This window comes from Cydia pomonella, chromosome 11 (assembly GCF_033807575.1).
Source record: "Cydia pomonella isolate Wapato2018A chromosome 11, ilCydPomo1, whole genome shotgun sequence".
Classification (NCBI taxonomy): Eukaryota; Metazoa; Arthropoda; class Insecta; order Lepidoptera; family Tortricidae; genus Cydia; species Cydia pomonella.
In genome coordinates, this window is record NC_084713.1 from 14,896,896 (window position 1) to 14,968,984 (window position 72,089).

The following is a 72,089-nucleotide window of genomic DNA, read 5'->3' on the forward strand; positions in this document are numbered from 1 at the left end:
TATTCGTAGTTACAAGAACGTTCTAGTACCCATTCTACTGACATTTTGACTTTATAGATTTTTTTTGTAGATTATGTTACCGTAAAAACCCTGTACCTGGCTATGGCGACTGTACATACCCACTAGATGAAGAGTCATTATTTTAAGAGGCAACAGGAGTGGTCGTTTTCCCATACAAACGTACTCGACTGTTTCCTCCGTGGTTTTTGAAGCAAGATTTATGATATTAGAGCAATGATTTTTTCAACACAGATTATCATTATCAGGGCCCGTACATTTCATGCCGTTGACGCAAAAATGACGTAATTTAGCATACAGAGAGTTTCTTTACAACACTACAAATTTAGATAACTAACCTATGACGCGTAGAAAAATAAGTAGTAGTAGTAGTAAAACACTTTGTTGTACAAAAAGAAACAAAACAGGAAAGAACACACATCATTTGTACAAAGGCGAACTTATCCCTTTCAATTGTGGAAGAATTGGAGAACGGTAGACATCAAAACTGTACTAAACGGTGCTTTAAATTCGCCTTTAACTTTAAAATAAATACTTGTTACGTAAAATACACTGTTAAAAATCAAAAATATGTATAATTTAATAAACTAATAGTCTTTTATTTAAATGAGTGACAATAAGATGAAAGTCAGACGTTTGTGTACTGATTGTCAAATATCTATATCAGTTAATTTAAGAGGTTGATAAATTATTAGTTACTAAAAAAATACTAATTGGAATTATACTCTACGTAGCGTGACGTCATTTTTACGTCATCGGCTTGAAATGTACGAGCCCTGATTATTATTAATATCCGTGTCGGACTGTTTTGATATTTTTGTTTCTTAAGGCGTATGTGCACTTCAAATATTCGCCAAAACGGCCTAATTTACTAGGCCGTAAAGAGAAGCATGCTATTCAAAAATGATATCAACTAGCCAAAAAAGCAAAACAATCCGACACAGATAATTTCATTATCATTCAGATCTCATATTTTCGTTACATTTGGTTGAGTTTTGAAGGAGGAAACAGTCGAGTACGAAACATCGTTTTTTCAGATTTTTACGCAGGATTTTTCGCCTAACCTGGCGTTGTCCTTATCGCACTAGTTTTAGGAACCGCTTCCGTTAGCGAGACGGATATATTTACCTAAAATATTTAAATCGCAGCTCCCGTATCCGCTTAAGAATGGAAAATTAAGAATACGGAATACGTATAATATTAAGTATGTTTTCGGTTTAAAAAAATATCTTATCTATATAATCTAATAAAACATCTAAATTAAATTCCACAGGCAAACATATTAGGTTCGCGGTTTTTGTATACGCTTCGTAAAGAACAATCTAATAATTTAGGACTAAGTTGACTACAAAAAAATTAAATTCCATTTCTTACTAGTCGCCTTCAAAAGCACACTTACGTGCTAAATATAGGTACAAAGTGGGTACAGAAGAAGAAAAACATATCTCAACTTAAAACTGTTTTCATCTAGAATATATAAAGAAAGTCTCTTCACGCCAGTGAGTTGGGAAGGTACATTTTCTAACCTGAAAATTTAAAGCAGTCCATGCTCATGCATTTGCCAAAAATAAAACATTGATATTTTTACGACGGGAAATGAAAATCCTTCATCGAATTTTTTTGTGGTCGTCACGCGTGCCTTACTTTATGAGTGATTGCTGAAAACATTGCTCCGTAGTCCATAAATTATTTTTATAGTCTTTTCTATTGCGGTCGGGAAATTCCGATTTAACCATTCTAGCAAAATAAAAAAAATGAATCTAAAGCGCTCCGAGATCATATAGATTTGCGAGCTTTCCTCGGTCTACATTTGCTATGAGTACTTAGTTTCGCTCTCTTCCTTTCTTTGACAAATGTACAAAAACGTTTATTCTGAGAAGTAAAAATAATATCAATCTCATCCAATATCATCTATTGAAGAACTCGAGATTACAAAATAAGTTTAAACAATGTTTGACGACCGGTTTGGCCTAGTGGGTAGTGACCCCGCCTACGAAGCTGATGGTCCCGGGTTCAAATCCTGGTAAAGGCATTTATTCGTGTGATGAGCATGGATATTTGTTCCTGAGTCATGGGTGTTTTCTATGTATTTAAGTATTTATAAATATTTAATTATATATTATATACATCGTTGTCTAAGTACCCTCAACACAAGCCTTATTGAGCTTACTGTGGGATCTAGTCAATTTGTGTAATAATGTCCTATAATATTTATTTATTTATTCATAAAATGATATCCATTAATTACTTAATATCCGTTTGGTCAATTTCGATCAAAGATATCCCAGCTGTGTTTCATTTCAATAGGCCTTTGCTCACCGATAAAGTTTGTTGTAATATAACCACGATGCTTATGGGTATACCAAAGCCCTTCGAATAACTTGCTTCATAAGTTAGTTATCTACGTGTCAACAATTTTCTTGTAGGTCTGTTATTATTAAGTACATCGTGTATAGTTAGAGTTCGATAGCTATTGTATCACGGAGATTAACAGTGACATCGCCTGTAGGCTTTTACCCGAAAGGGTATTATTTTTTAAAATCTAAAAATAATGACATATATAAAAACGGATCCCTTTTTTCCGCATAATTATCGAAAGTTATAATGTAATGATAGTCATATTATCATTAGTCATAACTCTGAAACCATTAACTTTTCAGGAATTTCCTTAGGTTATCCTATAGATAGGTTAGATTAGATTAGGTTCGCGTCGCGACTTCGCGGAGCGAACATACCGCGATGTCTTATTTTTTCGCAACTGTATTAAAAAACGTCGTTCGATACACGTGCGGAAATGTCATTCCGCACTAGCATCGAAATGTACTATTACAGTACATATGGTGCTACTTTCCCGCACGCGTGCGGGAATTTTATATTTATTTATATTTATTTATTGAACACAATGCAAGTTTACAGTGTCAGACCAATTCACTTACATGCTAGGAAAACATAAATTATCAAGAATAATAAAATAATAAAGCTGAATCAAAGACATACAAAAATATAAAAATCATGCGCATAAAAATGTCAAAACTAATTAAAATTGTCATTTTACTTACACTCTAAGATAACAAGAAAATAAAATAAAATCAAAATCAGGAATATGGTAAAACAATATAAATAAAATAAATTAAATTAAATGTCAAAACAGATTACATAATTACCTTATACAATGTCAGTCAATCAAATTTATGAAAATTAAAAAATATTCTACCAATTTTGCACAAGTGTGCTAATCGATCGGCGAACATGTCAGCGTCATCGTGCCGAGTGAGCATCATATGAAGCAATGATAAAGCACGCGTGGTAGGTGCGTGCCTCGCGAAACACGTTCGAGCGGACGGCCGCAGCAACACACACGGCCGGCGGCGCGGAGCAACCGCCCCGTCCACATCCCGCGGTACCCTCCTAGGAACCAACAACCCTATCTTCTCTAACACCTCTGGGCTATCAACTTGGTGGTGAATGATTGAGAGATAGTGCACCAGGAGCAACAACTTCCGCCTCAATGCGAGCGTGTCAAGCCCAACCATCCCCGAGACAAAAATGGAAGGGTAGAGGTACGGAGGAATGAGCACTTTCCGTGCATATGTCAAAACTTTAAAGAGCCATATGACGACCGGTCTGGCCTAGTGGGTAGTGACCCTGCCTACGAAGCTGATGGTCCCGGGTTCAAATCCTGGTAAGGGCATTTATCCGTGTGATGAGCATGGATATTTGTTCCTGAGTCATGGGTGTTTTCTATGTATTTAAGTATTTATATATTATGTATATCGTTGTCTAAGTACCCTCAACACAAGCCTTATTGAGCTTACTGTGGGACTTAGTCAATTTGTGTAATAATGTCCTATAATATATGTATGTATGTATGTATGTATATACTTTATTGTACATAGAAATAAAAACACGAAAAACACAGTTACAAAGTAAATTAAATACAACAAAGGCGAACTTATCCCTGTATGGGATCTCTTCCAGTTAACCTTTGAGGAAATGAGTAAAACAGAAGTAACGGTGAAGGAATGACAAACACAAACAAAAGTGTACAATCACTGAAATTAATGAAATGTACGTTTTGAATATATATATATATATATATATATATATATATATATATATATGTATATATATATGTACTGTAAAACGTTGTACAATACACGTGCGAATAGGAAATTTCCTATTTTCTGCACTTGTATCGTAAATAACTATTATCTTATCTTATCTTTAAATATAAATAGTTACTTACATTATTTCGTACAATCGTATTTTTTTTTACAAAATATATTTTTTTCAATATTTTTTGTGATTATTTTACTTGAATATTACATTTAAGCCACCATAGCGATGCATACGAACGGAGCTCTGAACGCCCCGAGTCAGCTCAGCGAGTTGCATGACTCGGGCTTGGCCAATTTTTTTCCATCGATTTATCAAATAATTTTCAATTTTCAGATTTTTATCTCTATAAACACCTAATAGTCTACGTTGATGCCAGGAATCAAGTTTCTAGGTCATTTGGAAGTGGGTTAGATATATTTTGAAATATAAAGGCTAAAAAAATGTAATAATTATCAATATATGACTGCTTTCCATCAAATTATCAATAATTTTTACTTCTCAGATATTTTCCGCTATATACACCTACTTTGATCATTTTCAAGTTTCTAGGTCATCTGAAAGTGTGTTAGGTTTTTGATCTATAAGTCACAAAATTGCCGATTTTTAAACGTTAATTCATCTATAACTGTTTGAGCTACGTTTATGAAATTTTGTATTTTAAAGAAGCTATGGGGCTTGAATAAATGTGCCTTTCATGTGTGTTGGTTAAATAGGTTTCAAGTTGTGAAGGGGTCAAAAGTTGCTCGAAATGGTTCGTGTAATATTTACACACGGTTGCTGCGTCGCCAGTTCCTTTTTCTTTGAACTTGGCTGGACACGCTACCGCGTGTCTAGATACAAATTAGAGTATATGTTAAGAAATAAGTATATATATATTTGATTTCCAATGTTTGCTCTTGTAGCGGTGCTAGGGCAACTATTTGCCTACCATGCCAGTCGTTCTGTTTGTGAAAACAGTGGGCTTATGTCACATCACAGCCCTGTCTAAATATGTGTCCGCTTTTCATACCCTTTCATTGTGCTTTCAGACGGATAGGGTTTCATCGGAAATCCAAATAGCTTTGCAAATTGTAAATCTAAATAGGTCTTAAGGATTTTTATTGCTTAACGCAGTTAGTCTAATATACACGTAGGTACGTGATCCACATACAATGACATCATAAAAAATATAGTTTAAGTACAATCAACATCCGTTTAATATATTTAAATGTAAAAGTCACTTAAATCCACTTCAGTTCATTTTACCAACAGTAAGTCCTTGCATCAGCGTGAATGGAACAAACGAACGATTTTCCTTATTAATGTTAGGAATAAAGACCAAGTGGAATTACAATAAAATGGATTACCTACCTTTTCTCGAAGCGGTGTATTCCGATCTGGCCCCGCCGGGCACATAATGGGAATAGGCGCTACATACACATCATTCCGATCTGTGCCCGCCTCTTGTATGGCGATGGTCACGTGGGGCGGGCACACATGGGAATACACCCTCAAAGCTCGACTTAAGTTTGGATTATATATTATTGATTATATATTATTGATAAAATATCCGATCTCGACCGGGATTGCATTATAGTAGGGGACACTGACATTGACGACATGCATAATAACTCTGGACTGGCACTGAAAAGGTTAACGGACCTTCTCAGCTCCCACAACTTTAAAAATTAAGTGAATTTCCCTACGAGAATCACAAGCGCGACCGCCACTAATCTAGACCACGTATACTGGAACGGCACGCGCGGCGCGCTGCACACAGCGCCGGTGACCACGCTGCTCAGCGACCACCTCGCCGTGCGCACCGCGCTGTGCCGCCCACCGCCGCCGCAACCGCGGCCGCGCTAAGGTCGCATATTCTCGCCGCGTAATTACGCTAGGTTTACGTCCGCCATACAAAGCGTGGACTGGGAAGTGATCATACAACGGAGCGAGACGTCGACCCAAAAGTTGATGACATTTATCAATATAAAAAAATACTATTTGACATTACCGAAATTGGAAAATTAGTGCCCTTGTCGGGCATGAAGGATTCGGCAAAGTAATTGTTTAACGCCTCCCTCAATGCGGACCAGTGGGACCAGGCCTCCCTTCAAATTCGGTCCGGTGGGCTGAGGGTGGGCTACGCACGGGACGTGAGTATTCCGGGCTTTCTGGCGTAAGCGGCACGGGTCGTGCACTTTGTCACTCAAATTGTATCTCTAAATGGTGACAAGGTATGCATACCTTTCGCTCTATATGTTTTGGAGGCTTGGTTGACTCCCAACCCTGTTGCAGCGATGCCGAAAAGAACCTGCTCACAACGACTCGACGCGGATTGCAGTTGGTCTTCGCTTGGGCTGTGCTGTGTATGAGCCCCACGCATGCGATCATCACTCGTTGAATTGTTGTCGGTGTGCAAGAAGGTTCCCACGGCACCATGTACGATATCATGCGGAGGGCGCTGGTATCTGCGAATGTCTCCTACGTGCTGGAACCTCCGGGGCTCAGTCGCTCTGACGGGAAAAGGCTCGATGGGTTAACTTTGGTTTCCGGGTTATACACATTTTATAGCAAATTCGTTTGCATCTGTCCTGTAGACGTCGCTTTAAAAGAATCTAAAGCTAATTAGTATAATCGTTACAGGCGGGATCATTTTTTTCAGTACTAGAGATTCAAATAAGAAAAACTGGATATCTATGTACCAGAGTCGTGAAGCCGTTAACTTTTATGGTATTGTCCACAGAAGTGACTTTTTTCTCAAATGTCTTTGACCCTCCCAGGAAGAAACTATTTTGGCTGGAATTCGATTTTTTTTTTCTATCTATTGTAGCTGTGGCATAATTAAGGATAGGTTTATGTTTTCTTTTTCAGGTTATTATTTTTCATTGGTGCTCTGGGTTGGAAGGTCAGGTGGCAATTGCTTTCGTAAAAACTAGTGCCTACGCCAATTCTTGGGATTAGTGGCCAAGCGGACCCGAGGCTCCCATGCGCCGTGGAAAAATGCCAGGACAACGCGAGGAAGACGATGATTTTTCATTGGTACATATTTTTATTGTATGTTTTTAAGTTACCTACTTGTACAGTCAAGTTCGTAAATATGTATACATTTTGTCACCTTATTGCAATGAATTAAGGTGAGGAAACGCATACATATTTATGAACTCGACTGTACCAATTATTTTTTGACAATTACATGTCAAACATTGTAATGCAAATTGTTTTTAACTTAATTTACACGAAATATCAGACTTACACGAAATATAAGTATTTATTCCGTAGTTTTGCATGTATGTAGGCAACTACAATTAATTTGTATGTGTACTAAACGATGTAATTTCTGTGAGCATTATTGGGTAGGTAAATATTACTGGATCAAAAGTCTAAAATTCAGTTGGATAGTAATATTAATTAATGAAATTATAATCTCAAATGTATACAGATGGCACTCTTCAAACATATCCGTATTCGTTATAAGGACTTGTATGTAATTATAGCACTATCAAGTTTGGATTTCTAACTTGTTTACGAAATAAATATCATCCTCTTGAAGAAAAATATCGTTGACCTCTGTTTCCACGAAGACCAAAGACGTACTTTAACCTCCTCCATGATAATTGTATATGGGTACTCTTTTTATGTCTGGTACTGTTATACATGTCCCTATTTATGTATGTATAAGTTTATTGCGAACATACTTAGGTACATACATGATAGTTACAAATGTTCAATCCACAGCGCAGGTTTTGTCACAGTTGCGACACCCAAAATAGTATCCACACCATCAGAGGTCAGTACCCCTAGTATAAATTTGATCGACATCATAACGTGACGAACGCGTTTGCGTTAAGTCTCATTTTGTATAGGATTTTGAGTTTCCAAAACGTCCCGCTTGGCGCGCTCTTTCTAAATCCAATACAAAATGAGACTAAACGCAAACGCGTACGTCACGTTTCGAAATCGAATTTATTTACACTAGGGGTACAGAAAACATAACAACAAAATAAACCTCAAACTTATATTTATATTAATAGCTTTGCGATCCTAGCTAAATGAAGGTATTTTTCCTATGAAATTCCATTTCGGGAGAGAACGTTTTCCACTAACTAAATCTTAACAAATCATTTTGATTTTGATGTCGATCGCTTCAGCATAATAATATATATTATAGGTATATTTTTTGCTGTGTTTTTTTTTTTTCATTGTGTCAATAACATACTTATTATAAATTCATGGAGAATGGAAAATATTTAGAAATGGAAATCGTTTTCTCTTTTTGCATGGACAATCACGTGGTATACTTCCCTCTTAAGAGGAATTCCTAGTTGCGATTTTTCGATACAAACGCTCTCGACTGTTTCCTCTCTTGATTTTTAACCAAGAGCAATGATTTCTTCAAATAAGATCAATATCATCAATATCTGTGCCGCTATGTTTTAGTTTTTTGGATTATTTTATTTTGAAACAACTTACAGCGCCTCGTAAATCGCAAAAACTGCTCAATTGAATTGGAATTTTGGAGTTACAGGCGTCCATAGGCTACTTACTATAAGGCGGGCCGTATGCTGCAAAAAAGGCGCATTATACAAATATGACAACAGATATCCAAAAAAATCGAAACATAGCGGCATAGATTATTTCTTCCTCTTGCAGTTTCCAAAATTTCATAATGATTGGTTGCGTTTTGGAGGAGGAAACAGTTTGAGAGCGAAACCTCGATTTTTAAGTTTTGTGCGTGGGAATTTTGGCATTGTAGGTATAATTATTGTTTTGTGATAGGTTTTTTTTTCATTGCGTTTGCAATATATGACATGTGTGAATTTTTTAATTGCCGCTATCTAGAGGTTATCTCGATGAAATCGCTATTTAGCGATACGGCCGCCTGTTGTCTACTTGTGTTGTGGTTTTCTTTCTGTTTTATTATTCTATTGAAGTGTGCAATTAAAGTATTTTCCTACTCCTCTACTGTTATCTGTCATTTATGCATTCATTAACACGAATATAAGAACATACATAAAAGATTTCAAGAAAAGTCTATATTGTCTATTCCTCATAAAAGCTCTTGTGCTTTTATAAGCTATAATGTGACTGCGATTAATGGCTACCAACCTAACAAAACCAAAACGAATACAGTTTTAAACTAAGTGCATTGCTGCCAACGTACAAAATATTCATTTGGTTGCATAGTAAAAATACTTACTTCATAAGTCAGAAACACGCATGTGACACCCGTAATATAGCAACACCCATAGACTACGAAGACCGCTTAGCGTTGCTTGTTAGTCTCCGTAGGCTACGGTGGCCAAAATTGAGAAAAAACTGTCCAAAAAATTACGAGGTAGTACCAGGGCCTCATGAGTTACGAGGAGGTGTCGCCGACCGGCCGGCCGCGGCCCGGGCGGGCCGGGCGCGTAACAAGGTATGCTCGCGCGTCTTGGCTATATACTTTTGCTGTAATTTGTTTACCTAAATTAAGATTTATTTTTGTTGACTTGTAGGAAAAATATTGTATGCAACGTTGTATAAGTAGGTCAAAAAAATCTCGTGGCGTATTCCGTTACAATGTTCGCCTACGCCTTCGGCTCCGGCTCACATTGTAACTCACGCCACTCGCCTTTTTTGACCCTTCTTATACAACTGTTGCATAAAATACTATTTTGATGTATTGTACTTAAGTAAGTTATTTATTTCCGTACCAGGAGGCCTAGCCAAGATGACTATCGTTGATAGAAAACGCCAATCGAAAGTTAATGTATGGAAATAGTCACATCCCGATGTTGTTTCTTTTCGTTTAGCGTTTGTCGCTGTACTATTGTCATCTTGGCTATAGCCCCAGGGGGCTTACCGCGAAAATCGAAATTCGCAAATTGCGAGGAACCTTCTCTTTTACTCTCACTAAGACGTAATTAGAGTGACAGAGAAAATTCCCGCAATTGACGAACTTCGATTTTCGCGCTAAGCCCCCAGATCCGGACATCCGAACGTCTGATTCGGACGGACTTCAGCCCCTCAATACTAGAACAATTGTCCTTTTGTTGTGTAATTAAGCGTTAAATTATGCAAGCGGCAGATTCGCAGCCCGCTGAGCCCGGGTTACTGAGCCAAGACTGTAAACACATCCATCTTGTCGTCAATTTGTATAGCTGTCGTTCCGTTGCCAAAATCACTCTCAAAAATCTACATTATTCGGTCAACTACATTGGGTTCGTAAAAGGATGAATCGATAGCTTTATTATTTTCGTCTAAGATCGTTTTCATTTTGTTCGATTCTATATCGGCTATACGTCTACGAAGAAGGAAATAGTTATTATTATTATTATTATGAGCCCATACTGTCCCACTGCTGGGCAAAGGCCTCCCTCTTATTCTTCCACGTGTCCCTATCCTCGGAAGTCTCCCACCAGTCTCTGTCGAAGGCATCAAGTTCGTCCCGCCATCTCCGACGAGGTCTACCGTGACGCCTTACAACCTGTGGGACCCAACAGGTGGCTGTTTTGGCCCACAGGTCATCCGGCATACGGCAGACGTGCCCTGCCCAGTCCCATTTGAGCTTAGCGGCAGTTTCAGCTACATCAGTTATTCCAGTTTTGGAGCGTAGTATTGTATTTTTAATGCGATCGGTTAACTTCACGCTCAGAATACTACGCTCCATAGCTCGCTGACAAAATAGTAAGTTTTCTTAAAAAAATATATGAATAATTAAATGTAATAAATATAAAAAGCCTTAATGCAAAAATAATAGAACTCGATGCTACATGGCATTTTCTAGCAGCTGTTTTTCTCCAAAGGTTATCCAACATACGATCGGACAGTGTGAAAACGCTGTTAGGGTAAGAAACCTGTAGTTAAAAATATCTTTTTTCGGAGTATACGAATACGATAATCTCCCACTCCTTCAATAAACTCTCGGCTCGTGGTCCAAAACATCCTCGAGAGCAAAATTACAATCCAGTTAATTCCAATCATTACCTATGTAGCATTTGTACAGACAACAATTATCAACCTAAATGACAGGCACAAACATGGACTAATTAATTAATGAGAGTCCGAGTTAATATCAATTACCTACCTCTGTATAATCAGCCTACATAAGTACTAGCCAGCTGTTGGATTTGTATGTTGGTCGTTATATATTCTACATGAGCATAGAACATTGTGCTGCAAAAAATAGCAGTACGGACGTTTAATCATTTGCCAATAATTATACAACGCATGGGATTTGTCGGTCACCAACTACGAAGTTACAAGCCTCTAACTGAAAAAAAATGTTCTTGATATAATCCCTCTCAACCCGCTTAGGAGATTCTCAAGTCCACTATGTTAACGGCACATTTAAGGAGGACATTTAAGAGAAAATTTGGAGTACCTATTTTGATATTTTTCAAATACCTGTATTTCTACCGCTTTATGCTTTAAAAGTTGAATGTCCCAATGTGTTCGTCTTTTATGTTTTCTGTGTATTAATGGAGGCTACTGCAATTAGTTTCAATATTATTAACCAATTAAAACTATGTTTTTTTGCTCCAGTCATGGGATTTATGACGCCATTAAATTTCAAACTAACAAATATCAATGAAAAATTAAACTTAAGCAGCTCTTTGGCTCTTGTTTATGGTAAAATGTTGCCAACGATTAAAAACTGATGGTAAATACTTGATTTACAGGATTTGTCTATACCGACTAAACCGATTCGATTGCACTAAACCGCCTGTCAACATCATTGTAGATAGTTAAAATTATCTTGTATGAAATGTTTTAGAACTATTACTGCACCAAGCGGACGTCCTCTTAACTATAATGGATACTGTACATATTTTCCGTATCCACCCAGTTGTGCACGATGTGTACGCAACTTTACCAGCGCTGTCAAATAATGAGCGTAATAAAATAACGTTTCTTAAAATCTAAATCTAAAATTTAGTTAATAATACACTACTTAAATACATTTGTTTTTAATGTTAAACACATTTCGATTTTAACTTTTCTGAAAATAGTAAGTATTATCCCGGTATTTCATGTTATTACGTCTATTTACTTAATTGTTGTTTCAGTATAAATGAAAGGAAAAAAATATATTTCCAGATAATAAAGTAGGTACCTAATTGATTTCTGAATATATAATATGACAACAGTCATCAAAACGGGCATCCAAAAAGTTACAACATAAAATTCCGAACACAAACAGTGAATAAAGCCAAGCTGTTAGTTTCTGCACAGCATGTAAGAAATATGGAAGAGTTAGGCCCATAGCACACGGAGCGGAAGCGTAAGAGACGCGTAAGTGTATCGTAATACGCGCGTAGAAGCAGAGCGCTACGACCACGAACAACTTCAAACAAGTCCGCACACGAAGCGTCGTCGTAGCATAACGTACTCGTGACGTTTTTACGATACGCTTACGCGACGCTTCGTGCCAAGAACTCTACGCATCTCGTACTCGTGACGTTTTTACGATACGCTTACGCTTACGCTCTGTGAGCTGAGGGGCCTGAGGGGCTTATGATATCATCTATCCGCAACCTTTATCTTTTTTGTAAGTGGAAGTAACAAATGTTGAGTTCCCTGCTTGGTATTATTGCAGAATAGAGTTAGTATAGCAACATTAAAACTTTACTGGTTTCCATGGTAACATTATATATATAATATTCGTAATGAACGTATTTTTGCATTTTTAGGGTTCCGTAGCCAAATGGCATAAAACGGAACCCTTATAGTTTCGCCATGTGCTCCGTGGTCGTTAGTGCTAGAACGCTGAAATTTGGCATGGATATATAAATCAATAAAGCCGACAAAGTCGTACAATAAAATCTAAAAATTTAATTTTTTTTTTGGGTAGCTCCCCTACACGTAAAGTGGGGGTGAATTTTTTTTTTTCGCTTCAACCATAGAGTGTGGGGTATTGTTGGAAAGGTCTTTCAAAACTAATAGGGGTTTTCAAGAAACATTTTTTGATAAAGTGAATATATTCGGAGATAATCGCTCCGAAAGAAAAAAAAAATGTGTCCCCCCCCTCTAACTTTTGAACCATAGGTCCAAAAAATATGAAAAAAATCGTGGAAGTAGAGCTTAAGAAAGACATTAAATGAAAACTATAGCGGACATGATCAGTTTAGCTGTTTTTGAGTTATCGCAAAAAGTTTTCCCTTCATAGTAAAAAGACTTACTTCAATTAGGTACTGATTATGCAAATTTGCCTATTTGTTTAACTCGGGTGAAAGGTACCGTTTCATCCCTTGGTTAACAATTTACTATACTTTAAGCTCCAGTTTAGCTTATTGTGACGGAAGAGTAACTACGGAACCCTACACTGAGCTTGGCCCGACATGCTCTTGGCCGGTTATTAACTCATAAACTTACTTATTCGGACGCTACGGTCATAATACTCATAATTCAGCCTTTAACCGTATCTCAGTTTAAATTTCAACATGACAAAATTCATTTGAAATATATCTTTTACTAGTAAATGTAATTTCCTTATTAATAGCTTCGAAAACATATAAGTTGGACAGCCTTGATCTACTTTCGTTGAATGTTAGCAGAATTTACTTCCTATAAATGTAAATTTCAAATTGAAATGGTAGTACTAGCAGCAATATTTCTGCTAAATTGTGTGAATGATCATGTTTTACTTAAGAGCGCTATCACAAAAAAAGTCGAAATAATGTAAAATTGATAATATTCCTTGATGAATTTCAGGACTTTACGCTCATTATTAAAAACAATGAGTACTTGTTTCAATAAAAGCGTCTTTTTATCTTTAGGAATACAGGTTTAAATATTAGAAATATGATTTATTTAATTAGTAAGGAGTATTTTTCCGATGGTTGTTTGTGAAAAACCGCGTGAAGCACTGAATTTTTCCTATATGCCTTTGAGAAGGAGAAAATCAAAGTAAAACGAATTCAATTTTTCTTCAAATCAAGTGTAAATTCCTACGAAAATCTACTTACTATCGTAGTCATTTTCATACTCAAGAAATCTGCAACGTTTGCTTATACTGATGGTATACATTAGTATTTATGAAATTCTATTATAATTATTTGGCAATACATTGAAAACAACTCGGATATCACCGATACGAGCGCTCGCGACTTCAGTTCCGCGGCAGAGCTGATTCGTCTCAACAAGATCTCTGACACAAGGTGGCACTCAGGGTCTGATGATGAATCCGGAAGGTGGTCACCGGTACCAATCAACCACGTAACTAAACCACTTCGTGTTGGGGCTCGTTTGATTCGTCTCATCAAGATCTTTGACACAAGATAGTACAGAGCCCTGTTATGTTATAGCCTGTTATCAACAGTAGCGCATTCAGCAGGGCCAAGGCCCGAACGATCGTCGAGTTTCTATGCGCCACCGTGCGCGCCGTTGGCACTGCCAACAGAGGTCGCACTCGCGGTCTGAGAGTTATCTTTTTTAGATCAGGGACAATGGTAGGATTCGAACCTTCACCTCAAATATATCTAGGGCTGGCGGATTCCAATTTGTCCCCGCGTGTCCACCGCCATACATGAGGTGGGGACAAATGGGGATGATTTATATGAAATACACCGGGCTGGCTGTCTCATCTGACTTTTTTCCATCGACGAAATGTGCACTGCATATAGTTAGTTACAATCTCGAGCTTGAAGGATCCATGGAGACCCATCAGTACTAAAACAACAAACATTTATAATTTGATATTGTATGTAAACATATATAAACATTTATATTTATGAAAAACATTAGACATCGGGTGCTTTACCATGGACGTCTACGATATCCATCTACCCCAACCAACCCACGACCACGTATCACATTCGGTAACGGTATTCATTTATGCTGCAACTGTTACCGTAGACTGTAACTAAAAGTCTGCAAAAATCTTATAATGTTTAATAGGGCGGTTCAAAAAATTACAGATCTTTTTTGTTACACTTATTATGCTGATAAAATAGACCAAGTTTTGTAACTTAATCTCAACTATAACAACCACCATGAAATATTAGATGTTGTATGAAATCCAAAAAAAAAAACATTTGTAGGTATTTTGTTTTTTTTTTTTTAAGTATGTGTTGAAAAGTTCAGACGCGGTAACAATAATTATTCTAATAATAAAAAAATTAAAAAAAAAGCAAAACTAAAATAACTTAATTTCTATCATTAAAAAAAAGGGAACTGCCTTCTACGGTACGGTTGTTAATAAAGAATAATAGTACGTTTAATGTTCTTTAAAATAACACATCACATGAATTAATCAGTAAAATGGAACACAAGAAATAACGAAAAGTCGACGGCGGTCGGCCGCCATTTATGTGACGGTCCGTAGACAGGTAGTGACCCATGCTGAACAAAATTCATCCCTTCATTCCCACTCCCACTCCCGCTCCCGCTCGCACTCCCACTCCCACTCCCGCTCCTGCGCCCACTCCCACTCCCGCTCCCGCTCCCGCTCCCACTCCCGCTCCCGCTCCCGCTCCCGCTCCCGCTCCCTCGCTTTCTTTTGGGCCCGTTCGTTAGCAGAAGTCCGCTGTTTTGACTGATTTTTCGTCTCTGGCGTATAATGGTGGATCCACGTTTCATCTACCGTCACAAATCGACGTAAAAATTCATTAGGATTACGCTCGAATTTGGCTAAGCATTAAAAAAAAATTAGTTTATTTACCAAAATTTTTTACAAGATTTCCTTAACCTATGACTGCCACACTAGGCTAAGCCTGTGTTGTGGAGTCAGATTGAAAACAATACTAATTTGAATTACATCCTACGCTGAAATTTTGGTTTTATAATAGGTTACTAATAGTAAAACATTTTTGATAATAATAACAGGCTTAGACTAAATAGGAACGATCACAATTTAGGTAGAGTTGCTCGAAAGTTGTTTCACGACGTCGTTTTTGATCGGCTATCAGCAAACGCGGCACCCACCTTGCGGAAAGCTTTTTCAAATTCAAAATGTTATGCAAGATATGAAAAACTCGTTCAGATGAAATGTGTACAGTCTCGGCTATCTCATGAATCTTCACTCGACGGTCATCCAAAACAATATCGTGAACTTTATTCACGACATCATAAGTGGTCACTTCAATCGGCCTTCCAGAGCGTTCTGCGTCATTGGTAGTGGTACGTCCAGAACGAAATTCTGTAAACCACTTATGTACCATTCCAGGAGTAGGAGCAGACTCCCCATAATATTTTTTTAAACAGTTTTCGTAATGTAATGTAAAAAGTAATGTTTAATTAACACACGAAATTCGCCTTTTCTCCATTTTCCAACAATTTTCCGATCGTATTTGACATATGCCTCAACAACTTTTTTATTGCCCCGACTTTAAAAAAAAAAATCTGCCAGCTACCAAGGAGTTCAGAATCGTAATTAAAAAGTTTATATGTTAAAATGATTTCTGTTAAACATAAAGTCACTGACTTCTCAAACCGCCCTCGTAGTTTGAATTTTTTCCATACAAACGTGAACCACCCTAATGTTTTGGTTCCCTGCTTGAATGTGATAAAAATTGAATGTCTGCGATAAGGAACAAAAGCGCATATGCTCTTCCAATATTACTTATTTTCAGTGCAATAAATAAATAAAATAAAAGACTTTAACAAAGCTTTAAACGTATGATACTTACTTTATTCTTCTTACAGCAGCTTTCCATTTTCTTTGGTCTAACTTGGTGTTGGAAATCTATAAAATGAACAATTACTGTTTCGTCCAGTATATTGCAGCTTACCACACAACAGATATCGTGACCCATATCGTATATTCATGAGATGTTAAAGCAAATCCGTGAACAAAATAACTGACGCGTATGACGTTTGACAGAAACATAGCCGGGAACTTTTGCCACTTTTGGCCATATCAAGCGCTGCCATCGTTTTCGTTTTTCCTTCAAGAGCTTTGTACCTATATTTGTCCCCGGCTCATACCATGAAGATAACGCCGCCGACATATTTAAAATTAATAATAATTACCTATTTTTATCCTTGTTTTATATATACTTTCTTATTTTGATTTTCACAGTAGGTTCACCAGTATTTACTGATTTAGATTTAGAGAAGAAATAGGCACCTATACTTTTCAACCAGTCGTCACCAAAACTTACTTTAAATTAAATCAATGTAATGAGTGTTCTAGATTTTTCCGTCTAAATGATAATATAATAATAATTGTTTATTTCAAGTTTTAAAGTCATACAATACAATAGAACAGAACAATAATATAAAATTAAATATACAATGTAGCAGCGGATGCTGTAGCAATAGATCCGTAGTTAGTTATACCTACATATTATTTTCCATTTTCGACCAAGTGCGCTGCTGCCTTGTGCTTTATTAAGGAGTCTTACCTACAATGTTACTAAATATTAGGTGTATATGTAGTGTTGTGTGCCTGATAGATTTAGGACCGGAGCTTTGCACACATATAAGGATGGCAAAATTAGCAAAGAACATGAGACAGTTCTGAAGAAGGAAGCGTCGTTAAGCTGTAGTGCCCGCTTATCATCAAACGAGCGGAACGTTATTGTAGCCAATAACGTTCCGTCGTACTGTTTGTTAATAAATTAAGTGCCAGATTTCATAGCCATGACAGGGTTACACATCACATCCATGCCATCTCACTCCGACTCAAGCTCACCAATATAAGTAGGACCTCGAATTTAAAAAAAAACTATGCGTTTTCAAGCTCACGCATAAACTGGATATGTTAAGCGATTGTTTCAGAGCTGGTAAATAACGCTCTCTCTATTAGTTCGTGTACATTTAGTATGTAAATTCGCATCAGTTATGCAAGCATCATTAGTTCCACGTTCACGAATTCATGTATTGAAATGTTACTCTAATTGAACTAAGGGCAAGTATACACCATATCTTCTTCATTTTCATAACCGCTTTCCGAAAACGCCACCTGGAGTTGCAGTCCAGCAACAGCTTCAGTAGACGCAAAGAGTGAATGCCAATGAGTGGTCAGTTAGGAGAAGACCTTCTACCTGACTCCAATAAGGCCTGTCACTGTCACCAGGCCCAAATTGCTACCAAGTGAAAAATCTCAGTATAAACTAGTTTTCAACGAGGCCTCGGAAAACTTGATTTAGCTAGTGAAATCGCGTTTACACTGAAGCGATACGGAAAACTAGTTTTAACTAGGGAAAAGGCGTTTTCACTAAAAACTGGTTTCTTCGGTAACTTATACCATGCAACCGAGCCATTACTAGCTTTCAATTTATTAGGATTCCGTAGCCAAAAGGAAAGGAAAATAAAACGGAACCCTTATAGTTTCGCCATGTCGGTCTGTCTGTCTGTCTGTCTGTCTGTCCGAGGCTTTGCTCCGTGGTCGTTAGTGCTAGAAAGCTGAAATTTGGCATGGATATATAAATCAATAAAGCCGACAAAGTCGTACAATAAAATCTAAAAATTTAATTTTTTTAGGGTACCTCCCCTACACGTAAAGTGGGGGTGATTTTTTTTTCGCTTCAATCCTAGAGTGTGGGGTATCGTTGGAAAGGTCTTCCAAAACTAATAGGGGTTTTTAAGAAACATTTTTTGATAAAGTGAATATATTCGGAGATAATCGCTCCGAAAGAAAAAAAAAATGTGTCCCCCCCCTCTAACTTTTGAACCATAGGTCCAAAAAATATGAAAAAAATCGTGGAAGTAGAGCTTAAGAAAGACATTAAATGAAAACTATAGCGGACATGATCAGTTTAGCTGTTTTTGAGTTATCGCAAAAAGTTTTCCCTTCATAGTAAAAAGACTTACTTTAATTAGGTACTGCTTATGCAAATTTGCCTATTTGTTTAACTCGGGTGAAACCGTGTCATCCCTTGGTTAACAATTTACTATACTTTAAGCTCCAGTTTAGCTTATTGTGACGGAAGAGTAACTACGGAACCCTACACTGAGCGTGGCCCGACATGCTCTTGGCCGGTTTCATTTTTATTTCCTTCAGGATTGGCATGAAAAAGATTGTTAAGCGGAACAGCCAAACATGTGAAGTGATTCCGTTTATTTGCTCGCGAGTGGGTAAATATAAATAAACATATAATATTGAAAATGATGACATCATGCATAGCGAAAAATTGTGCTGATAATATTAGAAAAGGCATAATAAAAGTTAAGAGGGAAGTAAACCACGTGGTCGATCATACAAAAAGAGAAAACGTTTTTCCACTTTTAAATATTTTCCATTCATGATTTTCAGTATGTTATTGACACAATGATAAACTAGACTGATAGGTTTTCCTTTTTTTTTCAAAATTAGTAAAACTAAAAAATCGTAATTTTAAAGTGAAAGCGAATATATTATACTGAAGCAATCGACATCAAAATTAAAGTGATTGTAAAGATTTAGTTAGTTGAAAACATTTTCTCCCGAAATGGAATTTTATAGGAAAAATACCGTTATTTCGCTATTATCGCAAATTAATATCCTAATAAAATTATTATACGAAAACCTCTTTACTATAAATTATTGATATTTGTTTATAGGTATAAAGTGAGATATTATGGAATAATTATGGTATAATGGTTTGTTGTCGGGCCAGCACATTAATATACATAAGTCATCAGTCACCTTTGAGGTTGTATCCGTTGTACATCGACTAACTAACATTATTATGTACTGTAACAGCCTCCATAGCCTACTCATTACCATTACCATGCATCGGGGTTTTTGATGCGGGAATTATTTCGTGTATTTATAACTTTGTTTATGGTTAAACTATGAATTAAACTTAGGTAGGTAGTAAGCTCCAAAAGTGCTTAAAACTGTTAAAATAGTATCGGTTTTTACAGTTTTTATCTAGTTTTTGACTATTGTAAAACATTCCCGCACTAAAAACCCCGATGTATGCTCATTACCAACCGACCGTGTCCTCGAATCTCTTGTCTTGTAGATCCAGTAAGAGCATTCATATTTCATATGTCTGATGATTTTTTGTCCTTGTAAGTTATTTACTATATAGGTACTTAGGTCATCTAACTAATAGCTAAAGCACAAGCGTAGTATTATACATGCCGCAAAACTAACTGGCCACTGAGATCATAATGCTATCTCCTTTACCCTTGTTAAGACCAACCAAGAGTGAAAGAGATGGCATTATGACCTGACCGGCCAGATAGTTTTGCGGATAGTATAAAGGACTAGGTTGACAAGGTCGATTTGTTTAAGTCTGTCGGAATTTTTTTTGGTAAAGTTAACATTAAACTTTACTTGCGCAGAATATTCGAATTGCGTCTTATTTACTCGGTAAAAATGCAAAGCCATATTCGTGCAAATTTGTTGTGAGTTGCCGGCCGGAAAAAGCAATACAGTTCGCAAAAAATGTGTTATGTGTGATATTCTGGGAAGAGTATTAAATTATTTTATTTACACCGGTCAGAAAGGGCGAAACGAAGCTGGCATATACTATCAGATCGGATAACTATATTTGGTAAGGTTCCTGATACCCTTACATGAATAAATAGTATAAGTAGGTAGTGTTAAGTACTACCTATTCATTTCATATAACCTGTAGAGGTGTCACTAATATAATTAAAAAGATACTTCTATTCCGCTTGTATTAGGTTTGTAACCGTCCGTTACAGTTTACGGTTCAATTTGTAATGGTTAATGGTCAGTTGTAATTAACGTTCGGCCAACACTGCTTGTAGGTGGCATTAGGATAGCAACTGCAGCTGCATTACCGGGAATACCGGGGTATATTAAACCTTAAATGTATGTTTTTCTTTTTCCACGAAATTTATGTGTTACGTTAGGTAATGGTGTACTGATTCTGGAAGAAATACTAATTAAAATTAAAACTTCGATTTTCATACATCTCAGGGTAATCCATATTCATGCGAATACATTAGTATTGGTAATATTTATATATGAAAAATCTTACTACTATCAGAAAGATATTATAATAAGCCCACGTAATTTTAAAATGAGTATTAAAAAATATTTAATAGATAATTGCCCGTAGGAGCAGTAAAGGGGGGTCAACTCATTATGGAAACCTATAAAAAGTTGGCCCGTCTTTGCTGACCCTGAAGGCTAATTAGAATAATTATAATTAACTTTGCATGCTTAGTTATTAAGTTAAAATACAGCATGGTTATATTCAACTGACACAAACGGATATCAGGAGCGAAACTAACTGCTATCAAACTGCTTCGCAGTTTGGCAGTACTATTTTCATGTAACGCCTATGTACCGTGTCTTATTAGAATAAAATGATTAATGATTCATTAATTACACTATTTGCGATATACCTATAACCTATCAACAGAAATGTGAAATGAGAGCCAAGTTCAATAATGCGTTGTATACACCATACATTTAAGGGTATACACGTTCAACGCCACTCCAAAAATGTAGTACATTTTCCTATTGAAACCACTGAAAATACCGGTGGGGTAAACCCTATTGAACCATTGGGGTCACCGGTGAGCCAAGGTTAGTTTTCAATTCAAACTTGTTTTACAGGCCACCGATCACTTATCCCAAAAATGTATAACAAGTCAGCTTGGTTCTTTTGTATTATATACTTTAACTATTTTACAATTTTAAAATCTCAAATACGGCGTAATCCGAATATTGAGGATATATCTTGTCGATTCAAAACCCTTATTTATATACGTTCTTTAATTTAAGGTGAGAGTTTAGAGTATCGACGGGATGAAGATCAAATGTTTGACAGGTAAGATACCTAGGAACATTTTGTATGGGAATTATTTTTCTTTCATTATTTTGCTATCGACAATTCTTTTAATGTTTACTGTAACTAAACAAAACCATGAAAATCGGTCCAAACGTTCTCGAGTTATAATTTAAGTGTTGGAACAAACACGACTTTGTTTTATAGGACTTACAATTTAATTTATTCACGATATTCTATACTTTGCCTTTGCATTTCATTCCATTGGGGCCACACGGCTCACCTGTGAGCCATTTTAATAAATCTTCTAGTTATTGACGTATAAGCCGGTATCTTTGAATCTATAGTACTATATGTAACATTTTTATTCCAATAGAATAATATAAAAAAAAGCTTAATGTTACTATGGCTCCTACAGGTGTTTCGTGTTGGCTCACCGGTGAGTCCAGTAGCGTTCAACGTGTTAATAGTCCCAGGCGACGGTGTTCATCATGTATTGTATGATTATTAAATTTAGCATTCGTAAATGATTAAAACAATAGGGGTCATTCATCACCCGCCGTCTGCGACAAATGTGCCGAAATAGAGGCGATGATGGATAGCGATAATTATCTTGACATAACTCTATAATTACTCAATGCGAGGTATGGCTAAGGGTCTTCATGTTTTGATGATTTTGATGATAGTTACACCGAGACTGACTGAAATAGAAAGACACGTTCGTACGTTTCCGTGAAAATACGATGGAAAATAATTATGCACTACATATTATGTAATGGTGGTCCCACACTGGCAGTTAAATATAACGTTAGATATACCTACTATATTAGTGGATTCGACCCATTTGCATGGCATTTACAATTACAAAGTATAACAATGTCATCATTAATGAAATTTATATGAAAATTTGAAATTTATAATGACACTCTCTCACTTTGTTCTGTTCAAGGCGGTGCAAAGTTCGCTTAGATGGACACTAATCAAGTCACTAAAGTACAGAACCCGGGGGTAAATATAACATATCTCCCATCTTCTATTTCTAAAGACCGATATGCAATATCAATATATGATTGTATATACCATTCATTTTACATTGAGTTAAATCAAATAAATATATATCAAAGAGAATTTGAAATAAAGGTGGATTGTCAAAGTAAACTCTGTAGCCACAAAGGTATGACGCCATCGCTCGAAAGGATACCGCTGTAGGTACCGTTGGCCTATGCTCGACTAGATGGCGCCACTGTTTGATATTTAACTACTTAATTTAACACATATCAGTAAAAAAAAAGGATCAAAGTCAAATGGCGTTTTAAAAGTTTTAATCATATTGTGTCGAAAGATGACAGTAAATGTACTGTGGCTAAAAAAGTTACTTTGACAATCCACCTCTATTTCAAATTCCCTTTGGCAATATTTATCGTCGAGTGCTGTACTACGAAATTGACGTCCGCAGAATGTGAAGTTGTAAGAAAGTTTCCTCATTTTAAAATGACTTCTCTAGAATTAACCCTTTTACAGGCCGCACGAATCTACAAGGTTTCCCCAAAAGCTCCAAATATATTCCAATTAATCCAGCTTTGATGATTCATTTCAAGAAAAGTCATATTTCCCGAAAGTGCGAATTTCAACCTTAAATCGGAATACTAAAGTTGAAATTCTACTGGCGCGTATGTGGTCCGTAAATCGTTTTATTCCTGGAATTGGGTTAAACAAAAAGTTATTTCATTCTAAATCTGATACACAGAAAAGAACAATAGGATTTTGAATTGATCGAAAATATATGTAAACTCACGGGCATGAAGTTAAAGAATTTTGTCTATTATTGGCAAGACGGGATATAGGTACCTAAACTAATAGGTAACTAAATGTCCTATTGAGGTACCTACCACTACTTAAAATGTCCCGTGTAACCAAATGTCCCATCGTAGCATTTATTTGATAGGTTTTGTTAATTATTTGGCTATTATAAAGCGATATAGATCCTATGCGTGATACGTAGGCGTGAAATTGAATAACTACTTCAATATTTTTAGGCGCTGGTATAGCTCGGATTATATTTCAAATTTGTATGACAGACGATCCGCGTGACCGGTGTCCTTAATTCAGTTTTAGTTTTTTGTTATAGTGGAACATAAAATTTATTGAGGGCGCCACTGAGCTTCAACAGGCAACGCATGATGCAAACATCCATACACCCATCTCCTTCTGCCGTAATAGTGCGTCCTTTACGCGTTGGGCAAATCAAATTACATCCGTAAAAATCGTTTTGAGGAATTAATTCCCGGCAAGCTGGAAATTGTTTTAATACCTTAATTTGGTCCTAAATGCGTGTAATTGAAGTTTGCGCAATCCCAGGTGTGCATAAACTTTGGGAGCCTTAGGAGAGAATTTTTACCTTGGATTTCCAAACCACTCGATGTAGAAGGGACCATGAATTACAATGGCACTACCAGCAGGGTTTGGTGGATCAGTCAGACACTGGTGAAAAGGCGATTTTCTTTTTAAAAGTAAAAGTTTGCAATTAAATAATAAATATCCTGGTTTTTCTGACTTTCTTACTTTTGACGCAGAATTTAATTTTCTTTCATATTGAACAGAACGACATTTTCCGTCCGACCTAGAGTTAGACCAAGATAGCTATCTTGGTCTAACTCTAGGTCGGACGGAAAATGGGATGTTGATTCGACGGTCATTGTCCCGATAATCATTTCATGGTCTCATAGCGAAGAGTCTCGACCAACACCTTGAGACTCTCGCTAGGTGGTTGGATCAAGGTTCAGATGCAGAAGGCGGTATTCTTGGACACGGCGTGGATAGTCCGGCGGTTCCTCTCTCTGCAGCCCTGACCACCGGATTTTTTTATGAGACTTCCACAAATCTTGATGCTAGAAAGCCTGACTCCTTGTTATAAATAATAAAATACATATTTCAGGATTTTTTGTAAATCACGCCCTACCCTTTAAATTAGGGGGTGGAAGTTGGAATGGGTTTTCCCATACAAACTTAATTACATACTAGATAAAATAATATATGAGATGCAAAGATAGAGAGTGGGCTATGAAAAAAGGCACTACTTTGATGTGCAAGAAACACACCCCCGAAAAATAAACAAAAATTTAAAGCCAAGCTTCTAACTCTTCTACACTCCATAACTCTACAAGCCCTAACTTCACAAATTCTACAACTTAGTCAAATATGAGGCTTGACCGTTTCGCTACCGTCACATGTTCGTAAGCTGAAAAAAATATTAATAAATTATTAATTACTGTTCATTACTTTTCTATTACTTATACAACAGTTCTTGTAGTAACGAAAAGATGCCCGCAATTGATGAACTTCGATGGTCGCGGTAGGCCCTTTGATAACTTTTTGACATTGCAAGCCATATGGTTCTCGTCTTGGCAACATTTAACATGAAAATGTTAAAGGAAAACCGGACTACAAAAACCCAATAAGGACTAAATTCCACCCAAGATAGAAAGGTCAGAAATAGTTTTTAAATTTTTGGGTTTCAGATGTCGTAGGCACTCCACGCTAACTTAACGAAGGCCATTAATCTTCGCTAAGATTAGCTAAGTAATACTTAAAAAGAAAAAAATCTGGTAAGACAATTTCTTGCATGAAAAACAATAACAATCCAGGGCATCGTGCCAGCTACACTAACAAGGCGAGGCTCTCGACGCTCGCGTGGCTCTCGACCCCGCTTCATAAGAGTTTTGTTTAGCCACAATTAGGTGAATGCATCTTTTGAGTGTACTTTATACTCTCGGAAAAACAAACCAATGGAAAACTGAGACAGCGGGTGCAGTTCCAAGAAAAGTTTATGTTTAGTTCCTGTGGTACCTATATTATGAATTAGAGCCTCACTTTGTAAATAAAATAAATAAATTTTGAATCAGTGGCCATTAAATTATAAATCGATAGTACGATACCCTCTAGTTCACAATCGTACCAATTAAACGGAAGTTTTAGTTGTAATTTAGACTTTACGAGTATATCTGTGCACTACAGTACTAATTACAACATGTTTTTCCGCGTAATTAGTACGATTGTGAGCTAGGGTATCGAAATTATAACTCAAACGGGTAGGTGGAGGGTAAGGGTTATTAAGACTATATTATATACAAATTACAGTTACAAATTTCAATTGCTTTTCGAAATTAAATCCAAGTAGTTTTTGGTCAGCAAATTAACACATAGGTATTTTACACAAAAACTTGTTTCAGTAAAGTTTTAAGTATCCTATCCAAATTGTTGGTCACATGAATGAAATTCATTTCAGATATGTTTCTATTTATAGTGACCCTTTTTATTTATTTAAACTTTATCGCACAGTAAAAGTTTAACAAAAACGAATTTAATGCCAAAATACTACCTTAATTTTATCTGAATCATGATATTTTAACTATAAAAATTACAGTTAAAATAAAACACAGATAAATCGTTTTCTACGAATACCTTTTTATCGTTTTTTACACAGAATTATAAGACTATATTATAACGCCTAAAACGTCTGCACTTACCGCATAACAATATTTTTGAATTCGAAGTTTTACCATTTTTGCCAAAATGGTGAATTCTTTTATAGCTCACTAGTAAAAGTCCAACTTGATTTGTTTTTCTGATATCAGTAACAAAATAAAGTTGAGATTGTTAACGTTTGAGTCGGTAGGTAGTCATTATTAATTGAATCAGTAACTAGGTGAGATAAGGACCATTAACTGTGGAAATTTGATAAAAGCTAACAAAAACACAAACAAACATTGGAAACAAAGATTGTTCAAACACAAAAACGATTTATTCTGTTTGCGAATCCATGAAAACTTTAAAAATAGGTACCTTTAGGTTATATGGTCTTACTTAATATAATATGAATCATGAAAGTGACGCTGAACATTATATTCACCCGGTAACAGGAATTTAAACTAAATTTCTAGGTGGTAGCGGTGGTACCTACTTTCACTCACCCATAATTTACCTACAGTTACATCAAAATTAAGTTATACCACGATAGTATTCTTGCCATCTAAGGCTATTACACATGATACATGTCCGCAGATCAGTCGCTAAATAAAAAATATAGATCAGTAATCAGTTAGTCTCAAAGGATAATTATGCGGTCTCTTGCATAAATTTAACTTGCTAATTTAATATCAAAAGATGAGCAAAAATCAGGAAAAACTCTTTGTAGAATGACTGCAATTTAAAATTCATCACGTAGGTATAAAAGAACCACTGCACCATTGTAAATAGTGACTTTAACTCTCTACTACATTATGCATTCATGCCCAGCAACTTTTTGAAAGCTTTTCTGAAGTCTAAATTAAAAATGGTATAGATTATAGGATTCATTGTAGAGTTCACATACCCGAGCCATGTGATGAAATTAATTAACTTGTTGCTCGGGCAACAGACATGGCAAAAAGGTAAAATCACGTACATAAGGAAAAAGGGCAGCCAACAAATTACAAATACACCCATTATAATGCCCAGTGTCCGTGCTGCCCTTCGCTCCTTTGATAGTGAAATCTTTTGTTTCTGCTCAATAAACTGGTGGACCACGTCTCCGCTATTACTAACGCTTGTTAGTAAAGGCTTTTCCTGTCTTCTGTTTTTCTGATTTGTGTTTTTAAATGATGAACTTTTCTTTACACTTCCACAACTGCCAGGCGACAATTTTAGATTCTGATCATTTATGCCATCCTCTAGTTTTTGCCTGGCATGCGGGTCGTGAAGCAAAAGCAGAGGCACAAAAAAGTTTCTCTTTATGTCATTGAAGGCGTTCCTCTGATTTTTATGAATACTGTCTCCGCTGTCAGAATCATTTTCCGATTCCTCTTTAGTTTCTTGACTTTCTTCTTTGTTTTCTACGTGTACTACTGGCCGTTTTTTGTATATTCTTGTGGCCAATGTGCGCCTCCTAAATCTTTGTCTCGCAGCAATGTAAATTTGTATATACACCATCGTCATTATTACTAGTGGAATGAAAAATGAGCCAAGTGCCGAATAAACTACGTAACCGGGCTCTGATGTTAATTGACATGGCGTGTCTTTTGTAAATTCCTCTGGCCAATCGTTCCAACCCAGCAGCGGCGGTGAGCTTATAATAAGCGACAACATCCACACTCCAGCGATTTGTAATAGTACTCTTCTCAATGTTCTTTTGTTCGCATAATTTATGGGGTCTGTGATCGCCCAATATCGGTCTAGTGCTATGGCGCATAAGTTAAGTATGGATGAGGTGCAGCTCATGATGTCACAAGTGAGCCACATCTTGCACAAGTGTTTGCCCCAGAGCCAGCGACCGAGAGTCGAGTATGCCACGTTCAAAGGCATTACCAATACCGCGACAGCCAAATCTGCTACAGCTAGTGATACTATGAAAAAGTTTGGCACTATCCGTAACGGTTTGTGGGTAAATACACCTAGTATAACTAAAATGTTTCCGAAGATGGTCCCCAGAATAACGGCAGACAATACGACGATAGTAGTTAACGCTTCCCATTCTCCAACAGCTGTTTCGATTCCCAAACTAGTATTGAAGAGGAAAGTTTGAGTCGTTTCGCAGACCGTCTCCTCGAAGAAACTCGAGTTGAAGATAAATGTGAAATTATCTTTGAAGGGGTCGCCGGAAACGTTATAAACGAAGTATTGAAGTGAAATCATTCCGTTATTCATTTTAATTAATGCTCTTTTAATTACTCTAGGGGCTCGTTAATAATCACGTTTTCAATTTAAAACATTCATTGGAGGGCGTAATCTGAAACAAGAAAATGAACAGAGTTTAAAATAAATATTACTATTTAGAGGACAGAATTTACATTCCAGTATTTACTTATTTATATACTGATTAATAGGGAATGAAACATGAGCAAAAGTTAAATAGATTGACGTAACACATTCACTGCTAATGATCCGATAGGCTAAGCTTTTCGCTACAAACGGCAAACACCGTGTAATGAGCTACACTCGTAGTGCGTAGCTCGCGCGGGGAGTTAATATATTATGTTAACGTTAATATCATTATCCAGGGTACCTTTGTAAAACAAAGAATGCCGCATTTTTTTCACCAAGCATATTTTTATAAAACGTAGGTAGTGTAAATATTGATTAGCGCATTTGAGCAAACTGCCTGCTGGTCTCACCTTCATAGTGGGACACAAATGCGAGGTAACTATTCGTAGTCCCGGCAATAAAATAAATCAATTCGTTTCCGCACCTAAACCCAATCAATTAACACCGTAACGTATTGCTGTACCTATTTGTTTATACGTGTCCCTATTCATCAAGGTTTATTGTGTACTTTTTATCGGACGCATACGACGATGAGACGTAACACATTCTTGTGTTTTTTCTCGTCGCACAAATTGTTTCGAAGGTTTTGTTGTTTCAAGGCGATTCAGTGCCCATGTTATTGTCCAATTTGTCAGTAAATAAGAGGAAAAAGTCTATACTCATCGCTATTTTCTGGGTGCTAGTACTAGCGTAAGACAAAGACAGTATCTCTCTATTTATATTGGAAATTATTTTTTATACTACGTTGGTGGCAAACAAGCATACGGCCCGCCTGATGGTAAGCAGTCTCCGTAGCCTATGTACGCCTGCAACTCCAGAGGAGTTACATAAAAACGTGTCATAGTTTATTGGAAAATTTTCCTTTTCCAAAATGGAAACTTTCTTTGTTTCTTATGAAATTTCCGAAAATATTTCCAAAACTTTCATATCTGTTGTGTTGTACATGTACTAACACAAAAAATCATTAAAGAAACCTAAACGGACATTACTTATTTGTTTTATTTTTTTAATTATATTTGGGCACAATCTTACGCAGTTCGACCTCGCCTCAAAGTAAGTAAATATATAATAATAATAACGTTTATTGCAAATGAACCAAACTACAAATAGTTAATACAATAAAAATTGGATCACATGGCACCCTGGTAGGGTATAGCAATTTTTCTTAATACTATTACAACTTACAAAGCTTAATATACTATGGGTTAGTACCCACGTAGGCGACGATAAACATACTTATTTAGATAAAAACATACAGCCTACAAATAATTTAGTCGCGCGGCCACTACTACACTAATATAAAATACCTACCTACAGGAACACATTTTGCATTGTTTGCTACACACAATTTTACACAAAACAGTCACGACGGAAGATTCACTCTTTCCGAGCTTTTACCGCGGACTGCGGAAACAATCTGCAAAGACTCGGTCCGTGCAACCCTTAAAGTTATATTTAGCCAAGCCTACTACTCTATAGCGAAAGAACAAGGTAGCTAGCGGAGATTTGATAATACTGCAGAAGATACGCAACTCTTAATCTGTAATTTGCTTTGATTTTTTTACCCGAAGATATAGTCAATTATAATCAATCAATTATAATTACAGCTTCGTAAATTTGAATTTTAGTGCCCGAGCACTTAATTGCGTTTTGCGTTATTGGATTTTCGTTAAATATAGCGACTGACAAATAAAACCGGCCAAAATGATGTCGGGCTATGCTCAGTTTAGGGTTCCGTTTCCGTAGTTACCCTCCGTCCGTCAAAATAGACTTTGCAAAAACACAATAAAAACCGGCCAAGAGCATGTCGGGCCATGCTCAAAGTAGGGTTCCGTAGTTATTCTTCCGTCACAATAAGCTAAACTGGAGCTTAAAGTACCTATAGTAGATTGTTAACCAAGGGATGAACTGTGGATACACGTCTTTTTACTATGAAGGCGAAACTTTTTGCGATAACTCAAAAACACCTAAACTGATCATATCCGCTATAGTTTTCATTTAATGTCTTTCTTAAGCTCTACTTTCACGATTTTTTTCATATTTTTTTAACCTATGGTTCAAAAGTTAAAGGGGGGGGACACATTTTTTTTTTCTTTCGGAGCAATTATCTCCGAATATATTCACTTTATCAAAAAACCTTTCCAACGATATCCCACGCTGTAGGGTTGAAGTAAAAAAAACTTCACCCCCACTTTACTTGTAGGGGAGATACCCTAAAAAAAAACAATTATTAGATTTTATCATACGACTTTGTCGGCTTTATTGATTTATATATCCATGTCAAATTTCAGCTTTCTAGCACTAACGACCACGGAGCAAAGCCTCGGACAGACAGACAGACAGACAGACGGATATGGCGAAACTATAAGGGTTCCTAGTTGACTACGGAACCCTAAAAATGCCTTAACCGATCAGGTTCACTTTAATTTTCCTTGAAAGTCTTAGCTAAGCTTTACTTTCACGATTTTTTCATATTTTTTTGGTTTGGAGCCATGGTTCAAAAGTTAGTCCAATTTTTGTCTCGCCCGAATACATGTCGGTCAAACACGAGCGAAATGCACGCGCTAATGATAGCAAAATGACATAATTAGGATTTCAAAATATAAGTTTAAATTGGCCACATGGTTTGATATTATGTTGCGTTGCTCTATCCCTTTTGACTTAAGTTTTTGGAAAGAGATGAAAATAGCGCAAACTACTAAGTGAATTGCGGGGTAATGGAGTAATCGGTGTATTATATGATCCGTGCCTGCAGCCATTGAGAAACAGGGTATCAAGTGTATCGATGTAACTATGTCACTGGAAGATGCCTTTCATAAAAGTGTTTTGGCTTTTGTATCTGTAGGTAATGTTGGTCTGGGATTTATACCTGGTCTTTACTTTAACGGGCTTGACTTGAGATGGGTTTCCGACATATTTAAACACATATTCACAAGCTTTAATGAAGTAGAACATTCAACCTTCAATTTTTTGTTGTGTTAATTTTTTTATACATATAAATAATAAACAATCTGCAAAAAAAAATCTATTTATTTCGTGTAAAACGGTAGTCATAGGTATATGCACCTTTAATATACCTTAACATAATATAGCAAAGGATCGATCTCCCATATAAATTTTTAATTTCGCGCTACTGACAAAGTTAGCTTGCCAGAGTATAATAGCACAACCAAAACCTTCTTTTCGCGGATAAGAAATTTAATATTTTTGTTTTAATTAGTATGGATTTCATTATTTCACATACATGCACGCACGGACGTACGCAAGCGCGCACGCACGCACGCTCTATAAAATCGCCCTAGTGCTTGACTCCGATTTTTGCGTGAACATAATTAGGTGGTCGCTCATCAAAATAAATAGATCCATAGCCACTCACATGATTCCAGCAACTAAGGTTTCAACATTTCGCACCTCTAAAATGATCGTTGCAACTCGAGTTGCGAACGGAGTGTATGCGGTTTTTTATTTCTTATCTGTGAAGGGCTGCACAGATATGGTGTAAACATTTATTAAAATACAGAATACCAACGTGACAATATTTAAAAAATGTTTCAACCACATAGACATAACCACAGTATTTTTTATCTATGTTACTTTGCAAGTTGTTCGGGAAAGTGCGAGTGTTAAAAGTTGCTGCGTGTTTTAAAATGCCGTAAGTATTCGAATTTACATATTTCTGTTAGTATTATATATTAAATTACTCCGCGTTTATTGGTCTATTAGATTAAAACTATATTTTAGACCTACTTAATATTGATGACCATAAAATCTCACTTCAAACCAATAACTCTGTAGATTTTTGGCGTGTTTCCTATTTTAATGCCCTAGATTTCTATGATTACCAAATATATCTTGAGCAACCTATAGTCATTAAATAGTTCGATTATTAAATTACATTAATAAACAATAAAATGCATTAAATCACTGTGTATTATCCAGGATTAGCGAACAAACCATGTGACGGAAAATTGTAAGTACAAACACAGCAACTGTGGTTGCTTAAAGCATTTTTGCACATCGTAAGGCATGTGGTACACTAGACGTTGCATACGCGTTTTGGGGTGTTTGTTACTACTTACTTATAATTTCTATTTACTAATATTTCTTATATATATTGCCCGGATCCTGGGGTAGCTTGCCGTTTTTCGTCTGGCAGTGAATGTGTTAAAAGTTCCTATTTCTGTTGAACATCTGCACCGCGCGACTGTTGTGCTCCGCCCTAAATAGGTAGCCATCTTTGTTTTTGACATGGCGCAGGTCAGTTTGCCGGCCGCCGTGTTGTTTATTTACGTTTGTAATCAGTATAATTTCATGTGTTAATAGTTACTATTTGCTTATTGTGCTTAATTTGTTGTGAAGTGTATGTTATGGTGCATATATTATACGTGTTAGTGTAGTTATAAGTTAGTTCGGTTGTTGGTGATCGGCCGTTTTAAAAACACCAAAGTTTAGTAGGTATGTAAATACTCTTTTGTTATTTTAAGTTATAAAGCCACTATCATTGTCATAATTCCATAAATTATGTATTTTATTTCAAGGTAATTAGTGTTTTAAACGGTTATTTACTATATTTTTGTACTTCAGTGTCTAAATTAGCCACAAAAAAATCACGAATATAGCACATAGTTACACGCCAGGTGGAGCAATTCGAAAGTTCCTTATCAGAATTTGAATCAGTTTTACTCTGCAATTTTATAGGTGAGCTATCAAGGTGTTTAGTATCAATTAAAAGCTTATTAAGCCTTCTTTAAATTGAATTTTAAAATAAGATATGTTATCGATTTAGATTTTTTATTAAAAATAGTTTTCTACTATAACTCGGAAATTATTCCTTTGGGTAAACTTCGTGAATTTTTAATAATTATTTTTATTATAACAGCAAATAGCTAATGTAAAAAAATAAATTTCTTTGTTTCTTTATCATTATAAAACCGAAAGAATCATTCCGAATGCTTAAGCAGAAGCAAAGTTATCGATTTTTGAAGATATCACGACACTGTGCCGTCGTATCTGCGAAATGGCAGAGCAATTCAGGGCACCTTTTGTTAAAATCGGAATCATGTAAGTGGATAGACATAGCTGTGCCCATTACAGAAGGTGTGGTAGTCTAGATAGTATCGACCAAGTTCAGGGTTGAACTGTTCCTATCATCCCAGACTAACCAATCTGAAATGGTCTTCAATTACACATACTTGTCTCCCATGTCGAGCTCACAGTTATACTGAGGCGCTTCAGGTCACCTTCACGTCGCCTGTTGTCGGTACGCGATGAAAATAACAGCCTAGGATAAAATTTGTCTAAATGGATATCTGATAATTACCAACAGTTTTCACAGAATTAACGGTCAAGTCTCTCCCGAATTAAAAAAAGGTTGTTGAAATTAGTGTTTCCTCCTTACTCGTACTCTACCAGCCGCGCTATTTAGTACCTGAATCCAAGTTGAATCCCGTACTGATTTTTACGTAAGTATTGCAGAGGGCCTACTTTGTTTCCAATTTTTTGAAACGCTTGTATTACGTTCTATATTAACTAATAGTTGCCCTAAAATTCAACGTTTATGCTAAAAACGGCTTTAAATGTGTTAAATCAACAAAATATATTTTGACAGATGCTTTCGCGCCCAAAACGCTCTTTGAAATTTGTGTAACGTCACAGTTTACGGTTTGACACATAACTACATACACACGTAGAAAATACGAACTGTCAACTGACATTTGTCATTTGTTGTTTATCGCCTAACTGTCAACAGTGTCAATCCGAGAGTTGTGACGTCATCAGAATCTTCAATGATGTTTCGAGTTTGGTCACGTGACGTGTGCCAAAAGATATTTTAAATTCAATATTTACAAAAATAGGGTCATTACAGGTCCCCTAAAAGTAGTTTAACATTCTCTTATAACCCAAAATAATTTATTGGGATACAATTCTGCCCTAAGATTTGTAGATGGAAACAACCCTATTTTGCAAGTCGCAGGCATCTTTCTCTGTTAATCTAACTAAGCTTTAATTGGACTAAAAGAGAAAGATGCAATTTGCAAACTTCGATGTTCGTATGCTGTTCGCGGTAGGGTCCAGTCATAAGGGCCCTCCACACTCGTGCGCTAATCGAGGCGCGAAGCCGCGAACGCGAGTGTGGAGGGCCCTCGCGACGATTTCGCAGATTGTTCACGCCTTCGTGCCTTATTCCCCGTTTTTTGTCGGTATTTGGCCCGCGTCAAAGGAGACGCGAAGCGCGAACTTGCAAGACTCCACACACACGATCGCTTCGCGCCGCGATTCGCTCACGAGTTGGTTAATCTGTCATAACCTTCTACGGCGGCTACTTAGTTATATTGGGTGCGAACTTGATCAACGAAAAATCAATTTGACAGTTCATGGTTTAAATCAGTGCCTTGAATTGCCTTGCCGCAAACTAAATCCGATCAGGACACGCTTCGGCGCCATCGTGCCGCGAACCAAACTGCGAAATCGCCGTGAAGTTGTGCGAGTGTGGAGTCTACGTCAACGTCGCGGTATGTTCGCTCCGCGATTCACGCGCATAATCTGGAGGGGGCTCTACAGGTAAAGGGCCAATTACATCCACACTTCCTGATATCGGGCCCGAAGTCAGTCCCCAAAATTTTAATTTCCCGCCTTTCTCTACCAAGTTGTTTGACAGATTTTACCTACCCTTTTTTTATCTTATCGCAATATTAGCCCTCGATTTCTAAAAAAAACGTTTTGAAATTATCCAGAAAACTATTAATCTGTCAATCAATCAGACGTGCTCTAGCGTGCAATACAGTCTTAATGTCAGCGCATGTGTACTATAACTTAACAAAATAATTTGCATACATGTTCTAATCTGTTTCATCAGCTTGGCCAACATAACTGACGTAAGCTAAGCTGGCTAAACGTCAAATGTGAAGTGTAGTATAGTGTACGTGATTACTTGTGTCGTTTCTTTTCCCTATCGACGACAGCATACAAAATCATGTTTATTTATGTAATAGTTAATCACATCTAGTTTAGAGTTCTTGTATTAGTTTTTCCGACAAATATCTGTCGTTTTATGGGTGTTGGTGCATCAACATGGGCTGTTTAGCTTGGATTCGAGGTACTTAAAACGTCGCGTCCAACCTTGGACACTTATTGTGCTTGAATAAACGCAATTACGAGGTTTACATATTGTAAAAGCACTAACATTATTGCAAACTTCTTAAAGTGTGGAACGGCTGTTATTAGAATATGAATGTTAACGTGAATTCCAAATGTCATTGTTTATGAACAATTGCCCGGCCAGTCGGCCAAAAGTAATAATGAACTTTAATGTGTGTATGACTTTGACACTTAGGCTTTATACGGCTTCCTAGTGCCTTCAAGCTATTGTGGTTATATTTGTTTTCATGATATACAGTATGACCTCCCGCAAAGATACACCCCCTTAATACGCCTATTTATAGTTGGGTGTTCTTGCCGCGATAAGTCCTAATCAATTTGTTTTCATCTAACTTTGTTCTCATATTTTAGCTTGTTAGTGCTAATACTTCTAATTTTCATACTTATATGAAGGTGTAATTGTGGTTGTTATGAGTAAGATTTGTCCAAAACTCAAGCTTTTTGATATTGTTACTTTATATAAAATCTAGGTCTAATTAGCTAATTTAACTAGATGTAGATCTGTAAAACTCTACTTCCTACTTTAGATGACATTAGAAGTTAGTAGCTTTTCATAACATACCATATTGTAATGGTTCAAAAGTTCTGTTAAAATTATTCAGTATTAATTTCATTAGTTTCCTCAATGCATAACAGTAAGTTAGATTTGGAATTCAGTGCATAGTTCTATGAATTGCAATGTAGGCTGGATGTTAAATCAATCAAGCCTCCTTTTTGTAAAGTCAGAATATTCTGGAATTATTAATAACCAGAAATAGAACTTTTCCAGGCTACAACAAGTGATTGACAAAATTCTTAATAATTTCTAACATTATTAAAGAATATTTGCTACCACAGAATACATCTACTACCTTTGTTGATATTTTGGTAGTGTTCTATGATCATGGCATGGCATGGCATGGCAATATGTTTTACTCATCATCATTTGGTCAAGCATTTGTTTTTGCCTGGAAAAGTTGTGTCTGTTTATAATAGTACAAAGAGATTGTAAAAAAAAAATCTAGTAGATAAATAGATAGATAGAATACTTGCTATGGCACACCTCAGTAAAAAGATAAGAAAAGAAACGAAACAATTGTAATAATTAATATTAGTATCAATTGTATTATTAGTATGTGGCGGTCACAATAAAAGTCTCTATCAGCAGCATAATACTCCCTGTTATAATAATACACATATAATATATCTTTTACTATTTTTTTTCTTTCTAGGCTTAAAAATAACCCTTCCATTCAAAGACAAAGAGCTAAACAAAATAGCAGCATTCTTCAATGTGACTACTTTCCTCCTAACCTGCGCTGCCCTGGTGCAGCCCAGCTGGTTCAGGATAAAGGGGCTGCATTGCACGCAGAGCCTGTCGCTGTCTCAGTTTTTCTCATTTGACGAAGATGATGACTATGATGATCAGATTAACTTGGATCAGGGGAGAGACTTTGATTTGAAGAGGGATTATCCTGGTAAGTTGATATCAAATTTTTATAAACATACAGATTGATTTACTAGATCTGGTAATGGTAATGAATTTCTCTAAAAATACTGATAAATTCTTATACATTGTTTGCTAGTACTCATTTGATTATTTTCCCAATAACTCTGACTCACTAAATAATATTATTTTGTAAGCCTCTTATTATTTATGGAAGTTAGATTAAATTATTCAAAGCTTATCACACTGGCCCTCTAAACACCCATAATGAAATATATAGAAGAAAATATTTTTAATTGTGTAAAAATTTTGTTTGCTCTAAAAAGAAGCGAAGAAGCGATGGTGGCCACAGGTTCAAATCCTGGCTGTACCAATGAGTTTTTTAGAACTTATGTACCAAATGTCATTTGATATTTACCACTAGCTTTTCGGTGAAAGAAAACATCATACAGAAAACCTGCATACATCTGTAAATAAATTCAAAGGTGTATGTGAAGTCCCCAATCTGCACTGGCCCAGTGTGGGGACTATAGGCCAAGCCCTCTCGCGCATAAGGGAAGGGCTGAGTCTAGCAGTGGGATGTATTAAAATGAAAAAATGATGAATGAATATGAAAAATCGTTTATTGGTGACAATCATTGTGTTACAAATTGAGAAAGGGTTGGGACCTCCTAGTAAGTGTATCAATATGTATTTTGTAGGCTGAATTAATATTAAATTATGGTATTAATAGTTTTACATGATCAGCTTAGTGTAGTTTCCTGTTGAGTTTTTTGGTAGTTTTGCTAACATTGTATGTTTTGTTCTCCTAGATAAGCATTATATTAATTGCTTTCCTGGATACTTCTCAGACCATTAGCAGTTATTTTAGGATATTTTCCTGCTTTGAATTAAGGAAATACCATATGTAAAGTACTGTGTTGATGTAATTTTCTAATTTCTGAGGAACTACCTATTTTATTTTCCTGTATGCATTGAACTGAAGATCCACTTTATTTAAATATCTAAATATTCATAACATCCATTGAGCATAATCCCTGATGCCTCTTATCTGGTCCAGCTCTTACCAGCCACTTTTTGTAGCTTGCTATCTATCGATTTCGTCTCTGCGGGACTCTCCGCATTATATTTGCCGATTTGCAGTTTCAACTCGAAAACATGTTTGTCTGATACTAAATAATAATTATAATATGTTTGATATTGAATCATTACGTGTAATGCTACAGTATAAGTGTGTTATTTATTTATTTATTACTATTTAGTAAGAGTGCAACCATTCTATTTGGTTTCATTGTTCATGTCGTCGGCTAAAGTCGCAAACCTTGTAACTCCATTTCAAAGACATTAGGGATTTCCTACCTTAGCCCACAATACCTGAAGTAATGCAGACCTCTTAACTCTTTTGGAGGAGTTACAAGGTTCGCGGCTTTAGGTGACGATGTATGACCTGTAGTTTGATCATTTACAAATATATCAACGCAAATTGTAATTGGATGCAATGACACACATCTTGCAGTATAGTTTACAAGTTAAAGAGTGACTGAATCTTAGAAAATGCTGCGTCATCTAGAGTCGACATGATCAATTTGGGATTGATATAAATTGTGTAATTTTTCCCTGAATTTTTATCTTTATATTTTTCAGGTCTACCACCATGTACAACACCAGAGACCATTACACTCATGAGAGTACTCATCCTATTATGTTTCATGGTGCTACTTTGTTCCTCAATTGGAATCCTTATAAACATAACTAGCTTAAACAGCAAAGCAATCAAGATGCTCCGAAGGAATGCCATCCCAAGCATAATGTGTGTCTTCTGGGTGATAGCTATTGTTGGTGTGTGCTATTACACCACTGTGGTACTGGGGAATAACTATGATTCTAATGCAATACAGGTGGATTATGAATATGGTTTCTACACGATTACTGGTGCTGGTGAGTCATTTACTATTATTTCTAATTTACATGTAACAGGATTGAATTTTGCATCTCTAAACACTTATCCCTATTCAATTTTGTTAATTTGAGTTTCATACACATTACACTAATCATCAATTTTTGCAATATCTATGAATTAATCCTACCCAAAATATACCTACTCTAAAAATAGATAAAATTTGCATATGTATATATGTGTAGACACGAACATTACAATGGTTTTGAAAATCTTCTTCTTCTTTGCTTTGCCCCGTTATTTAGGGTCGGGAACTGTTATCCAACACGCGGTAAGCGATCACCGCCGCGGCAAGCGATTTGCCGTTCTTTTTCTTTGGCCATGGCGTTTTTGACCACACGCTCCTCGTAACGTCTCCTCACGTGCCCCAATCATCTCATACGGCTTTCAGCAGTCTTTTTTGCAATGGGAGCGACGTTGAAAAAGCCTCGGACTTATTTCTTTATTCTTCAATTAAGGCATGTTAATGCACTTATGAATGTCATGAATCTACAATCTATGCTAACCCTACATCACAGCCCCGAGAAGATACCGACGCAAGAAACTCGGCGGAACTCATTCTTTCTAATAATTACACTAAAAATCTTAAAAATACGTAACGCGTAGTTTTTCCAGAAAACATATCGAAACAAATAAACAATTAGGTACAGATTTTAAAAGAAAATTTTTGGAAAATATTTGATATCCTTCCTTACTTACCTGAACTGTGTCATCTACTCGTACTAACTACTCTAAGTCTCCCAGAAGTCTTAGCTAGACATAGTACAATGATTTAAATGCTAGTCGATTTTTATAGTCAAGTCAAATGGCGTTCTAAAAGTTTTAATTACGTGTTGAAAGATGGCAATAAATTTATGTGGCTACAAAGTTTTCTTTGACAATACACCTCTATTTCAAATTCTCTTTGGTTTCTGGTTCTTGATCGTCCAGCATCGGAAATCATTTCTGTTAAAAATAAGGATGTTTTAGTCAAAATTAGTTTATCCTTGTAGTATAACACTTGGACTTTTGTGTCTGTTGAAAAGAAAATATAACACATGTATTCATGATTTTAGGTGCTCTAGCATTGCTAGCATCCGCCGCTAACCTTTGGGGGGCGCCACTCTCCAGCGACGAGGATATCCAGCGGCGAAACCTCATGGAGGACTGGGACGGCTACGAGGCTCACAGGTATGCGAATAAATATATCTTATTTCGTTAATGGATTTAAACCACGATAAAAAAGCTTATAAAACACCGGAAGTTACCTAGACGTAAAACTTGTAAAAGCGGGTAGACTGCATAGTGACAGCGCAATACACTCTCGTCCACTCAGTGCTCCTACAGCTCGACTCTGCTTTCGGCCTGGTAAGGCAGCGCGCCTCGTTACTGCTCTTCGGCCCTACGCACAGCTCTGCCTTCGGACTTCATGAGATCTCAAAGATTATCTTTGGCCTTAGACGAACTCGATCTAACTTTCGTTAAAACTAGCGCTTACTTCTCCAAAAAGACTTAAACTGTTCATAGAGTAGTTGATAGTAATGTATAATTTCCAGCGTGGGCCCGACCCCGTGCGTGCCGGCGCTGCCGCCGTACTCGCCGAGCGCGGAGGCGGCGGCGGGCTACGCGGCGTCGGCGCTGCCGGTGTACGCGCCGCCCGTGCTCGGCGCGCAGCAGTACTTCCCCTTCGACGACCTTTCTATACTACCGCCGCCTCCGCCTTATACCCCTTAAGGTTTTTCATTCATTTGTCCTATTACTATATGATGTAGTTTTGTTTCGCGTTCTTTAAGTAGAAAATGCCGCAGTTAAATAATTAATGACAAAGTTATACCTATTATGAAAAGTATCCAGAATCGCACCTCCATTATTTACTAATCTGGGGCAATGGCTACAACAAAATTGGCAGTTCTAGCCCTGCCCCAAGTAACATGCGGTAATAGTTCATTATTCTAAATACAAATGTAGATTTATAATTATTTTATTTAGCTATATACTTTTGAAATGTTTATGTTTATACGCCATACGATAAAAAAAAAAAATTCTAAATACAAAATCAACATCAAGTAGGCAACATTTTCATGTCAGTATTTGTGTTTTAGTAGTCTAGTTCTAAATATGGTAATGGTAATTGGATTTCAACCATTTTTTGTGATTTTTCTTTGTCTCTTCGCTTCGATAGTCGGTCGTAGTTACCACGCCAAGATTTGTTTTGTCCGTTGATCGCGATAGAAAGACACATCGCGTCAGCGCTTTCGCACTACGGCTTTTACTACTATTGGTGTGATAGAGGGAATGCACGATCTTTCCTCTCGTTTTTAGCGCAGACTTAGCTTAGCGTATAAAATACATAAATGACAAAGTTTGACGCCCAAATACTACCGATTGATTAATTTTATTTTGTATAATAATAACCCATTGGTATTTTATTTCTGTAGTTAAGCTTAACGTATAATTCAAATAGTGTATTCAATAGTACTGTAGTGTTTTTAGTTTCATAATATAGTACAATAAATAAATTCAGTGTTCCGATCTCGAATGTATGGGAGTCTCTTCTGATATCAATAACTTCGAAACTAAACTGACTACTCACGCCATACAACTTGATGTAGGTTATTGAAAAATGAATAAGCGTGAAGTTATACTATGAAAGTAATTGTTATTTACGTGTAGAAAGCATAATGTTCTCTTTTGTATATGTGGTTGTGAGTTTATTAACACTGTTCACTTCAAAATATGTGATTTGCCATTTTAGTGCCTATTCATGTCGTACTTCTCAAAATGCTTTAAAATGATATTTAAAAATATTAAAAAATTCGGTTTGTTGTGTACATATAGCTATATAGTTTAAACCTATAATAGTATATTTATTAGTGTAAGTCATGGACGAAATATAAAAGCATTTTTCTTAAACTAATATTAACTAAGTATATATTAAATAAGTATTAATTACGTTAGTATGGTATCATTATCATCACAGTATTTATTTAAGTAAGTTATTTTATACTTATACTGAAACTTCTTTATATTACAATTGCCCAGTGGCCTGAAATGTTATAATTTATAGCATCAATTGTTCTCTGAAATATTTAAATATGAAACCTTTCGAGGCCTTTAAACTGGATCCTCAAATGGCAATAAGCAATAACTATGCCTGTAGGAATTGCCTATCAATAAGTACATAGGTAACGGAAAATTAAAACTTTTGTAGGAGCAATGAAAATGTTATTCTAAGATGTTTTGTAAACTTCATTTCAATTCTCTTCATTTATGAACACAGACATCGGATTATGAAGCGTTTACGAAGAGTACTAGGTCACCACACATAGGTTCAATTTTACTTGTAAAATGCTACGAATCGAGCAGCATAACTGTGTTGTATTCTACACCATTTTATACTTAAAACCCTAATAGGTTACCCAGGTATACTCCTAAAACTGATTTTTGTTAATATTTTTAACTTAGGGTGGTATTGGACAGGTGCAAACACCACTTACACAAGTAATGGTCGTAATTGTGGGCGCAACTGAAATAAGCGGCCGCGCTCCCAAACTAAATATGCGCGGGAGCGTTTTTGATCTCGGTGTCTTATGTGCTCTGTCTAGCTGGTTGAGGTGGTCTGTGTTATAGTTACTTTTTTTATATATCTAGTATATACTAGACTACTAACTTACTATATAGCAAGTTCAGAATATGTCAAATGTGACGAGCGAAAGTAGGTAAATCAATCCATCTAGGTTTGCGTTTGAAAACCACCGATCTGATGTGATCATGTTAGATCACGAACGGTCAACTGCAAAGAAAGTCTCTTCTGCTTCTGCTTTTTACATACTGGACTTTTGCTGGCTACAATTTCCATACTTATTCGTAGATTTGCAGACGCAAAGCTAAGGTGATTAATTTCTCTCGATTCACTGCCTCTCTGGAGCACTAACATGTATACCTAATGTGTATTTCTTTAGCACTGTCCCCAAACGGCTTAATGAATTTTAGGCAGCTATCTGACCGCCGACGATTAGCGGTAGTTAGTATCGGTTTTACCGATATACTGAAAATTTAACGATTAACAAACTCATACGCCATGTACTTCTCTTGAACGTTAAAAATAATCGAAAGCTATTCGTTTTCTCGCCGCTGGTCGGACTTGTGCCTAAATTTCTGAACTTTCGACTTTATATTTGTTCTAGTTGCGGAAGGGCTAAGTCGTAACATTTCAAATATTTTGTTCTTACTTAGGTACCTACTGTACGAAAATTTATAAATGAATAATATTAATAGCAGTATCTATAGGTCTCGCCATTTAAGGTAACATTCGTATGTCAACTACAATTGCATTACTGCTGCGACATTACTGCGGCGGCGTTGAGGCCGTCAAGTCAATTTCCTTGATAAAATGAGTCACGGAATCGATAAGTCAGCAATACTTAGCTAATACTAGTTTAGCACCTTTGCATACAAACTGCGATGCTCGGGGGGGGGGGAACTTGTCTCAGCAGCTGACCGTACCTAATAATCGCGGCAGCGAATATCACCCATTTTATCAAGGAATTGACATGTACAGCTGCATCTACATTAACGCCGCATCAGTTATGTCGCAACAGTAATGCAGCTGCAGTTGACATCCAAATGTCACCTATAGTCGGCGGCCACGATATGCATCCAATGTCAAGACCGCCTTAGTGTAATTTTTAGGGTTCCATCCCAAAGGGTCAAACGGGACCCTATTACTGAGACTCCGCTGGCCGTCCGTCCGTCTGTCACCATGCTGTATCTCTTGAACCGTGATAGTTAGCCAGTTGAAATTTCTACAGATTATGTATTTCTGTTGCGCTATAACAACGAATACTAAAAACAGAATAAAATAAATATTTCTTTCCAATCTCGAGGTTCTTCATCCAATCACCGAAGTTAAGCAACGTCGGGCGGGGTCAGTACTTGGATGGGTGACCGTTTTTATAGATAATGGTGTGGAACACTTCCTGTGCGAGTCCGACTCGCACTTGGCCGGTTTTTAATTATCTATACTCTTAAACCTGTGTGTGTAGTTGCGCTATGGCTCTCTAAATGGAGACTTATACATCAACTCTTAGCAAGACCTGTATTTTCTACTGACATGTGCTTTATCAGTGACTAAGTAAAATATTACATGAACTTTACTCTGTTAAATATCTACTAGTTTCACAGTTAACAGTACAGTTACATAATATTCAAGTGATTTTTGTCAAAGAGCTTGTAGAATAAGAACTTGTCTGACATTTTTGTAATCTCAATACATTAAATGTTTTGGAGCACTGTAAATCAATCTCTTTTCTTATTAGGGGTTTATTATTACAATACATATGTTTTCATGTGAGTTTTTAATTTATTCTTAAGGCCAATTGCACGTTCCAGGGTTAGCCAACTAACTTGGATTTAACTGTTTATACAGTGCAGTTTAACCCTGTATAAATGGTTAACAAATAAATGACCATAGTAAGTAATAACAATATTTCAACTAGTGATGAAATAACAATGTGTAATGTTGTAGTGCTGATAGTGTTTGCCGTAATATTCCATGTTACCAAAAATATAAAATTGTTGTTAGTTTAATTGATTGTTAATGTATGTATAGATTTCTTTTAGGTGTAAGATATAGTTATTCCTGATTGAAAAATTGGGAAGTTTATTTTTACATATAAAACAAGAGTACGATTTTATTTTTGTGTAAGACCAATATGCAATAATACATATCTATATAAGAAACTGGAGTTTTATTTCTATAAATAACTACACCAATAAAACAACCAATGACAATAAATTTAATAATTAACAGTCACCAATATATTTTTAATACTCTGGGTTGGAAGGTCAGTCAACTAGGCCTGCACAATTCCTTAGGATTCAGTAGTCTAGGGAACCCTGGGTTGGATCACTGTGTAAATAGTGAGGTCTATGAGGATAAAGATCTTCATACAATATTTTGCCTTCATGATGGCATATTATTCAATTAATATATTTAAGTACTATTCCCGCAAGGCTGTTAAGTCAAAGTTAGGGTCAACTGGGCCTCCCGATGTGGTGGGTATGGGTATGACAGGTACTCTCTGAGCAGACTCCATTGGCAAACTCTCAGTCCCCATGCTTAAAGTAGAGAAGTTTTGATGAAAGTCACTTGAAGGAAGGTTAAGGTACCTCACTCTCTCTTTTTCTAAGTAATTTACCCTTTCTTTTAATGTAACATTCTCATCTTTAAGTACTTCCACTTGCAGTACTAACTGTTCAACTAGAGAGTGCAGGTTTTGACTCAGTATCCGTAATTCTTCTATAACAGTTTCTTGTGTTTTTTCTGTTTTAAAACCATCTGTAACATCCCCTGTAGGGAGTATTCTGTCTCTCACCAGCCTTTGTTCTACAGGGCTATCATTTGTATTAGATAAAAAGTGTAATAGAGAGTCTGTTTCATTTATAGCTCTGAAAATCGCGACTTGCAGCTTAGCATATTCATGACCCTGAAGGTTTGAGAATGGATCCTTGCCAAGACACTTAATATTGTCCATCACCTTTTTAACGCGTGCATATTGGTCTTTCTTGCTTTTAATTAGGTCTTTTTGTTTGAGGTGGTAGCTGTGTTGAAGTGTTATGGACTCCAATGCTACTGAAGACGTTGTAGATTTCATAGCGTCAAGCAACAATTCAGCAGCATTGTGATGGCACTGCATCGCTTCATCATATCGGTTGTTTATTAGATGAGCTTCAGCACGACGATGTTGTTGATGCGCCTAAAATAAAATATTAGTCTTACAAAAATCGACGTTGGAAACTTAATGCGAAAATATATAAACGCGTAGTTACCAAATTTAGTGGATGAGACTCCATTGTTCAGCCGTGCCAGGTAAAAGCTAAAGAAGATTAATGTAGACCGTTGTTCATGATCAACATTTCAAGATATTTTTTAACGTTCACGTAGCTTTAATTGTGATTTGAAAAAAAAAACCACAACAACAATGATTGATTTTGTCTCGTGTCACTTTCCACTATGTAAATTGTCAATGTCAAATAAAATGCGCGTTCCAAACCCCGCATCTTTTTGAGATAAAATTAATAATTATAAAATTAGTCTTGATAATATGACATCATCAGCTTGATCCATCACTACAAAAAAAAATCGATTCCCAAATATATTTTAGAATATTGAAATCGCAGACATAATATTATAAAATAAATATATTTCAATATCCAGCAGAGAAAACACTCCCTCATGTAAACTACCTTTAGCAATCTTGTGTCGTATCATCTATGGTCGTATCGAATCGAAGTGTCAATGTCAACTTGAATGAGTATTGTCCGAAGTGTCACAGAAGAGAAGATTGTACGCATTGTGTAAATTTAATGTGGTCACAATTTGCAATATCAAGAAATATCACAATATGTCTCCAACCACATAAGCTTCTTTACCTAAATTAATCTCTCCGGTAAGTCTTCACATTGAATAGGCAATCATTAATCAATACATTTTGACTTTACATATCCATATTGAGCAATAAAAAGATGTTTGTGTTTTTAGGAAACGAAAGGAGTGAACATTAAAAACATGTGGTGCCGTTAACTAAATATTTCACTGTTAAAAAATATAATGGCGCGCCATAGAAACTTCAGAAATAGGAGTTATTCATACGACTATGACGACGACGAATTTTACGGTCATTCAGTGGAGGAAGACAGCTGTTTGTCGCCGAATGATTCTGCTCAGTTCTTGTACGATCGTTCCCGGAATCAGCAAGCTATATCTCACTTTCTAGAAAGCCATGCCAACATTGAGGAGGAAACCGAAGGCGAGGCAGACACCTCGCGACCGTCGCTCGAGCGCCGCGAGTCAGTTGATATTCGTTCTTTAAATCTCACTGAGCTTGACGAAGCCAAACTCATGTCATGCTTAGATGAGCTCCGAAATGTCTTAGCTGATACAGTACCGGAAAACATTCTCATGGAAGCTGCATTAAAGCACAATTTTGATTGCAGTATAGCTCTTGATAGTATTTTGAATGCTAAAAAAAGTGAGCAAGCACCCAAAGTAAAGGATACTTCAAAACCACTAATTACTGTCAATATTCCCAAGGCTGCTGTCATTTCTACAACAGATGCACCAAAAGTTATTACCACAAATCTGGAACCTAAATCTTCAAGTGCTATAAAGGGGTTCAAAGTAGAACAAGAGAAAAATACAAGCCAGCCTCAAACTCCGAGGGATCAATCACCTGCTGGAGAGAGAATTTTGAAGAGTGATGTGCCTGATGAAAATAAAAGCTTAGGAAAATTAAAAGAAAACAAAATTGATCCAAATGTCTTGTATTCCAATGAAAGAGGTGCTGATAAAGATCATCTGTATATAGTAGTCATTGGTCATGTTGATGCTGGAAAATCAACTCTCATGGGACGCTTACTCTGTGATCTGGGCGAAGTCAGTCGGAGAACCTTACACAAATATGAACAAGAGAGTAAAAAGATAGGAAAACAAAGTTTCATGTATGCTTGGGTGCTTGATGAAACTGGTGAAGAAAGGAATAGAGGCATTACAATGGATGTTGGCCGAGCACAGTTTGAAACGAAAACTAAAAGAATTGTGATTTTGGATGCTCCAGGCCATGCTGATTTCATCCCTAACATGATTACTGGTGCGGGGCAAGCTGATGTTGCTATGTTAGTTGTTGATGCAACTCGGGGTGAGTTTGAATCTGGGTTTGACCTTGGGGGCCAGACTCGTGAGCATGCCTTACTTGTGAGGTCCCTCGGAGTCAGTCAGCTTGCTGTTGCTATTAATAAACTTGACACTACTAATTGGTCACAGGAAAGGTTTGATGAAATTTCTAAGAAACTTAAAGCATTTCTGAAACAGGCTGGATTTAAAGATTCCGATGTAACCTATGTTCCATGTTCAGGACTCACAGGTGAAAACTTGACTAAACCTTCAACTGAACCTGAGCTACTTAAATGGTATAAAGGGCCTTGTCTACTAGATGTAATTGACAAATTTAATGTCCCAGAGAGGCCAGTGTCTAAACCTCTGCGCATGTCCATCAATGATATATTTAAAGGTACCGGTTCAGGTTTTTGTGTGGCTGGGCGGATTGAAAATGGAATACTCAATAAGGGTGATAAGGTGATGATATGTCCAACTAAAGAAGTTGCAGAAGTGAAGAGTTTGGCTATCAATGATGTATCAAACAATGTAGCGTTTGCTGGTGACCAAGTTAGTGTTACATTATCTGGGATAGACATCCAAAATGTTGCCGTTGGATATATATTGAGTGATCCAATTCAGCAAGTTCCGATTGCCACCCGTTTTGAGGCGAGACTTGTAGTTTTCAATGTGAAAGCTCCAATCACTAAGGGATATCCGGTGCTTTTACACCATCAGTCTTTAGTAGAGTCTGCGAATATTGTTAAACTGAAAGCTCTTTTGAATAAAAGCACAGGAGAAGTGATCAAGAGAAAGCCACGTTGTTTGGGGAATAACTCGGTAGCAATAGTGGACATAGAAGTGAGCAAACCCATTAGCATAGAGCGCTATAAAGACGTGAAGGAGCTGGGCCGAGTGATGCTGCGTGTGGCCGGCGTCACCGTGGCCGCGGGCCTTGTTACTGATGTATTTAATATTTAAAAGGTTCTGAACCGTCAAATGGGGTGACTTAAAGTAAGAACAGGCTAGGCCTACTTTGATATTCTTCAAATTACTATATAAGCGTAATTATTCTTGGGTAGCTAAACCGTTTAAAATATTAGCATAGTAACATTAAAATGTTATACTTACCCCTTACTTGCCGTATTTAAAGTCACCCCCTTTTACCGTATCTTATAGTTCTTGTCATCCACAATGACGCGTAGATTTGTCAAATCTAACCTTTAATAACAGTTTATACACAGCAGCTCATTACGAGTCATAGCACACGTCTTCGTGAATGACACGATCTGTACAACACAACATTGTGCATAAATTCATTTTATTACAATTTTTATTATAATTTTAAATGTGTTGTTAGCTTACACCACAAACGACCCCAGAACGCAGATATGAACGAAAAGCAGGCATTTTTAACCATTATCTTTTAATTTAAGGGATTATGGATACTGGTATCTGTCACTAAACACGTTTTTGTGGTGCTAATAGCATTTCTGTTGATTATATATTCTGAACTTGTTAGCTCACTGACATACAATTTGTGTAAATAGTATACTAAAATTATAAAACTGAATTTTAAAAATTCTCTTTTTATTTTGTACGAATCTCTCTTCAAAGAAGAAGTGAGATTTTATGGTCTACAGTAAGGGCTCCTGCACACCGCATCTTTTTGACCGTCGTCGTTTTGGGAATGCGCGTCGTCGGCGAGTTTATTCCAGGAAGAAGTTTGCATTTGTCGCGATACAAACGCGCATTTGAATCGATGTAGGTGTGCAAAGGCCTACAAACAAACAGCGTCTGACTTGCGTGCGACTCGTGTGTGTATCGATACAAACGTGCGTCGAGAAAACTCCTACATTACCACACTTTGGCATTACAAATATCATGCAGGGTTAGCGTGGTCCGACTCTAATAAGTAATAATTTGGTAATAATACTCATCTGTCCTTAAAATGGCATTTAATGTATACCTACCTACTGCACTTTATAAGGTGAGGAAAGATGTCAAACCCATGTCATCCGTGTCATACCTAAATGTTAAAATGTGTAGTTGTCACAAAACTCATGGTTCATGGTGCACCGTTGCTCCACGTTGGACGATATAAATGTGGACGAAATGTAAGATTACCTAAATATTCCTGCATCAAATATTTCATTATGATACGAGCAAAGATTTGATATGTCAAGTACAGAATTTGTAAAAGAATGGACTACGTTAAAGGACAAGGTATTAAGAAATCCTCAAATGTCTGTAGCAAAAAAGGTACTTGCATACAAGTTGTTTTTAAGACCAATCCTTGTATACAGTTGGCTTGAAAACAATAACAGTGACCTAAGAGCATTAGAAGTGCAAGCTATCAAGGATATATTTGGTGATCTTAGTGAAACAAGTTTGTATGAAAAGTTTACAGATTGCGATATTATGAGTTTTGTACAAGTTCAACAAATCAGATGGAAAAGAGGTGCAGTAAGGGCACCGGCGTATGTACGTGACATGTTGAAGAATTTTTCCAGAAATCCAACACGGTATTTTAAAACTACCAAACAAGTTACTAACTTTATTAGCACAATAAATAAAAATAGAAGTAAGAGAAAATGTAGTTGCAATTCAGAAGCGGAAGCTGGCACATCCAAGGACAATCCCACTGAAAAACAAAACTCAAATTACAGAGGTGACCAAAGTAAGGATAGATATAAAAATACATGTATTTTAAAAGATCCTTATTCGGACAGACCTGCAGCGAGTACATCAACAGGTGAAAATCGTAAGAGATATATGTCAAATTCCAGCAGTTCCAGTTTCATTTTAACAGACTCAAGTGAAGAATAGGTGAGCCTGTAAGAGGCGTGAGGTGGACCTGCGGCGCAAAAATCGTGACGCTTTTCTAATCTAATGTTTTAGTTTTAAGAATAAATCAAATACATAATGTTAAATTTCTTGATATTATAAAACTTTATTTTACATTAATTTGTTATCCACACGTGTGTTGGTAGCGTAGGGGCCTAGGAGGTAGAGGTAGGTGCTTCCATGGATAGGTGCCTACCTCTCAGCGCTCCCCTTGCCACAGTTGTCACACGTGTCCTGCATGTCTAGCACGCCTCACCTTGTCGCGCGCGACTTCATATGTTAACTCGTTCGAGACGAAGCATGATGTTTGTGATGTACTAGACGTGCTGCTTGTACCACCAGCCCAAAAAACTCATCTTTTTCCGTTTGGATAGTTCTAGAGAGATGTCTCCTGCAATATTTTCTTGGTTGTGACCTATTTAACAGTCGAGCTGGTAAACCTCTTGTTTAAGACTGGGAAAATAAAATATTCTTGCTGTTAGAAGGAATGTGGCGCTACCTAGAACTGCCCACGGAATTAGTATTACATAGCGCCATCTAGTACTGCACGCGGAACTGCGTCGCCGCGACCGGACCGCAGAGGTTCTTGCCGCGCATCCAATCCGAGATGGAGAACCGGTGGCGGCTGAGCCCAGCGTGCGGAAGAAAGTTGTTGCCGTCGGCTTGCTCGTACAGCAACGTCATGTAGCGATGCGCGCCTGTGCCGATAGGTGGCGCTGGGAGTCTGTAAGCTACGTAAAATACGAATCAAACCTCTTCAAAGAATGCAATTTTACTGTGGCCACATTTTCCGTACCTAACTAAAGTGCGCCTCAGGTTAATACAAATTCCTTTAGATAGGTAGTATATAGGTACTACATTAACTACACTTTAGCCTCTTTTTTGTATTAGTAGGGTAGGCGGTAGAGATAGATAGGATTTTGTTACTTACGGCGGTAATCGACTCCATTGGTTTTACTGCCCTCCTTAGCTTTTAAAGCAGAACCCTGCAGCAAAAATTATATTTACTTAGTTTTAATTAAAAGCTAACATAAATAAGTTGATGTTCGACGTAATAGGTGGTAATAGGCAAAGGTGACTGCGTTATAAGACTTACTGGAACGTTGAATTTCAGCATGTGAAGGTAAAACTCTCCGTCCAACTGCGGCGGAGCATCTGGGTCCACTATAAAAATGGTGTAGTATTTTTTCTGCAAACGGACATAATTAATTTAATTGTATACCTAATAACTATAATTAAGAGTCCGAAATTAAGTTCCTGCGTAAATCCAGCCCTAGCGGTACCGCTTGGCTAAAAGTCAAATAGTTGCTAACTTGCTAATATTCTTAGTATTGGAACTTCTGCACGATTAATGGCACGGGGTTGGTCGATTTTGAGGTTAACAGTTAAACGAATAGGTAAGTTACTTAGGTAGGTGGTATCTACCTACTAATAGGTGTTTTTATTAATTTAGTTATAAATCGCAATGTTTAAGTACTCACCGAGTCAGCCAAGTCATATTGGAATAATGGTTCTTCAATAAACACTTGCTTCGGCAGCAGCACGTCACAGTTGTGATCGTCGACTATCGTCCCCCCGACACTGGTGATATTCAGACCCGTCAAGTGGTCGCATCCTTCCAACAGACTCTTTACTTCCGTCAAAAAACACTCGTCTGACAATCCGTATACAGAGAAAAGTAGCAATAAATTTAGATTAATATTCATAGTGGATTGTAAGCCAGAACATAAATTGAACCGCTTTTGGAGTTGAAAACAATGTTGGTACAATAGGTTTGACGTCTTGTTATGAAAACTTACATTAACTAAGCGGCTACGTTAGTGATAAGGGTTGTAAACAATCCTTGTTACAGCAACTCCAAGTATTAGGGTACAGTTCAAGGAAGTTGTTGATCTATAAAATGGAAACTTTCATCGGTATAAACTATGCTACATAACCTTGCGTATAGTGTATTTGAAACAAACCACAGTACGGTATTTTATTAGGCAGGAATGTCCAAGTCAATTAATTTAACTATAGATATCACAAAACTTACAGAAGTTTAAGTACGTAAGATTACTTAAACAACATAACAATGAACGCAATGAAGCTGCTATAATCGCGCTATTGGCTAATAGGAATTTGATTAATCAATAGTAATTTAGTTTCGTAATAGGTCATCTATTTGTTATTACCGTCATAGTAAATAAACTAAAACGAGACGGAATGCTTAGACATTTAAGGGTAGATGAAAACATAACACAATTAAATGAAGTAGGTTAAAGTCAGAACGATAAGGGACAAATCCAGGTAAGTATCTATTATACTGATTAAAATTATAATTTCGGCAGTATGTTTTGTTCATCAGGATAACTAACTTCAGGGTCGCTAAGACCAATTGGGTGGTGTCGGTATTAGTGAATTTTCTGTACGGTAGGTCCTATTATTAATCGTGTAATGTATTTACCTTTTTTATTACATTTTCATTATTCTGTGGGTTTTCAACCTCATTGTTTATTACCTTCATGTTGATTATGTGCATGTGTCTCTTTTATTTATGCTTTGGTGTCATCTAGAACCTTTGTCGAAAAAATATACTGCCAATCGGGTGCAACAAAAGCTTGAATCTAGTATTAAATTAAGGAGCACAGAGTATTTTTGAAATACTAGAATGCAAATAGAACTCCAGCGTCTTGATCATTTTCTATCAGTGAGACATACGTCCTCAGAAATCTCCCTGCGGATTCGATGCGCTCGCAGGTGGTGCCGCGACCACTGGAATCTGTTGACTAATCCAAAGCTGCGCAGAAGAGTCAAATACCAACTTTATAAATCTTTCATCCAGCCAATCCTCACTCACGGCTGTGAACTATGGACTTTAGACAACCGCAATAAGAATAAACTCCAGAGATTTGAACTTTCAGTCCTTTTGGAAATCTACAAGTCTAAGTATCCTCGCCGACACCCTAAACGAGTACGACCGAATTCTAAGAGGGTGTTTTCTAGTTATAGAGGTATACAAATTATTGATTACCTTACAACTGAACGGCCTACATGGGCCGACATTTGGAGCATTGAACATAGAATTCTGGATCACATAGAGAGTAGCAGCCAGACGCAAAGGAAATCTGTGCTTTGGTGGGACTGTCCTCGAAAACTGGACGCCACTACCAAAAGAAAAGGAACTGCGTCGAACGAAGAAAGTGTTCATATTTATACGTAGGTAAGATTCATGATAAATTAGTATTTAGATACTTTACATAATTTTTGACTCAAATTTTTAGGACATATCTTCAGTAAAACCTTGTCAAATACACACTAGGGTATACATGCGCAGTTTTGCCTATGCAGTTCAACTGCACAGGTAAATCTGTATAGGAAACTGCACAGTCGAATGCCACACACACGCCGTTTACCTGTGCAGTTGATAAACTGCGCATGCATACCCTAGTGTGTATAGCCAGCTTTAGCTCCAACGTACATAATTAATTAATTATACACTTCGTCGAACGGAACCCAAGTAAATATTATTGCAGACTGATTAGTCTTTAAGACTCATCAGTCTGCAATAAATCTATTGCATCATTTTGAAATAATTATAAAATATTGTTGGCCTAGGAATCTATTTGATTGACCGCATAGGGGTCTCTCTTTTATTACGAAAGAATCACGCTCCTCAGGCTATGAAATCAATGAAATGAAATGAATTTACGGCGTTTTTATTAGTTCATTTTTCTTACCACTTGTAATATATTTATAATCTAATTCTGCTTCATCCATTCACATAAAATAAAACTAATCGTTTGACCTGAGGTTTAAATAGACGTTATAAAAATAAATTGCTTATCTTCGGACCCCTCGGGGTGCCATAATATCGAGATATTAGTGTGGAGTGGACACAAATTGACCATCCTGTGTAATCGACGTGTCAGGTGACGTAAGCAACTCATCAGCTCTGCACCTCGGGCTAATTGATCCACATATGTCTATAATCTACAGCCATATAGGTATGGCACAACTGGTATAAGCTTATAGGTGAAATTATGAACAAGTCAGTTTAATGAAAAGTTTCTAAATCGATGTAGTTGTTTGATGCGCTTCTCTTTACGGTTCGATATTTATAGGAATATTTTGCGAAATGTCAGTAAGAACGTTTTTAGGGTTCCGTAGCCAAATGGCATAAAACGGAACCCTTATAGTTTCGCCATGTCCGTCTGTCTGTCTGTCTGTCTGTCTGTCTGTCTGTCTGTCTGTCTGTCTGTCTGTCTGTCTGTCTGTCCGAGGCTTTGCTCCGTGGTCGTTAGTGCTAGAAAGCTGAAATTTGGCATGGATATATAAATCAATAAAGCCGACAAAGTCGTACAATAAAATCTAAAAATTTAATTTTTTTTAGGGTACCTCCCCTACACGTAAAGTGGGGGCGAAATTTTTTTTTCGCTTCAACCCTAGAGTGTGGGGTATCGTTGGAAAGGTCTTTCAAAACTAATAGGGGTTTTCAAGAAACATTTTTTGATAAAGTGAATATATTCGGAGATAATCGCTCCGAAAGAAAAAAAAAATGTGTCCCCCCCCTCTAACTTTTGAACCATAGGTCCAAAAAATATGAAAAAAATCGTGGAAGTAGAGCTTAAGAAAGACATTAAATGAAAACTATAGCGGACATGATCAGTTTAGCTGTTTTTGAGTTATCGCAAAAAGTTTTCCCTTCATAGTAAAAAGACTTATTTTAATTAGGTACTGATTATGCAAATTTGCCTATTTGTTTAACTCAGGTGAAAGGTACCGTTTCATCCCTTGGTTAACAATTTGCTATACTTTAACCTCCAGTTTAGCTTACCTATTGTGACGGAAGAGTAACTACGGAACCCTACACTGAGCGTGGCCCGACATGCTCTTGGCCGGTTTTTAATTGCTAGGAATATTTATTTTATGTACTTTTTACCAATTGCTCAACATCTGTAGGTACCTATTTATTTGTACTTTACTATTTCTAGTTGTTACAGGCAATCTTCCGGTACATAAAACCTTTTACAGTACATATGGTGCTACTTTACCGCACTAGTGCGAATATTAGCATATTACGTTACTGTGTCGAACATTTAAAGGGCCATATCTTATACCTTTAAACGAGCAATTCTTGTATATATATATATGTATATATATTTCCGGGATCTCGGAAACGGCTCTAACGATTTTGCTGAAATTTGGTATATGGGGGTTTTTGGGGGTAAACAATCGATCTAGATTAGTCTTATGTTTGGGAAAACGCGTGTTTTCGAGTTTTCATGCGTTTTTCTTTTGACGCAGAATATGGTCGCTAATTTCGTGTTGCCGGCCACTGTCCGTCTGGTCCAGCGGGTTAAGACGCGGACTGCTAAACGAGTGTTACGGGTTCGAATCTCGCCCGGTGATTAAGTTTTTTTTTTATATGTTCAAGTTTATATTTTTTTTTTTTAATTTTTATTGTTTTAGACAAGTTTAATGTAGAAAAAAATGTAGATAAGATTATCACCTATACACCACCTTATTACAATAAATAGTTATAACCGAGCAATGCTCGGTCGCCCAGGTACTGTACTGTAAAACGTTGTACGATACATGTGCGAATAAGTAATTCGCAACTCGTGTCGATTTAAAACACTCCCATCGGTCGTGTTTTAATTTATCGCCACTTATTTCGAATTTCCTATTTTTCGCACTTGTATCGTAATGTACTATTACCGTACAGCATCACAATCATATAAAGCGTTACTCTGTAGTTAGATATATTATTACCTATGTAGCCTGTTGTTAGGACCACTGGGGATGCATCTTAGTGTGCCCACATATTTGCAAGCGGATCGTAGGTACTCTTGTTTATCGAAAAAATACAAGTGTATTATAAATAATAATATAAAAGCATAATAATAATATAAAGGCATTTTCCTTTTATTATTTGAAAACGGATAGCAATTAGGTTTATTGTCAGATGATTATTATGTAAATATTTTATGGACTCATCGCATAAGTTAATAGCGCTGATTGGCCGGCGGATTGTCAATGGTTCTAAAATTTAATTGTTATTATTAGCTATTAAAATAGTTGTTTGAAGACGTGCTTTGGCTTAAGAGTATAGTGCACGAATCGAAGCGGTGCAGCAATCTTCGAATGAACCGTCTAAGGCAGTTATCACATCTGACATCTACACCACATGCGAGTGCGCGGCCTCGGCATCGGCAGAGAAAAATTATATAGGTACCTATATAGTTTATATAAGAACACTGGTTAAAGAGGGCTGTAGGCCTTTTGATAATTTATCCGAAACAATTTACTTTTGCAAAGCATGTTATAATATTATTGTCCTTCGTTTGACCCGTACTGATCGCGACACCGTGTAGATATACCTATGTGAAGAATTAGCCCAATCATTTACAAATAAAAGAAATCAACTACTTTTTAAGATTTTACTTTAGGTAAAGCCCGATGCCACAGTCAATTTGTAAGGCGCCAGACGAGCACTCGACCGATAGCTGAAGTTACTTAACATATTGAAATCTCTGAATGGGTAATTAAACCAACACTTACGGGGCTCATGTCAAAACACCTATCTTTTGTTTCTTTTCTTTGGGCGTCGTAAAATACGGGCACGAGCGGCGTAGGCTGGACTGCTGTTCCAATCTCCCACTAAGCGTATGCGAGCTTTCAGCTTAACCAGTGTACAGTACCTACCTAATTAGTGTCCTTAGATGGTTTGCAATCCTCTGTGCGTTTCTCTAGAAACTCCTGCCTCGCACAGCTAAACTGTGGATTGAACGGTCGCCTCCGGTATTTCCGGACCATTACGACTTTCAAGAAAAGAGCGGTTTCCTATCTTAAAAGTCGGCAACGCACTTACAACCCCTATGGTGTTTCGTCTGATCGTTTGCCTCTTAATTCATAAAAAGAATAGTGTAGTCTTGAGATCTGCAACAAATAAGCATATTGGGATTAAAAACTGTGCCTGCTCACAAAACTACAGGTGCCGCTTAGGGCATCCGATATACAGTTGTGTGCAATATAATAGCAGTACATAAGAAAATGTAAATTAAGGGAAAACTAAGTATAACTTTAGATCAATAATATTGTATCTTTTTATATAATTATTCTGCATTACTTGATATTGTTTCAAAATTAACTGTAACATTTACTTAAATAAATAAATAAGGAAGGAAAAAAAAAATATCATGAAAATCGGCTGTTTTTACTAAGTTACGGAAATTCCTATAAAAATAACCCTACGAAAAAAATACAAATATGTACTATAATTGTAATTTAGAATCTTTCCTATTATTTCCAATCAAAGCTTTACACATCTAAACCCAAGTCATCCAGAAAAAAATAAACTTTTCTATAATGGCTCCTCTACACGATGGACCATCATAGTGGCCCACTAAGCTGGGCCAGCGTGTAGAGAGGGTAGTGGTGTCGGATGGCTTATGGCGCGCGGGATGGCGATGGGATGGCCGCGGTGTCGGTTTTTTCGTCCGCACATCAAAGGCAATGGACCAGCGATGGCTGTCCGCATCTACACGTGGCCCATCCCTCAGTGCGTGCTCGAACGCGGTCGAGTGAGGACGTTCGTGCTGTGTATTATTTTGATTAAAAATGACGAGTATGTGGCCGCATCACGAAATAATAAAGTTTTTAGAGTTATATCGGGGAGAAAACGTAACATGGAACCCCAAACATAAAGACCAAAACTATAGAAATAAGGTAGCAGGATATTTAAAAAAAAAGTTTTTATAACAAATAGTGCACGAATTAATTAGAGGATTAGGAAAATTACTTATACATTACGCAGACATCTGTATATACAGTACATTCACAATTTAAATAAATAAATATACCAATAATAAAAGAAATTAATATTAGATACCTACATATCTAAATATACATACATAAATTATACCTACATATCTAAATATACATATATAATATATACCTACATAGCGGCACGTTAAGGAAGAGACAAGTAATGATTTTTAGTAGGGTTTCAAAGCTTTGAAGAGTTTATTGCACAAATTTAAATTGACTTAGGTGACTACCTGTGTGGCCTAGAGGGTAGTGACCCTGCCTATGAAGCCGACGGTCCCGGGTTCAAATCCTGGTAAGGACATTTATTCGTGTGATGAGCATGGATATTCGTTCCGGAGACATGGATGTCTTCTATGTATTTAAGTATTTATACATATGTATATAATATGTATATCGTTGTCTAAGTACCCACAACACAAGCCTTATTGAGCTTTCTGTGGGACTTAGTCAATTTGTGTAATACTGTCCCATAATAAGTAGTTTATTTATTTATTTATTGCGATGGATAGATAACATCCACCATAATCTTCTACGTCATTCTTTTTAATTACTTTATTATTGTGCAGATTAAGAAAAGGTTGGTACGTGGCGTATAAATAAATTGCTGCAGCGGCTAACGCTCCCACGTCCATCTTGGAAAACGAATAGATCGCAACTGAATGTCGCCATCGTGTAGTGGCGTGTCAGCCATCGCATGGCCATCTCGCTGGGCCAGCGCTGGGCCATCGTGAAGAGGAGCCATAAGACTATCTTCGTCGCTGTGTGTACTGCTATTATATTGCACACAACTGTAGGTACATAGCATCGGGAAACGGGCGATGTCACTGGACATTTATTTACTTGATTGCTGCTGCAACCTTTGCATGCAGATTGTGTGTACGCGGCATAAAGGTATCAGTACCTAATGTATTTTAAAACCACATCTACAATGATCCAAAATCTAAGTTATGCTTTTTACCTTCGTTCGATGTCACTTGTCGACATTGATCTATCAATTTGTTATAAGATCCAACAGAGGCATTGTTTAAAATAAAAAGTACTTAGAGTTAGACCAAGATAAGTCTGCACCGATTTTGATGGCACCCGCAGTGAAAGTGTTATTTTAAACGTCAAACTTCTATGCAATTATAACTTATAAAAAATTCTGGCACTGCGTGTGCTATCAAAATCGTTGCAGACTTACCCCTGATCTAACTCTTCTTAGGTATATTTATATTACGATTGCTGTCTCAAACAGGAGGCCAATTCGGATGTATACTTTGACATCAATATATATCTAAATGATGTAATTTAATTATTCGCGTATGCATTTTGCTCGTAATTGGCTCGGGTGAGACGCATGGGTGAATGAGAACAAAATGATATTGATATCAAATGTAAGTTTGAATTGGCTTTCAGATAGCTGCGTCCTTATCACGATAAAATGAATGCATTGTTGTTGCGTATGTAGACTATACTACACTGGTGTGTTCAGAGTTCACGTAAGCTCGCTGAGCGATGTCAACACCGGCCCTCGCGCGCGCGCACGCGACGCAGCCTCTCACCTCCGTCCCACGCGCGCAACCTTTCCTAATTTATATAAACAAATTATTTTCTCATCTTATACCAACTACTGGTTTTTTATCGGCTGATTTATGCTTGACTGACACACGAAATAAAAACCGCTTACGGCCATTCGTTTGCCGCTTTCAGTAAATCATACTTTCATGCACCAACATGGGTTGCCAAAATAATGCCTCTGTCACGTGGTGGGACACTTCTCAGAATGCGTGTGGCTCGGGTGGTCCTCCGTTTTATAGGTGCTTGCTTTTAAAGTATTACGACATTTTTCGAACAGTTTGGAAATATCGAGTGCATTAAAGTATGATACATACTTAACTGAAATTGCTGTTGGGCGGTGGAAAAGTTGAGTTTATCTTCATAATTCCGCAAAGCAGTGATTCCCATACCCAGCATAATGTCGATACGTATTTTTATAATAAGGGTATACTATGTATTAATCATGCCTAGTTAATAAGGTAAGGTATATGGATAACAGCCACAAAAGATAAAACAATCTGTATCTCATCAGGTGTTCGAACCACTGGTGCCAAAATCCCAAGCTCTCCACCAAGACAGAAGAACACTGTCTGTCGAACCCTCGAGCCTCAAAATTAAGTATCTGATTTCAAGAGGAAGACGGAGGACATAACGCAATCCAACGGATCATTAAGTAGGTAGGTGTATTTGGTTTTTAGGTCTACCTACCGCTCAACTAAGGCGCTTGTTGTATAGAAAGTAAGAATGGATTGTGGTCACCTATGAATTGGTTAAAGGCTTGGTCGTATAAAGCTGATTTACACTATGTTAAGTAAATATATAAAAATGTAAATATAAACTAGACTTAAATCCAAAACTCAGCTACCTTCTAATAGAAAATGAGTGCGCAACTTATTTACCTACTAAGTGAACCGCCGGGTTATTCCCACTAGTTACCACCAAGTTGTTACCAGTGGTAACAACTGGGATTTTTTCCCCTCCTTTTACCACTGGTAACTACGGGGAAAAAAATCTCACCAAGCCGAGTTGGTTAACTACTGGGATTTTTTCCCCAGTAGTTACCACTGTTGTTAGAATTCAATACGAATAATAACAGTATAAATAGTATAGGTATATTATAAATATAGCGTGCTTTAATAAATAATGACGTGTCAGTTAGTGATTTAATAAACTGCTTTCAAATTAAATAAAAATCAGTTTTACCGGTATAATTGTAATAACTAAAATAGAAGAGTCTCATCCATGTTAAGTAGAAATTAACTTAACGTCCAGATGAAATACATATTATTAACTGTAAATTCAATTATTTATACAAACAAACCTGTCAAGACTGACAGAACTGATTTCGTTCTATTATTACAGCTACTTCATTTGGTTCTGTTATACTAATCCAGATAACACGATGCAGAGCTGGATTATTCATAATTTTTAGTCAGTAATAAGGAAAAAAATAGTAAAGGGCATCGTTGTTATTAAAACCGCTTAAACAGTGCTTCGGATGGGCTGACTGCTCGGACTAACCAGCATAGGATCGCATTCCAATGACGCTCAGGTTATACATCGCTCGGTCATTTTACGCTGGTTGGCTGGATTGCTTAATCACCTACGCTAGCGAGATGGGTACACTCTACCCTCTCATCGGGTACTATTCGTACACTTCGTATTAAGTTTTTTTGTATTTATCTTTTATGGGCATGCCCTTTACTTATTTTGCCTGACTAAAAATTATGAATAATCCAGCTGCATCCTGTTATAATAGAACCAAATGAAGTAGCTGTAATAACAGAACGAAATCAGTTCTGTTGGTTTTGACTGAATTATTTGTTCGTTTGTATAAATAATGCAATTTTCAGTTAACAAGATAAATTTAATTTATTAAAGCACGCTATATTAATACTATACTACTAATACTGTTATTAGTAATATTGAATTCTAACTAGATTTTGGTGGTAACTAGTCGGAATAACCCAAATCGCCTGAGTTAAGTACTTTGATAATGTTTTTGTGAATGGTTAAGGAGGAAATATTAGATGGATGTCTCAACAAAATTTAAGAGGAAAGGGGACGACATTACAAGAGGAGACACAGTATTATTAAAAAAGCTGTAATAAAAAAAATTAAGCTGACTATAACAGTTTTGTATGATTCACGGTTACACGGTCCACGGTTTATATCCCGGTTGATTTAAGTCTAGTTAAGCTGACTATATATTTAAAAAAAAACTTCTATGAAAAAACCATTACATGAGACCAATTTTTCTCATCGCTCACAGGAAATATAAAAAAAAGTTTTACCGTAACAAGATGGAGGTGATATTTTATTGGCCGTTACTGTAGGTATATCAAAATTATAGGAAGACTTACCATGGTCAAATATATTTTAAAAATACCTATTCATACTTGTTTACTTGTGCAGATGTTCGTGTTAGTAAAAACTAAATAAGTAACTACTACGAGTATTTAGTGCATAACCGCAGGGGGCATAAATGCTTGGAAGAAAAATGTTCTATGCAACTAAATTTGTCATAGACATGAGACTTTTTTTCGAAGAGCAACTGTGACTAATGATGGTCCTATGATGTCACTCTTAGCGCCGATGCATGGATCATCCACTGATGGACCTGATGCTTTGTGGTTACAAACCGCTAATTAATTCATGTCTTCTTTTAGCTTTTTATTTCGTTTTTAATAACCGGTCGTAGTTTTTTTCCAGGAAAGGATATTGTGATACGTCGATATTAGGTATGCTTTGTCTCTTCTTATTTTATACCTGCTCTGGTTTTCTAGTTCCTGCTCGTAATATTTGGAGAGTTAGAAAAAAAAACAATGTTTTTCTATGAATGTACATAAGATCTTTAAAAGAAAATAACGACTTCACAAAACAGTTTGAAACGCCACTTACATCATTTATAACCATATAGTGTATCTCATAACAATTATCTATAATTAGCTTCAAGACTTCTAAAAATATTACTTTACTCGTCGACTGTAGATAATGGTTAATTAAGATTTCGTATACCAAAATTATATATAATTATAATTGCGTTCTTTTCATGCATGGGCTCCCAACTCAACTTTAATATTAATTTCGATACGGTGTAGTCAAGTATAAAAAAAATACCAATCACGTGCTGCCGCGCTTCCATAGGAAATACGTAAACGCAAGGGACGGACGCATTTTTGTCTACTGAGGTTTCACTAATTATTTAGGTTTTATAAGGTTTTATTGTAAAAAAAGTATTATTTTAGATGACTCGTAGAAACAGTGTTGTATATAATAATTATATAATCAAGCTTTTCAATCTCATACCTCTCTCGTACTCAGCAAGCTTCGTTGCCTGAAGACGTTACTCGACTGAAAAATTCTGTATTATATCACGATTCTATAAAATACTATTGTCGTAGAGGAGAGTTCCATGCTGGTCTTCATGAGTAGCTCCATTTCCCCAAATAACACTATTTAAATGCAATGTTTGGTTTTTAGGTAAAATAATGTTTTGGCAAAAATTTCATTTTTGATACAAGCTTTTATCGCTAACTGTATTTTTTTTTACACAGGCAACTAATACTCATCGAGACAATTCTAAAAACCCCAAACACAATTAGGTTTCATTGTTTTATCACAGAGTTCCTATGGCGGCCTCCTGTCTCCATCATCAGATCAGCTTGATGGTACCATAATATTGCATTGTCACCTGACTTACATATGTATGCAAATTTTCAGCTTCATCGGAAACCGGGAAGTGGGTCAAATTTAACTTGCAAGATTTGTCCCATATATACTAACAGTGCAAGTTAAATAAAAGCTTGTAAAATAGCTATAATTATGCTTGTAAGAGTTCAAGAATTCCCTCAATTCCTCATAAATTCCTACATCAGAACTCGAGCTTGACAAAAATTGGCTTGAAAATCGAGAAAGGAAAGGCTTGAAAAGGCCGTTTTAATCAGCGTCAGCAGTTCCACTTCATCAAAGTCACTTTGATGAGTCGATCTTCTGAATGCAAATGCTTGATTTGTTGATGAAAATAAAAATAAAAACTATGGTATATGTATATTTGCGGTGTTCCTTCGATTCCTCATGGATCCCATTATCAGAACTGGGCTTTAATAAAAATGGAACCCAGATTGGTCCCATCTTTGTGTATACTATCAATCGAAAAAATAATTTTCAAAATTGGTCGTAAAATGACAGAGTTAAGAAGTTGATAAATTGAAATCGAATGTTGGATAATGTTCTAAATTGTCATATCGTATATGATAACGAATATATGCTTACAAAATATATAAACATGATTCGTAGTATATTGGATACCTAGAACCAGCAAATACTATTGCTATGACATAGCAATTTAAACAACACAATCTTTTATAATATTATTTAGGTTCTACTGGTTTTATTTACAATAAAAAAAAAAAACAATCATTAAAAACACATAAGGACTAAAAATAAACTATCAATAAACTTAACTATAAATAAAACTAAATCTAAACTAACCTATAAAAACTAATCAAACATCACGCTTGCTGCGTTTCCGCGTTGAACCGCGATGGACAACCTTTGCGCTAGGAACGACCCGGAGCGGGGGTTGACACCCCTACACTACACTTCTACCATCTATCGAAATTAAAATTGCTTTGAGATAGGTAGACGTAGACATATATTGTTATAAAGGAAATTTCCACAAGTCAACTTCAACTTAAATGCTAAATTATTCATGATAATAATTTTCATAAAAATGGAGTTACAGAGCCAATCAACTTCACTCAACTTTTTCATATCATAGACACGTAATGTGATCTAAGGTATGAAATGGATAGTTCCGTTCAAATATATTTATGTAGGCCTAGCAACAAGCTCTTATGAATAGTAAGCCAGTAATATGTACATATATACAATAATAATTATCTTAATTATCAGAGCAATTTATTGATGCAAATATTATTCCATAATACTATTGAATTATACAGATACTCTTCTAGTCTATACACTCGGCGTCGTTGCTTGGCATCTTTTTGACAGGAAGCCCATCTATCGTAAATTAATCGACATGGCTATCCAGAACCACCAAATTATGGAACCGGTTTGGCGTGTGCGCGGCGAGCCGGCCGGAAATACTCACGTAGAGATCGGCTGAAACCGCTTCTACGGCCATTCTGCTTGTCTTGCTCTAATCCAAATAAAACTTTGACATACATGTCATCAGTGCTTTGCGCTCGGTTATGTAATTTTTCTCGTATGAATACGTCAAATTTCGTTTTATATTGACCTTTTTGGTAAATTCAGTTAATTACTTGTACCTACCGTACGTACAGCTGGGGAAATTTTATTTCTCTGCCATTTCGTACTTTTTCGTGTGAGTATTATTTTAGCATTTCTACCTGGCTTAGTCTTCGCTCTTCGGGCTTCTATAAGGTACCTAACGAATCGAAGATTAATATGATTAGGTTCGTTAGGTATCTATGTAGAAATACATAATGATGTATCTGTATCAGGAGTTGTCTTGTGTTACGTACTACACTTACTACTGTTACTTTTAGTTAGACATGTCGGGAGATTAAACAATTTGATGTCTATAATTTTTCTTTATATTTTTATATAAAATAAAAACGTATAAGATAGTAAATGGGCGTAAAAAGGAAATTACTTTGATGATTAGATCTAGGTGTCAACTTCGTTTTAGGTTCTAATTTATTATGGTCAGAAATTTCGGAATCTACCTTTCAAAGCTTGTTATTCGTGACACTAAAACTATGAGCGACTATTTAGGTATTGATTTTAAAATTCGATTAGGAATATAATCTGTCCAAGCTAACTCTGCACAAAGCGTGCAAGTGTCACCAAATACCTCAAATTCCTAGAAATTTTAAAAATAATCATACGCTCGTTTTCAAATGAAACTTTATAATGTGTCAAGTCGCTGCTTAACACAGTATTTGGCCTTATAAAAGTTACGCTAGCTAATCCAATGTCAAACATGTTTACGAGTGCGGCGCAGGCGCCAGTGGAAACTTGGAAAGCGAATACTGCCTCAATCACACAAGGGCTTAACTTATTAGCAAGTCTAAGACAGTTAGAACTTTGGGCACTTAATGGCGGAATAGATTTCCTTCCGGTCGCCCACTCGACGCCCGCGCACGCCCTCGCGCTATAACCGAATCATTGAATTAAACGAAAACCATTTCTATGATAATTACCTTAATGACCATGGTACTTTGCTGACACCTTTAATTCGCGGTAACTTAGGCAAAGCATAACAGTTAGGCCACAGACATATAATTATCTAATTAGATGTTATAGAAAGGGCACAGGTGCATAAAAACCAACTACTTTTTTCTAGGTATTATATAACGTGCCAATGAGAATCAGTACCAATTACCTAGAAAAAAATCTTGACCTAAATTATTGTATAAACTTCTTATAAAACGCTACTTATAAGTACCCTACCAAGACTTATGAACAACAAACGTGCCTTTTGAAGCGAATATATCGTCACTACTTTGAAAAAATCTCGTATCTGTGCTACTCAAAGTTGAAACGCAGTAACTGTATATATAGTTCTATAGTAGTTTAGTTGTGTTCTTTTATAGTTTATTCTGCTAAATGTCTTTATTCTAATGTAATTGTGATTATTTATATTGTGCCTAATTGTAAGTAGTTTATTTGAATTATATTTTATTATTTTCCTAATACATTAGAATTTTAAAATTTACGGGAATTGGAATAATTAATTGACATTGTATTTTACTTTATAATAATTTTGTAATTAATTATGCCTAAAATTTAACTTAATGTGACAGTGTATGATTAATACCAAATAAAATCTATCTATCTATCTATGTATCTAATACCATTTGTACAAGTTTTTTTAATATTTAACTTGGTATGGGACAAATATTAAAATAAATATAAAAATCGTGTTTAGGGTTTTTAGAATTGTATCGAAGAGTATTAGTTGCCCGTGGAAAAAAAGCTTCAGTCAGCGATAAAAGCTTGTACCAAAAATGAAGTCTTTGCCAAAAACTTATTTCTACATCTGCTATACATTTTTCTTTTCATTAACAAAACAAGATACGTTTTTTTTAAGTAGTGACGATATTTAATGTGATGTACTTATAGTTTTAGATTTGGCCACAAAAGTGTGGAGCGGACTCTGTTTGCCTGATGGTCTCTACTATACGTCGTAAATATTCGTCTGTGAGGACAATTAAGGACTAAAATACAGATAGTTGATTGGGCTTTGTTCTTTTTGAATTGTCCGTCATAAACATAAACAAACAACAAGGCGGCTAGCGGTAAGCGTGTCGCGTTAATAGTTTCCAATTATAATAAACCTCGCACGGGAAGGCGAAATTGCTAAAGGAATTTAGTGTCCCTTGAACAATTGCCATCGCAGCTAACAAGGTGCTCCCAAATATCTGTATACGACTCTATTGTCGAGGCAATAAAAGATATGTTAAGATATTTTTGAGCACGATAGCACAGGTGACGGTGACGGCGACTGATCCTCAAGTTATTTCTTACAATTAAATGTGTACTGTACTAAAATGTTTGTGATTTATTACAATGCTCTATGGGTCTTCTAGAAAAGACTTACCATTATCGTTGAAATGGTAAAATATTTTTGGCACGTTCCTCATATTCCATACAAAGCAAGTAATCCAAGAAAGACCCACCATTTTGTTTAAAGTACCAAAACCTTTGCAAGGATTGACTTTATCACCTTTAATCATAAACAAACGCACAAGAACATGTAATAAGGGTATTGGGTAAAGGATCACCAGAGTTAGGGAACTGTATAGAATCGTCATACTGCTTCTCTTGCCTCACTTAACTTTACCTACACAAACATTACATGCTCCAAGTTAAACAAAAGTTTGTAACCGCTGTAACAATACCCAAGTGCTGCAGTAAAACTAATAACATGAAGCTGCAATTTGTCAGGATCGAGTAATTCGCTGTGAGGTCAGGTGCGCGGGCGCACCATTTCAAACGCTGACAGAACATAAGTGAGTCGAAACTAAGGCAAACCAGTATAAGTTAGGAGCTGCAAACTAACGGCCCACTAGCCTTAGAGACGAAGCAGGAGGTCCCGGGGCATATACTTGTGTGTTCATGACGAATATTTGTTCCGGAGTTATGGATGTTATCGATGTATAGTATATGCTTATCAATATAGAATTGGACTGGCAGAGCTAGCCTGCCCTTCACCCCCGTCACGCAAAATAGGCGCCAGTCGTCAGTCGCGGAAAATCGCCCGAACTACAACACAATTTTATTTAATTATGTTGTAGTTCGGGCGATTTTAATTTTTTTTTCGGTTTCGGATTAATAAGCTTTGGTTAGTTTGGGACTAGGTCGATCTGTCAAAGTAACAAAAAATATATTACGAAAATACTAAGGGGGGAGAGGTGGAGGCTTAACGCCTTAACGTCATAAGTTCATAACGACTGCATCGTTCGCACATCGCACAGCGCAGCGTCGCCGCAACGTTGGAGCTACGGCGTCACGCCAGGTGCTTTAGATGTTGTGGGGGTGTGAGTCTTGAACAAATACAAAACACAATAGATGCAGGCATACAATAAATATCTATGGAAACAAGATAGAAATGATACTTTTGGTGTGCTGATGTGCTGCCACTTGAGAAACACTGAAGGCCCGCGAACATTGAGTCGGCGATATGTTGGCGCTGTCAAGACGGCAACGCCCGAGAGACGCTCTAGAGTGGGGTATCTCTCAATTGTAGGATCTTGGAGCCAAATTACACTATTGAGACCGAGAACTCGACTCTAGCTACCATCGGAATACACAGCCTCCATTGAGAGAGTTTCTAATGCAGTCACCGCCTAATACGGCGTGCCGTTTGTCAATGCCCGGCCATGTGCGGCTACGTCATGCTTAAATCTGAACGAAGGCTGACTGGAGGCGTTCAATTAATGATAATCCTTTCAAATTTACTTAGATATGTATGCAGAAATCAGATAAGAAAATGCAAGTATGCAATGTAGAGAAATTTGAGTCATCATTAACGTTCATACTTAATCATTACCTACGTCACGTCACCGATTTCTGGGTCCTATATATATTTAAAAGATTATTTTCTGAATCAACAAATATTGTACTTAAATATAAGTTCGCCGTCAATTGACGACCGGTCTGGCCTAGTGGGTAGTGACCCTGCCTATGAAGCTGATGGTCCCGGGTTCAAATCCTGGTAAGAGCATATATTTGTGTGATGAACACGGATATTTGTTTCTGAGTCATGGGTGTTTTCTATGTATTTAAGTATTTATAAATATTTATATATTATATATATTGTTGTCTAAGACCCTCAACACAAGCCTTATTGAGCTTACTTGTGGGACTTAGTCAATTTGTGTAATAATGTCCATTAATATTTATATATTTTATTTAAAAAATCTTTTAAATATGAGGACATTTTCTTTTCTTCTGAATGCAGTACTATACTTATACCCCCTTATTCATAAACGTGTACTAAAGTTACGATGCCGCTAATAATCGTTTGTCCCTTTCCATCATACCAATACGTCGGAAAGGGACAAACAATTATTAGCGGCATCTAACTGTACACGTTTATGAATAAGGGCGATAGAGTTTATTTAGTGACGTAATTTAAATTAACAAAGTTAAAATTGTTAGTCCTCATATTCCAAATTTCATACCAAGAGCCTTGATTCTTGAAATATTAATGGTATTTTTACGAATACGGATTAGCACACATAAAAACCTATGCGAATTCCTTTTTAATATTCGACGAATACTAAGATCTGTAAAAACGCTTATATTCTGATTTCGGCTGATACAAAAACCCGTATTAGTGTTAACTAATATTTTTTTACTCATAGAGCAAATATTGTTAGACCTTCCATCGGATGTTACTAAAAACAACAAACAGAGACGCCACTGTGTCATATTTTGTCCATGATAATTTCCTCAAATACAAACATGGGCCGTATTTTATGAACGAAACTTACGCAACGTTACATGTGTGTCGCTATTGACAGCTACCATTAGCACAATGAAGTATCAAGCGTAGCTCAGCAGCGCGGCCGTGACATACTACCGTACCGATACAGAAAGTCCGGTCACTATACAAGTTCCATATTAACATAAGACAATTTGGCTTAGGACAGCAGCAAAAAAGTGTCATTTCAAACGTGTGGGCAAGGCAAGCGTTCGGAAGGACCAACATAACAGTATTCTGCTGTTACGCTTTCTTAATATGAATCTCTAGATTGGACTTACACTGGTGCTGAACTAGAGTTCAAGTCGCCCACGGTCTCCAAGCAAAGGGAACACGTCTGTGCGTACGCCTCGAATTCGCGTCCATTCATAAATACACCCACGGAGGCTGGGCCCATTCACCGGCTTGCGCAACACCCCCGCTAGACCTTCGGCGGACCTTCCTAGTGTCACGTGTCAGGTTTAACCTTTAGGATGACACTTGGTATCGTATTTGCTCTAAAAGCCTCATTGTTTTAGATCAATAACGCCCGGAAACTTTACACCGGCTCAGGACCGCTTCGGCCTCAGTTTCATTTCGTCAACTTCTTAAGTAGTTCTCATTCGCATTTGGTCTACTGTTCCGATTCGCCAGCATTCCTATATCGTCACTTTCTTATCTCTAGTGTTTAAATTACATCTCTTTTAACTCTTTCGAGTAGGTACATACAAGAACAACACAATGAAACAACTAAGTGAATCATATTTTTTGTAGAGAACATTGACCAGCATGAAACTTTTCTCTTCTTAGTCTGTTCTTTATATTTTTTTCTTTTGATGTGATTGCTCTTTGTCTACACAAACCTAGCTACCTACGTAGTGACCTATTTACATAGGTAGGAAAAGCCTGACCAGTAATATATGATCACGCGCCATATTGCGGAATTTCATTGGAACTAAATTTTTCATACTAAGCTGAACTGTCACCCTATACCTACATGAGAAAAACAGCGCCCTCTTGACAATGATCATATATTCTTCTCTGGTCTTTCTTTATCTGGTCGGGCTTTAGAGGGATTTCGATAGTTTAATAATACTATAGTAGCTAGGCATATCTCGACTTTATAAGTCCTATACAGATACAAAATACCATTGAAATAAATATTTACTCAATCAGCTAGGAAGTTATTTAAGAGGAATTAGGAAATACCTATAATTTGCCATTAACTACGTATAGCTACCTATTTAGAAAACATTGAATACTTTGGTATAGGTACCTCGGTCATCAGTAAACTCACTTGGCTATCGTATTAAAGTAGTAAAGCGTAGGGATTATGCCGAGGGATGGAATAAATTGATTCGAAATTTATACGGATTACGACTAATAGCACTCCGCTTAACGGTAAGCTTCGATACTTACAACAAACTACATAGCGGAATCATAGTGTCGGTTAATATTTTATTTTAAATAAAATAGATCCTCGGAATGTCACCGCGTTTTTTTAAAAGGTTTGATTTAGTTTCACCTGTCCCATCGTTGTCTGTAATCAAATCTTACAAGTTAAATTTGATCCATTTCCCGGTTTCCGATTGAGCTGAAATTTTGCATGCATATGTAAGTCGGGTGACAATGCAATATTATGGTACCATCGAGCTGATCTGATGATGGAGACGGGAGGTGGCCATAGGAAATCTGTGATAAAACAACGCAATCTAATTGTGTTTGGGGTTTATAAAATTAGCTCGATGGGTATTAGTCGCCTGTCTAAAAAAAAGTACAGTCAGCGATAAAAGCTTGTAACAAAAAAGAAATTTTTGCTAAAAACTTATTATTCGGATAATGATACACATTTGTTTTTAAAAGATTCACAAGCTCTTGGAATCTTCTTCTTCTTGTTCTTCCCTAGACCGGTAGTCCCATTTACTTGGGGTCGGCCCTCCTCGTCCGCATCCTCGACTGAGCACGATTTCGTGCGGCGTTTTTGTCAATTTGAGCCTCTTTAAGGTCTTTTTCGACCGTCGTCAGCCAGGTGGCGGGTGGTCTTCCATGGCCGCGTGGCTGGGTTACAGGCAGGTTCAAGTTCAAGGCCAGTTTTACCGGGTGGTCTTTCTTCGCGTCTTTGGACGTGGCCGTACCATCTAAGGCGTTTTTCCTTGGCTTTGTCGATTATTGGCGCGACTCTAAAACTTCCCCTAATGTACTCATTCCGGATCTTATCTAAG

The 72,089-nt window shown here is 36.7% G+C and overlaps 5 protein-coding genes across 7 annotated transcripts; 2 read left to right on the forward strand and 3 right to left on the reverse strand.

Moving 5' to 3' along the window:
* Positions 1–26,469: 26,469 nt before the first annotated feature.
* On the reverse strand, positions 26,470–30,056 carry LOC133522925 (probable G-protein coupled receptor No18). Its single transcript, XM_061858410.1, has 2 exons — positions 29,844–30,056; positions 26,470–28,497 (listed from the first exon to the last, which is right to left on the reverse strand). The coding sequence occupies exon 2, from the start codon at positions 28,413–28,415 to the stop codon at positions 27,012–27,014; it is 1,404 nt and encodes a 467-aa protein (XP_061714394.1). The 5' UTR covers positions 28,416–28,497; positions 29,844–30,056; the 3' UTR covers positions 26,470–27,011.
* Positions 30,057–35,406: 5,350 nt separating this feature from the next.
* LOC133522928 (transmembrane protein 127-like) lies at positions 35,407–44,794 on the forward strand. The gene is made up of 5 exons (XM_061858413.1): positions 35,407–35,628; positions 36,902–37,147; positions 38,761–39,054; positions 40,129–40,243; positions 40,609–44,794. Exons 1-5 carry the CDS (start codon positions 35,604–35,606, stop codon positions 40,784–40,786), a joined length of 858 nt encoding a protein of 285 aa, XP_061714397.1. The 5' UTR covers positions 35,407–35,603; the 3' UTR covers positions 40,787–44,794.
* On the reverse strand, positions 44,786–46,080 carry LOC133522929 (nuclear receptor-binding factor 2-like). Its single transcript, XM_061858414.1, has 2 exons — positions 45,884–46,080; positions 44,786–45,810 (listed from the first exon to the last, which is right to left on the reverse strand). The coding sequence occupies exons 1-2, from the start codon at positions 45,905–45,907 to the stop codon at positions 45,055–45,057; spliced, it is 780 nt and encodes a 259-aa protein (XP_061714398.1). The 5' UTR covers positions 45,908–46,080; the 3' UTR covers positions 44,786–45,054.
* A 274-nt stretch (positions 46,081–46,354) lies between these two features.
* LOC133522927 (protein HBS1) lies at positions 46,355–49,290 on the forward strand. Of its 2 annotated transcripts, none has more exons than XM_061858411.1 (2): positions 46,355–46,503; positions 46,596–49,290. In XM_061858411.1, exon 2 carries the CDS (start codon positions 46,665–46,667, stop codon positions 48,687–48,689), a length of 2,025 nt encoding a protein of 674 aa, XP_061714395.1. In that variant the 5' UTR covers positions 46,355–46,503; positions 46,596–46,664; the 3' UTR covers positions 48,690–49,290. The 2 variants fall into 2 exon arrangements, with proteins under 2 accessions (XP_061714395.1, XP_061714396.1); XM_061858412.1 differs by having other exon boundaries at positions 46,368–46,503; positions 46,580–49,290.
* Positions 49,291–50,236: 946 nt separating this feature from the next.
* Positions 50,237–53,834, reverse strand: LOC133522930 (protein D2-like). Of its 2 annotated transcripts, XM_061858417.1 has the most exons (5): positions 52,037–53,834; positions 51,652–51,744; positions 51,487–51,541; positions 51,055–51,286; positions 50,237–50,352 (listed from the first exon to the last, which is right to left on the reverse strand). In XM_061858417.1, the coding sequence occupies exons 1-4, from the start codon at positions 52,259–52,261 to the stop codon at positions 51,093–51,095; spliced, it is 567 nt and encodes a 188-aa protein (XP_061714401.1). In that variant the 5' UTR covers positions 52,262–53,834; the 3' UTR covers positions 50,237–50,352; positions 51,055–51,092. The 2 variants fall into 2 exon arrangements, with proteins under 2 accessions (XP_061714401.1, XP_061714400.1); XM_061858416.1 differs by lacking the exon at positions 50,237–50,352 and having other exon boundaries at positions 50,637–51,286; positions 52,037–53,833.
* Positions 53,835–72,089: the final 18,255 nt, after the last annotated feature.

Coding starts and splice junctions, on each gene's coding strand:
- LOC133522929 (XM_061858414.1), bottom strand. CDS start 45,907: ATGGAGTCTCATCCACTAAATTTG. Junction 45,811..45,883: donor AGTCTCATCCACTAAATTTG/GTAACTACGCGT, acceptor ATTTTATTTTAG/GCGCATCAACAACATCGTCG.
- LOC133522928 (XM_061858413.1), top strand. CDS start 35,604: ATGGGCTGTTTAGCTTGGATTCGAG. Junction 35,629..36,901: donor CTGTTTAGCTTGGATTCGAG/GTACTTAAAACG, acceptor TTTTCTTTCTAG/GCTTAAAAATAACCCTTCCA. Junction 39,055..40,128: donor CTACACGATTACTGGTGCTG/GTGAGTCATTTA, acceptor TCATGATTTTAG/GTGCTCTAGCATTGCTAGCA.
- LOC133522927 (XM_061858411.1), top strand. CDS start 46,665: ATGGCGCGCCATAGAAACTTCAGAAATAGGAGTTATTCATACGACTAT.
- LOC133522925 (XM_061858410.1), bottom strand. CDS start 28,415: ATGAATAACGGAATGATTTCACTTCAATACTTCGTTTATAACGTTTCC.
- LOC133522930 (XM_061858417.1), bottom strand. CDS start 52,261: ATGAATATTAATCTAAATTTATTGCTACTTTTCTCTGTATACGGATTG. Junction 51,542..51,651: donor TGCTGAAATTCAACGTTCCA/GTAAGTCTTATA, acceptor TTTTTGCTGCAG/GGTTCTGCTTTAAAAGCTAA. Junction 51,287..51,486: donor CAATGGAGTCGATTACCGCC/GTAAGTAACAAA, acceptor TATTTTACGTAG/CTTACAGACTCCCAGCGCCA.